Source organism: Physcomitrium patens, chromosome 6 (assembly GCF_059467195.1).
Source record: "Physcomitrium patens ecotype Gransden chromosome 6, ASM5946719v1, whole genome shotgun sequence".
NCBI lineage: Eukaryota > Viridiplantae > Streptophyta > Bryopsida > Funariales > Funariaceae > Physcomitrium > Physcomitrium patens.
The window spans coordinates 5,719,219-5,791,307 of record NC_143415.1 but is presented as its reverse complement, the minus strand read 5'-3'; the positions used below and the strand labels follow the sequence as shown (position 1 = coordinate 5,791,307).

At 37.2% G+C, this 72,089-nt stretch overlaps 3 protein-coding genes, 2 long non-coding RNA genes and 1 other non-coding gene across 12 annotated transcripts; 5 read left to right on the top strand and 1 right to left on the bottom strand.

Moving 5' to 3' along the window:
• The first annotated feature begins 1,974 nt into the window (after positions 1-1,974).
• On the top strand, positions 1,975-5,391 carry LOC112283112 (putative polygalacturonase). 2 transcript variants are annotated; one of them, XM_090251053.1, is made up of 8 exons: positions 2,094-2,241; positions 2,594-2,949; positions 3,098-3,361; positions 3,489-3,609; positions 3,750-3,924; positions 4,112-4,182; positions 4,395-4,600; positions 4,694-5,391. In XM_090251053.1, the coding sequence occupies exons 2-8, from the start codon at positions 2,758-2,760 to the stop codon at positions 5,096-5,098; spliced, it is 1,434 nt and encodes a 477-aa protein (XP_090107179.1). In that variant the 5' UTR covers positions 2,094-2,241; positions 2,594-2,757; the 3' UTR covers positions 5,099-5,391. The 2 variants fall into 2 exon arrangements, with proteins under 2 accessions (XP_024377215.1, XP_090107179.1); XM_024521447.3 differs by having other exon boundaries at positions 1,975-2,949.
• Positions 5,392-6,211: 820 nt separating this feature from the next.
• On the bottom strand, positions 6,212-6,299 carry LOC112284146 (small nucleolar RNA snoR126). Its single transcript, XR_002970320.1, has one exon. It is a non-coding gene; the product is annotated as a small nucleolar RNA snoR126 (small nucleolar RNA).
• A 22,085-nt stretch (positions 6,300-28,384) lies between these two features.
• LOC112283399 (uncharacterized) lies at positions 28,385-30,766 on the top strand. The gene is made up of 3 exons (XM_024522018.3): positions 28,385-29,376; positions 29,653-29,809; positions 29,936-30,766. The coding sequence occupies exons 1-3, from the start codon at positions 28,700-28,702 to the stop codon at positions 30,428-30,430; spliced, it is 1,329 nt and encodes a 442-aa protein (XP_024377786.1). The 5' UTR covers positions 28,385-28,699; the 3' UTR covers positions 30,431-30,766.
• A 9,329-nt stretch (positions 30,767-40,095) lies between these two features.
• On the top strand, positions 40,096-40,408 carry LOC149989118 (uncharacterized). The gene is made up of 2 exons (XR_016503492.1): positions 40,096-40,159; positions 40,273-40,408. It is a non-coding gene; the product is annotated as an uncharacterized LOC149989118 (long non-coding RNA).
• A 2,608-nt stretch (positions 40,409-43,016) lies between these two features.
• On the top strand, positions 43,017-52,858 carry LOC112283868 (histidine kinase CRE1). 6 transcript variants are annotated; one of them, XM_090251052.1, is made up of 18 exons: positions 43,167-43,705; positions 44,120-44,758; positions 44,905-45,014; positions 45,153-45,741; positions 46,100-46,192; positions 46,333-46,569; positions 47,021-47,190; positions 47,379-47,594; positions 48,041-48,227; positions 48,387-48,438; positions 48,551-48,780; positions 48,981-49,079; positions 49,306-49,668; positions 49,971-50,285; positions 50,718-50,806; positions 51,154-51,735; positions 52,129-52,434; positions 52,738-52,858. In XM_090251052.1, exons 4-17 carry the CDS (start codon positions 45,310-45,312, stop codon positions 52,367-52,369), a joined length of 3,306 nt encoding a protein of 1,101 aa, XP_090107178.1. In that variant the 5' UTR covers positions 43,167-43,705; positions 44,120-44,758; positions 44,905-45,014; positions 45,153-45,309; the 3' UTR covers positions 52,370-52,434; positions 52,738-52,858. The 6 variants fall into 6 exon arrangements, with proteins under 6 accessions (XP_090107177.1, XP_090107178.1, XP_090107175.1 ...); XM_090251049.1 differs by lacking the exon at positions 43,167-43,705 and having other exon boundaries at positions 44,302-44,442; positions 44,656-44,758; XM_090251051.1 differs by having other exon boundaries at positions 43,017-43,331; positions 44,905-45,741.
• Positions 52,859-52,861: 3 nt separating this feature from the next.
• LOC149989117 (uncharacterized) lies at positions 52,862-53,366 on the top strand. Its single transcript, XR_016503243.1, has 2 exons — positions 52,862-53,000; positions 53,201-53,366. It is a non-coding gene; the product is annotated as an uncharacterized LOC149989117 (long non-coding RNA).
• Positions 53,367-72,089: the final 18,723 nt, after the last annotated feature.

The following is a 72,089-nucleotide window of genomic DNA, read 5'->3' as shown; positions in this document are numbered from 1 at the left end:
TATATATATATATAATATTTGTTTTAAAGTTTTAAATTAAATATCCATTGAGTTAAAAAATGCATTTATTTGGAAATGAGAAGAGGATTTTCTTAAAAATATACAGACTAAAAAAAAGAGAATTTTGTGCTCATATAGAACCACCGAGAAAACGACCTTCATACTAGATCGTCAAAAATGGACTTACACTCTCACATTCATGAAAAAGCAACAGTTTCCCACTAAGATTGCTATGCTCTCATTTTGGCTCTCAACATGCAAAGGGCATACTCCTTTTGGACTGAGCAATTCTCACAATCCCAAGGCATTAGCATCCTTCTCATGAATATAATGCTAACAAAGGTCACTAGGTGGACCGTTCTTCTGGTTGTCGATGCTGTCTTCGGAGATTACGATGCAGAATCGTCAACAAGATCGAAGGGTGTTCAATCAGTTTGCTGAAGCTCACTCTGGCTAGATGTGTCGATTCCACTAACCGCTAGCTTCTGGAATTGATCATGGGCCTGACTGGGTTTCGTCCCTGCAGCAGCCATGGTGATAAGCTTGAGATGTGTTTGTGGAAGCTTTTTCATGTAGGCCTCTGGAGTTTATTCTTGGAGGTGTAACAGCAGTGGGAATCTATGCGAGGAAACTGGCGCGTGGTTGTGCCCAATAACTACCAGAAGCTACTTTGTGGCTCGATAATGAGGGCTTGCAGGTTCAAAGACCCTCAAGTGAGCGGAGGGAAGTACAAGTAGCTGAAATGGTGGATCCTGGCCGGAATTCTCATCCCATTCTATTCTAGTTCGTCGCAAAATCGCTGTAGTCCAGTACGAGCAAGTAGAAGACCATTACAGTTGCTACCGTTTCACATTAATCGATGCGATTTTATAGTTCAGGTCCATCAGTCAAGCAATTGATCTCCTTTTTTCTGTCCGACGTTAATGTCCTTCGAAGCTCTGCAGGATTACGTGAGCAAAGTCAACACGCTGGTGCTGCTAGCAACTGTGAACCAATAGGGCACCTGCAATCGCAGACACCTACTGCGCATGAGTCCCTAAATGGATTCAGTTTCAATTGTCTGCGAGTGCCAGTGGCATTTATAGGTGATGGTGGCTGAAAGTACAACGATTTAATTCTGTCTGTTGTTTTGGATGCAGGAGTTTCTGCAGCAGAATCGTCTGAATTTCCTCAGTCTGCTGTACTTCACCGAAACTGACCCGCAATGGAGGGGAAATCTTTCCTTCAGCCTTCGATCATTGCCGTGTCTCGCTTATTGCCCGACAGAGAAAGTTGTTAATGTTCCTGACCGGCACCATCTCTCTGTGTCCCGTGCATTCACGATTGGATCTAACACTTTCACATGCTAGTCGCAGCGTAACCGATTTCCGTGTTGACCATAACTGTGCCGAGATAAATGAGAGGGAAAAGACCTCATTGTCGGTGAGATAATTCGCGACTCAACACAGGTTGTTTCTGGGATTCAATCAAACTTGAAGATATAATAAATAGATTTGCTACGGTTTTTTTAGACCACTATTCGAACTGCAGCTCAACTTCAGCAGCCCAGCTTATCGAAGCTATACATAGTGAGCTGTTTGCTAACATCCAGTTCATGGTGTGTGAAATCATGTGGTGAATGGTTCCAATACACAGGGAAGTTTCAGTGATGAAATTTGTTTTGTACGCATGTGAAAAACTAGTTCTAGTTCGCCGGGGTCCTTTCCACACCGCCCACGAAGCAGCAGCAGCAGCAGCCCTGGCAGCATCGCCTGAACAATCCATCCTTGCAAGTGCTCCTCCGACCTCCCCTCTCAGACTCTTCAATGCCGCCTTTTCCTTCTGCCCGGATTCCTTGTCGCGCAATCCGTCGCTTTACAATTACGCAACAGTTCACAAAGAAACCGTGGTAACTACTGAATGCCACTGGCGCTTGACTGTCACGACGATCGTCTTTTTGCTGGTCGTGGATCAGAATTGAGGCATTGGGGAAGAATTGCGTGGGAACAGGGGAATCTCATGCAGTGGAGTTGGCGGAAGCTTACAATTATTGGACCTGCTGGGAGAGTGGGTTTTTAACATGACGGGTTTCGAGATTTTACGGAATGGTTTTCGTTGTTTGAGGGAGCTGTGAAAGCGCGAATGACTGTTCGCTGTGAGGAAGCGAATGTTTCGAAGTAGAGCGATAGAGAGAGCGAGAGAGAGTGAGAGAGAGAGCGAGAGAGAGTGAGAGAGAGAGCTTCTTGGACGTACGTTAACCAGGTAGGGTTTGGTTGGCGTATGTTGGGGATGAAGTGGGGAGGAAGGCTGAAGTGGGAGAGAAGTGTTGGTGACAGATTGGTAATGGCATGAGTAAGATAGAGAGGTTGAGGCGTTATACTTGTGGGTGATTTGAAGTCTTGATCGATCCCATAGCAGGCATTTGTGCGTTTTGTTTCTTGCCGCAGTCTAGCTCAGTTTGTGGGTTGAGATTGAAAGTCCTCGGTTCTAGAAAGAATTGTGATTGTGCGACCAGAAAGAACCTCGCATTGGATTTTGTGACGATTGCTGAGAGCTATTTGCTGATCTTTCGAAACCTGATGGGCACGTAATTTGATATTTTTCGGATGGTCAGCTGATCGATTTGGCAGGTCTCAATTTACGATACAATCATCAAACTGGCTGAGGAATCAGTAGCTTTTGAACCTACAAAAAGCAGGGCATTCAATATCGAAAAGGGGAAGACATCGGCATAGAGACCAGAATCCTCTTTTAAACTCATCACCTGGGTGAACTTCAATGACAGGGTCGCCGGGCTACCAGAGCTTGCAATTTCTGCTGCTCCTGTTGAGTTGTATAGGCTCTGGGAAATTCTGGCACACATGTATGGGAGGCCATTCAGTGACCGACGACGACCACTTCGCAACAAATGAAGTCTTGAACCCCATGAGCCCCATGGATTTGCACAAGAGCATCTTCGGGAAAGGCAAAGTAAGGGAATTCTGCAGAATCGTGGTCATGATTCATTGAGCAAGCTCTTGAACACAACGGTCGGAATGCTTAGCAATTTGCTATTTTTGGTTTTCTTCTTTCAACAAGTATTGCTGAGTCGAAAGTTACTGATGTAATGGATTGGCAGTCTAAAGATAGGTGTGCACACACTGTGAATGCCTGGGAGGGTCGTCCGCACAGCGTTTCTATCACCGATTTTGGTGCGGTGGGTGATGGGAAGACACTGAATACACATGCATTCGAGAACGCTATCTTCTACCTTCGCAGTTATGCTGCTAATGGCGGCGCACAGTTGTACATCCCAGTGGGACTCTGGCTAACTGGAAGTATCACGTTGATTAGTCACCTCACTTTATTCCTGGAAAATGGGGCTACAATCCTCGGTTCAGAGGTATAACTCGTTTGTACCTGAGCTTTTGTGAGAGTAGATATTCTTTATGAACTTGGCTTCGATTGCATTGCAAACGCTTGAATGTGTGGACATCAGACGAATTAGCATGCTTTTCATCAATGTGCAGGACTTTTTCGACTACCCAGTTATTCCAGGATTGCCATCCTATGGTCGAGGCCGTGAGCTGCCAGGCCCACGATTCAGCAGTCTTATCAATGGCAATGGCCTTGAAGATGTTATTATCACAGGTAGATGCATTTTTCTGATCCATGAAAGAGCCAACTTCTATAGGGGAACAATAAAATGAACTGAGGGGAAGTGACCAAAGACTTCGAATACTATTCATGTGGCCTCCAGGGTTTTATTAAGACCTGGTATGTGATGACAGGTGATAATGCAACAATAGATGGGCAAGGAGCAGTGTGGTGGAGTGCATTCCGAAAAAAAACATTGAATTATACTCGGGGTCACATGTTAGAGCTCATTGAGTCGAAAAACATCTTGATTTCAAATCTTACTTTTAAGAACTCACCATTCTGGACCATCCATCCGGTCTATTGCAAGTAATTTTCTAAACTCACACGTGCTTGTCGTTTCCTTCTGTTTTAGACAATTCCTTAAATAGAATTCCAGTAGAAACTGCATCCACAACTTGGAAGAATGCGTAGTTCTGGTTTTGAGTGTCTACCGTCATTTTTAAGCTTCACAAGGTTAGAAAGTTTGTAATGGATATTGTGGGCGATCTCTTAGGAATGTGGTGGTGAAAAGCTTAACCATCTTGAATCCGTTCGATGCTCCGAACACAGACGGTATCGACCCAGGTATACTTTTGACATTTTTCTAAAATGAGATGTTAGCTGCACGAATTAAGAACAGGTCGTTCTCCTCACATCTCGAGGTTTTCTTTCAATTTCAACTTGGATGACTCGCAATCAATTCATCTCGGTGTCCCATGATTTATTTTGTGTTGAATCAACGCACGGAGGACCTTACCCTCAGAATGTCATAATTAGTCGTTCTGCACGTTGTGCAGACTCAAGCCAACATGTCTGCATTGAGGACTGCTACATCAGCGTAGGCGACGATGCGATTTCAATCAAGAGTGGATGGGATCAGTTCGGAACGTCTTTTGCGATGCCGAGCAAACACATCAAAGTCCAACGCATACTAGCGTTCTCACGCTCGAGTGCTGGAATTTCTTTCGGCAGCGAAATGTCTGGCGGCATTTCCGACGTCAAGGTCAGCGTTTGCTATTCATGCAACCAGAACCACTTGACTCTTTCTTCACATCATGCAATTCCATCTCGCTGACCTAGTCTTTTTTTTTTGCAGGTGGACGGCATGGTCGTCACTGGGGCCAGATGGGGTGTGCGTATCAAAACAGCGGTTGGACGTGGTGGATATGTGAGGGGTATTTCAGTGAAGAACATTGTTCTGCACTCAATTAGGACTGCAATTGCTGTCATGGGCAACTATGGAGAACACCCTGATGAGAACTGGAATCGGACTGCTTATCCTCTCATTGAGGATATTCGAATGAAGAACATTGTGGGTGAGAATATCAATCAAGCTGGTCTGTTTCTGGGACTGCAAGAATCTCCTTTTCGTGACATTCATTTAGCCAACATAGCCCTCCAAGTCAATACAACCAAGCAGATATGGAACTGCTCAGATGTGGCAGGTTCGTATATCTTTGTGTTCCCTCAACCATGTGTTGAATTCACGAGGAAAACTTAGAATTATATTCTCCGTTCATGTACCCATCTCACCCAGCTTTGTGGTCGGCAGTTAGTGGGCTCTATTATCTAGTGAAAATTCCTGTGCTACAAATTGGGTCTTCATGTAAGTTGATCCAAACACATTAACAGAGAGTTTTAGAGAATAGCCTCTCTCCCCATGTATTATCATGGATGATTATGGATATAACCAAATGAGCGTAATCACCATTGAGGGATTCCGAAATCTTAAATGTATCGGTTTTTCTTAGACTTGTGAAGGTATCTCGAGAGAAAAAGTCACGATCTCAGACATATCTCTTCGCACTGCATTACGCTTGTTAACGAGGTTGGTAAATATGATTTCTGACTGTATGGACTATTCCCCCTCACAAAATCTCAGAGTGAGCAGTGGACGCATCTTTGCAGGTAGCAGTAAAAATGTACAATTGTGCACATTCGAGAGCAATTTGTTAGCCACATGGTAGGGTATTCATCAAATATGCTTGGGGCAAACTGCCATCTATTAGACAACTCATTGCTGTGATTTCTACAATTGTGTGATGACGATATTAATCCCAAAAAGAAAATAACATTAAGAGTTATTAAATGTCTACCTTGACAAGAGGGTTGCAAGCGTCATTTGTAAAGCTAATTATACGTATGTTCCGAAGTAATCTTAACGGAAGTTGGTACTAGAAGTCATTATAGCGAATGTTAATTAGAACGTACATAATATCATTCGTCCTGATTGGAATATGGCATGTTCTTAAAGCATACATTAACAGACTCTTTTAATAGTTTGTAACCTACAGTGCCAAACACAATATTATTTACAGCAGAGCCCAAAATGCTCTATTAACGTTTTAAGTTTTAGCAACATTGTTAAAACATTCAGGCATCTCAGTTCCAGGATTGGCAGTCTGGATGGTTCCATGTCTTCATCAAGAGGATATACGCCCCCCAGTCAAAGCGCAAGGATAACTGAATTCCTCATCGTTGCCTTTCAAGCTTGTCTATGCAGCGTCCAAACATATCGGAGCAGAAAGAGGACATCAAAGAGACGAATGACCCCGCAAAGTAAGCATCTGGAAATGTAAGCAAATGGGATCCGAGAGTCTGTTGCATGTAGAAATGGGCTCAGACACGCACAAACCATGTATATCAGCACAAATCTTCTGCACAGAAGTTTAAGCATCGAGAAATTCTGGTCATCACTGCCCCGGGATTACACCATCAAGAAAGAGCAAGCTTAACACTGTAAGCACATAACAGAAATTGAACCGCTTCTAACAGTACATCGCATACTTCGGTTGTACTATCATATCCGCAAGATTTGAAGCACATAGATGAATGTGAAAGACACAAATCAGGGAGTAGAGGTCGACCAAGTTTCCGGTTCAACGCTTAGGTGATCAAAACTGCTTCTCTAACTAAAGTTTCGACCGTTGCATGCATGAAACCCTAAACCTTAGCACCGATCCCACAAATCTAACAAATATGCACGACCCGATCAACGTGTTGAAACTACTTCATTCAATCTACGACACACCAAGCGAGACAGCACAAACCCCGCCATACTGTGCATATACCTACAATGCGCACAACTAGATGATACCGCACAATGATATGACTTAAATCGTTCAAATGAAGCGTCTCTGTAATTATGTACCCGTATTCTCCCATATGTGAGATTAACACGTCAACCACCTATCGTTCAAGTCAGACTAAAAAAAAACACACCAATGATTACAAATGAACAAGCTCCGACTAATGTTCAAGATCTGCGAACAAGAATATCAGGACACTGGCGACAACAAAAAACCAGTGGAAAAAAAAGCGCGAGAACCGAGAGCAGGATACACACTACACCAGAACCTTACACGGAGACAGCTCCGGAACGCAATAGATGACGACTAACTAGCATGCAATACACCGGGGAAAGAAGGCTCGACCGGTGACGAGTCCCTGCTACGGCAACAGTGGAGAGCATGCAGTGCTTTGTAGAATTCTACGGCCGCGAAATGCTGGTTAGTTCTGGAGGCTTCCATACCCTAGACCTAGAATTCTTGTGATCCGTTGCAGGGGAAGCATTTGAATTGCGTTCATCCATTTACCATTTCAGTGAGAAACTCCAATAAATGTCGTTGTTGATTTTCATCTCTCATCCTTTCATTCATTATCAATGAATGCCGTCGTCATTATTTCATTCATTTTGCATCCAACGTACAGAGTGCAGAAGCGCAGCACCTCTCACAATCTCAACGTTCATCCGAAGATCAAATATATGGCAATTATATGTGGGTGATTTCTTTTATTGCTAAGGAAACAAATCAAATAAAAAGAACATTAAAAAAAACAAGCTTATCACTTTTAAGTTTGTATTTCTAATTAAATAATTTAGAAAAAATAGCTCTCGCAATTAAACACATGAAATACAGCCATTCTAAGCAAAGTTCTTTTGTAAGAGAGACTGAGAGCTAAGCATCCTCAACAACTATACTACAACAAATTTCTCCTATTGTAGTTAATTGTGTAGTTGTGGCCCTAAACAAACAAGTCTTATTTAAATATATCATTTTTTTTTCTTTCGTATTCAGGATAATGTACAAATGTTTTATAATTTTTTTATAGAATCAATTATACAATACTTTACTTCCATTATCATATTTTTTAAAATTAATCTTATAAATCACATTATGTATAACTTGATATATTGCAAGTATAAATAATACTATGCTATTATTTGAAATATCATGAAAAAATATTTAATTACTTGTAAATGTAAAAATTAAAGCACATTGTTGTACACAAAGGTCACACAGAAGTATTTGAAATGATAAAAAAAATTGTAAGCATATTATTTTTTAAATAATTTAGCCATTGTATACATGTATGAATATTTCTTTGTAAATATAATATTCAATTTACATTTGAATTATTACAAAATAGTAACTCTATCTCCAGTTGAAATTAAAAAATTTCATCCTTGACTGGCCAGAACATGTTTCTTCCAAATTAGAAATAAAAATAAATTCTATTCAACAATCATCACTGTAATCGTCGTTTGACTCGGACTCAAAACACCAAGATATTTGATCAGTATAGGTGGGTTCGATCTCGGGGAAAGACTCGTTATATGAATTGGATATGTTATGTCACAATTGATTATGTATTAATTATCTAAAACTTCCAAAGTTCTCTTCCTCATCTCAATTCAATCCCTTCACAATCTCTACAATCGTTCACTGCCCTGCAGCTACTCAATATCACTGACATTTCTGACATCTACAGGATGCTTAATCTCTTTCCACAGTACTTCAATTCTCAATTCCTTTACTTTTACTCAATCTTCCAGTGCTACTATCACAATGCAATAATCTCTATTATCACAATCACACTTTCTTTCTCCAAATTAATTAATTCGAATTCATAATTTTCAATATCTCAATCACAGTTTCAGCAATCCTTTTCTTAAATCCAATACTAAAGAAAAACACAAAAGCAAAGAAAACAAAAGGGTAGCTCCAAGCTTTACCCTGGCTCACGACTATCACAGTTTGGCCCCCATTCCTTTTTCCTCAACCTCTTTATCCTACCAAAATATGAATCGTCATTCAGCAGATTTCACAGGTTGTGAAACTTTGGCTTCTTAATCGCATATGTTCCTAACTTCCTACTATTAACAACTAATCGAACTAACCATTCATCTAAATCCCAACATTACTACTATTTAACCGATAACGAACCAGAAAAGTCATTTATACATTCTACATAGCCCCACTCCTTACTGTGCAGCGTCCTCACAAACCACCTCGTACTACATTTTACAATATCACCACATCATTGGCTTCCTCCAATGTCTGAACCTCTGGTCCGCCTTGGTCCGTTTCATCATTTCCATAAGTGAGATTGGTTTCGACTTCTTGAGCTTCTTCTCCAACTCCCTCTCCCACCTGCTCTCCGTTCAATAAAGCTGTCAAGTCCTCGTTAAGTGCTCCCAATTCCCGAACCTGAGACTCCAAAAGCACAATTTGGGTATCTTGCTCTTTCAGCTGCTCCTCCAGGGCATGCACCTGTGTCTCTAATTTCCATAAAGATGTACTTGTTGGATTGACCTCTCCTTGCTGCGTGGTAACTGTAATCATTTCTGCCTCCAATTCGGCAATCTTTCTCTTCAATTGCTCGTTCTCCATCTTCGAGCTCTCCGATTGTCTCCGAAAATCGTCCTCCAATTTGGATCTCCCGGCTTCCAATTTCGCCACCCTATTCTTCTCCTCCTGGTATTGGTTCCGCAACTCCATACAATCTTACTTGGTAAGCTCCATCAGACTATTTGCCAACTTGTTCTCCTTGGCCCATTCCGCTTGGGTCTCCTTGAATTGGTGCTCTAATCTTGAATATTTGAGAGCGTCCGTTATTGAAGCACATTGTAAATCCCCAATCTTCTTCTTCTGATCCTCAATGATCTTGTCCTTCTCGTCCAGTACCTGTCTAAGGCTGAACTCATTGTCCATTTTTTCAATGGCCATCTGTAATTGAGTAATTTGTGCCGAGATTAACTCCTTGAGTTTTCTTGCCTGCTGGCCAACTCTCGATAAACCCACCCGTTGATAATACTCTACCAGTACTGGTGGAGTGACGGCCATATTGGTACTGGGACGACCCAATTCTCTAGATGACGAGCTGACATTAGTCCATTCGCAATTTCTAGCTTGGCTGCACTCTGCTATCACCGCTTCCTCGACTTGTTTTGATGGCAATGGTGTTGACTCTACTCTTGTCTCTGTTGCTACAGCGTCTAGTCTCTCCACCATTGAAGGTTGCTTCAGTTGATATATAATTGCTTCACACACGTAGTTGGAGCATAACATCGTGATAACCTTCCCTGTTCTTCTTTTCACGTCCAATTTCATATGGATTCTAGTCGCAACATACGCTGCCCAGTTGAAGACCATCCCCTCCAGCATCGCAATTGCTGAAAACAATAACCTCCTTGCCATATACGTCGAATGTCGGTTCAGCCCTAATCACTTCTGCACAAACCGCATCCATTCTCCGAGCTCCGACGTAAGCGCATCCGCTGTCTTCGACCCTTGATTTTTCTCAAACGCTTCGTTTTCCGACTTGAAGTACTTGCTTGGAACAAAATCAGACTTCAAGTCTCCCGATACCGGTAGCTCACCCAAGAAAAGATATAGAACCTTGTTCAACGTCACCTCATCTATACCAATAATTCTCCCATGAACCACACTGGACCCGTCTTCCGGATCACAATTCGTCACATATTCCGTTAACAATGTTATATCTATTGGTGGTAGCCTCTGTGAAAACATCAGAAATCCATACATCTGCGCCGTGCGAAACTCTCTCTGTCTCCTTTGCGACCAAAAAATGTCCATAGCGACCGGCTCCATGCTAGTCACTATCACGCACTCCATTGGTGGCAATGCTCCCTTCGTCTTGACATTACGCTGTCGCTCCTCTCTCATAGCTGTCCTCTTCTTACGCTCAATCACCATCTTTGCTACTCACGATAATCATCTAAAACCTGTGCTTAGCAACGTGAATCAAGAAATTACAATGTAAACAATGTTAGCCAAAAGCCCCACTCCTAACTTCTACCCTGGTTCTCCTCCTGATATGACTTAACCTAACAGGCCTATAACAACCTATCCTATTAGTGTCTTCCTGACGGCTCACCTTCACTCAACCCGTCCACAATCTCATCATCACACGCTCTTCCCTTCCCATCACAACTCTTGTGCTGTCACTTCAATACTAAATTGGCTTTCTCTCTCCACCCCCACCGATATAAAACTCGTCCCAAGTTTATGTAGCATACAGACGTAGCCGATTCCCATTTATACGCGCGGTAAATTTAGCACCCATAAAGTCTTCCAATTGGACTAAGCCATTGGAAAAATCCTCAGTGACTCTGTACGGCCCATGCCACCGAATATGAAATTTTCCTGGAAAATTTTTAAAACAACTGTCATAAAGCAGTACCAAATCATTGGGCATAAAAAATTTTGGTTTTAATTTACTATCATAATAACTTTTCCGTCGCCTTTGAGTGGCCTCCTGTCTCAATAGGGCATTGGTTTGAGTTTCATCCAACTGCTACAATTATGCGAAACGAACTTGTAACGCTTCCGTATCCCCCAATCGTTCCTCCATTGCAATGCGCAAACTTTGAACTTCGAATTCGATAGGTAATATTGCTTCCTGACCATAAACTAATTGAAAGGGTGTGGCATTAGTCGTAACTGTTAGGGACATATTCCTTAGAACTTTATAGAGAGAAGTTTCTAGAACCTTCTAGAAAACAAGCCTCTGGAACCTTCTAGAAGAGAAGCCTCTGGAACCTTTTAGAGAGAAGTTTCTAGAAGCTTCTAGAAAGGAAGTCTCTGGAACCTTCTAGAAGAGAAGTTTCTAGAACCTTCTAGAAAGAAATCTCCTAGAACTTCTAAAAGCTTCCTAGTTAATAGAAGTAGCTCGAGAAGTTTTTAGAACCTTCTAGAAAGGAAGCCTCTGGAACCTTCTAGAAGCTTCTTTGTTAATAGAAATAGCTCGAGAAGCTTCTTAAGTAGGAGTATATATAGGGATCGAGGTTGAAGAGTTCTTCAGTCTCGACAACACATCTCTTGGAGTTCTAGCTCACCTTTCTGGTGTTGTTCTTGTACTCATCTGTTTAATCTAGTTCTGCCACTTCTTCTTGAACTTCTTGTTAGATTTCAAGTCTCTATTTTGTGTCCGTGACAGTTTATCGAGATTGCACTAACTTGAGATATCAGAGCTAGTTCTTTCTTAGTAGAGTGTGGATTACCCCTCTACTTGAAGGTATACTAGCATTTTTTAGAGGTTGCGGATTACCTTCCTCTAAACTGATACTTCTTCTATTACAATATTGGAGTCTTATTCTTCTTGGAGAGAGTGGATTATCCCTCTTCTTGAAATTCTTAAGGCGTTTTATAGGTTGTGGATTACCCTCGTATAAACCAATATTGCCTCTTATAGGGTCATTTTTGTCTTTCTTTTAGAATGGCCGGAGGTCAAGACATTAGTATGACAGAAAATTCGGAGTCTAAATTAGATGCTATTATGAATGCCCTCGCTACGTTATCACAAAGAACTGCAAAGATTGAAGGAGTGGTGGCAAGGCTTCATAATCATGGAGTATCTGACATAGCACAATCTAAACTACACCAGCCTCAAATTTCAGCACTTGGAGAAACAATTTTACCTCAGGTTCGACAAGAACCACTAGTTCTACAACATAAGGAGCCTCGAGTTAGCCTTCAAGATAAGTTTGATGGAATACGTTCCAAGTTTCGAGGATTCGTCAATCAAATCAGGTTGATAACAGTTTTACAGCCCGAACGATATCCAACGGAGGAATCACGTGTTGGGCTTGTTGGAACCTTACTTACGGGACAAGCTCTATCATGGTTTGCTTCTTTGTTTGAGAAACGATCATCCATATTAAACAACTTCGAAACCTTTTTGGAAGCATTTGCGGAAGCATTTGGTAAACACGATAAGGTTTGATGGGCTACAACAAAGATCCGGTCGCTACGACAAGGGATGCGTTCTACATCAATCTATACTTCGGATTTCAGGCAATTAGTATGCGACATCAATTGGGATGAAGAAGCGTTGATGAGTCAATTCTATTGGGGTTTAAGAGATGATGTGAAGGATTTGCTGTTAACTCTTCCTGATCCACGAACGCTCAATGAAGCCATTAGCCAAGCTGTGAAGTGCGATAATCGCCTATTCCAACGTCGCTAAGACCAACGCTCAAGACAACATACAATTTGCCATGCTCCAACTATGTCGGCAAGCGGAGTGAATTCACATTCAGAGGTGGAAGACATGCAAATTGATGCGGTACGTATCAAATCTCTTACTATAGAAGAAAAAAAGTGACGTCTAGAGGAAAATTTATGCTTGTATTGCGGTGGAGAAGGCCACAAAGTCGGAAACTGCCCCAAAAAGTAAAATCGAGGCATAGTCAAGACTAGAGGAGTATTTGTTCAGGAAAACGAGGATGCCCAGCCACAGTAGGAACCGTGCGGCTGGACAATGAAATATCCCAACAACAATCAGGTTCCTTTCTTTCTGCCCAACCTGCACTTTGTTTTACAATCCCTCTGTTTATCGACCCTCAAAAACTGAGAACCTTAGCACTACTAGACTCAGGAGAATCTGCTTGTTTTTTAGACGAAGAATTTGCAAAGCGTCATAAGATCCCTTTAGTACAAAAATCAAAACCTGTTCATGTTGAGGTCATAGATGGACGACCTTTATTGTCTGGTAGCATCACCCAAGAATCAAAACCTATAGAAGTAACGTTTAAAGACCATAGTAGTCATATTATTTTTAATATTATTAGAACCCCATCAAATCCTATTATTCTTGGTCTTTCTTGGTTGGAAAAACATAATCCATTGATAGATTGGAGGTTGCGGAAGATGACTTTTCTCACAAAACCACCCAAGAAAAAACTTAGTAAAAAACCTCGAAAAAAAAATCCTTATTCATTGAAGCAAGAGCGTTTATAAGATCATCTAAGGAAGGCACTCCATTTGTCATTTATGCGGCTCCAACTACCGAGGAGAAGATCTCAACAGCAAGTATACTGGAGCAATATAAAGATTTTGAAGACGTGTTTCAAAAGAAAAACGCCGACATACTACCAGAACACCAACCATATGATTGTGCCATAGACTTGCAAGAAGGAGCACAACCATTTTTTGGCCCAATCTACAATCTATCGCAAATGGAGTTGGCAGAGTTACGAAAGTACATCGACGAGAATCTAGCCAAGAACTTCATTCGTCATTCAAAATCATCAGCTGGAGCACCCATCTTATTTGTGAAGAAGAAAGATGGATCATTACGGATGTGTGTGGACTATCGAGGCCTCAATAAGGTAACAAAGAAAAATTGTTACCCATTACCCTTGATTTCTAGTCTCTTAGAACAACTTGGACGTGCGAAGATCTTTACAAAAATTGATCTAAGGAGAGCTTATAATCTCATACGAATCAAGGAAGGAGATGAGTGGAAGACAGCATTCCGTACAAGGTATGGTCATTTCGAATATAATGTCATGCCTTTTGGTCTTACCAATGCTCCAGCGGTTTTTCAACATATGATGAATGACATCTTTCGAGAACACCTTGACGATTTTGTTGTCATCTACTTGGACGATATTCTAATATTCTCTAAAAACGAGGAAGAGCATGAGGAGCATGTTCGTTTGGTCTTGGAGAAACTACGCAAGCGAGGACTATATGCCAAATTAGAAAAGTGTTTATTTCACCAGACGGAGATGGAATTTTTGGGGTTCATTGCGACTACAGAAGGTTTGAAGATGGACCCCAAGAAAGTAGAAGCAATCATGTCTTGGGAGGTTCCGAAGACGGTTAGAGACGTACAATGCTTTCTTGGTTTTGCTAACTTCTATCGGATCTTCATCAAGAATTATTCTCAAGTTGCTGCTCCTCTCACTCGATTAACATGCAAGGATAAGTTGGAATGGGGACCTTTGGCAGAGAAGGCGTTTCAAGATTTGAAGACAGCATTTACTACAGCTCGAATTTTGGTACATCCAGACTTTACAAAGGCCTTCTATTTAGAAACTGATGCTTCAGATTTTGCTTTGGGAGCTGTGCTTTCAAAAATGAGTGAAGATAAGAAGCTATATCCAGTTACATTCTATTCTCGGAAGTTCTCTGCTGCTGAAATCAATTATAAGATCCACGATAAGGAACTTCTTGCTATAGTGGATTCTTTCGAAGAATGGTGTCACTTTCTTGAAGGAGCTGCACATCCAGTAACCATATATATAGATCACAAGAATTTGGAGTATTTCATGACGGCTCGAGTTTTAAATCGGCGTCAAGCTCAGTGGAATATGTCGCTATCTAGATTCGATTTTGTTATCACTTATAGACCTGGAAGGCAGCAAGGACTATCCGATGCTTTATCAAGGAGATCGTATCCTGCACCAAAGGCTGGAGAAGCAACGTTTGATCAACAATGTACAACGTTATTGAAGCCAGAGAGATTTCAACTTTGTGCTACTATTGTATCATTTGATGCTGACTTCCTAAACCAGGTACGTGCTATGACCATTAAAGATTCAGTAGCCATTGATATCAAGCAACGTAGCAATGACGACAAGTTCAAGGTGGAGGGAAATCTTTTATACTTTGAAGAGCGATTGTACATTCCAAAAGGACTAGCACGACTCCGAGTTCTTCAATCTCGCCATGATTTTCCAGCTGCGGGACATTTTGGATTCAACAAGACCTTGGAGCTTATTTCCCGAGATTTTTGGTGGCCCCAAATGTGGAAGGATGTGAAAGATTTTGTCCTCTCTTGTGACATCTGTTCAAGATCTAAGAATCCTCGGCATCGCCCTTATGGACTTCTACAACCATTGCGAATTCCACGTCGACCATGGTCTTCAATTTCTATGGACTTATCCCCAGACTTGCCATCATCAAACTCATTTGACAGCATCTTTGTCGTGGTAGATCGGCTTACGAAGATGGCGCACTTTGTTCCTTGTAAGAAGACATCGTCTAGTGAAGTCACAGCAAGACTCTTTCTCAATAATGTGTATCGATATCATGGACTACCAGATAATATCATATCAGATCGAGGTACCCAGTTCGTGTCAAAGTTTTGGAGATCTCTCTTTGGGATATTGAAGGTGGATATCAAGCTTTCTTCAGCTTTTTATCCTCAAATTGATGGCCAAACGGAATGGGTGAACCAAGTCTTGGAGCAGTACTTACGATGCAGCATCAACTATCAGCAAGACGATTGGACTGTAAACTACCGCTAGCCGAGTTTGCATATAACAACACCTTCCATGCGTCGACTCAACAAACACCATTCTTTTCCAACTATGGGTATCATCCGAAGCTTGATTTATTGAGTCCGTCAACAAATAACAATCCAGCAGCTGAAGGATTTGCGAAGCAACTATCAGAGCTTCAAACTAAGTTGAAGCTTCAATTACAATCCGCTCAAGAATCCTATAAGACGTCTGTAGATAGATTTCGGAATCCAGCACCTACTTTCAAAGTTGGAGACAAAGCCTGGCTTCTTCGACGAAATATCAAGACCAAGCGACCATGTGATAAGTTGGACTATCGAAGATTGGGACCATTTATCATCCAGAAGCAAATTAATCCAGTGGCATACTGGCAGGAGTTACCGGCTTCTATGAAGGTACATCAAGTCTTTCATGTTTTTGTGTTGGAACCTTATCGAGAATCATCTTTTTCTGGAAGAGTGCAATGTCCACCACCTAGTATTGAAATCAAGAACCACGAAGAATACGAGGTTGAAAAGGTATTGGATTCACGGCGAAGGTGGAGAAAATTAGAATATCTTGTTCATTGGTGCGGCTATGACATTAATGAGCGAACGTGGGAGCCAGTTGAAAATCTTACGAATGCGCCACAAAAGGTACAGGAGTTTCATCAACGACATCCCGATAAACCTAAATCAATTCGATGATAGCTTCTTTCTGAAGCTTGTTCTCCCAACAATATAAGAAAAGGGGAGAGCACCAGCAAAATTCATAGTTGATGTAGTTATTTTCTCCAAGATAGATCGTAGTTTGGTCTTTTGATATGGATAGCCAAGAGATAGATACTATGCCAGTCAGAGTATCGCAACCGAGTAGCTCACGAAGGCGACCCCAAGATGAAGAACTACATGTACCACGACGACGACGGAGGATACCGAGTAACCAATCACTGGTGATCGTATTTGAGATCGAGCCTGCTTACGATGGTCAACCAGAAGGCGTGTTTGCAGGACAATTTCACAATGAGGACACGAAAGTTCATGCTTGGTCAGAAGTCGAAGATGTGGGCCACTACCGTTGGCTTCAAGGGTCAATGAACCACTTGCCTCGTGAACAACAGTTGGAGTTCATAGCAGAAGTTATGCGACAGATCTTCATTTTCTTCCATTGATACTGATCAACAACATTGCTTCTCAGAGACCTCGAAGCTAAAGGAGGAGATGATATTAGGGACATATTCCTTAGAACTTTATAGAGAGAAGTTTCTAGAACCTTCTAGAAAACAAGCCTCTGGAACCTTTTAGAAGAGAAGCCTTTGGAACCTTTTAGAGATAAGTTTCTAGAAGCTTCTAGAAAGGAAGTCTCTAGAACCTTCTAGAAGAGAAGTTTCTAGAACCTTCTAGAAAGGAATCCCCTAGAACTTCTAGAAGCTTCCTAGTTAATAGAAGTAGCTCGAGAAGTTTCTAGAATCTTCTAGAAAAGAAGCCTCTGGAACCTTCTAGAAGCTTCCTTGTTAATAGAAGTAGCTCGAGAAGCTTCCTAAGTAGGAGTATATATAGGGATCGAGGCTGAAGAATTCTTCAGTCTCGACAACACATCTCTTGGAGTTCTAGCTCACCTTTCTGGTGTTGTTCTTGTACTCATCTGTTTAATCTAGTTCTGCCACTTCCTCTTGAACTTCTTGTTAGATTTCAAGTCTCTATTTTGTGTCCGTGACAATAAGTTTATATGCAGTACGGTATGCCCACAAAGCGGCAAACAATTTAGTGTCCTAATCCGTGCCTGTACCAGATATTGTCTTGGTGATAATTGCACATAATATGTCATTGGTCTTTTGCTGTTAGGCCATTTGCTCTGGGATGATACGGTGTCGTCTTGCGGTGTTTAATCTCATATTTAGCAGTCAATGCTTCAATTGTACTATTAATGAAATGGGTTCCTCAATCACTGACCAATTCTTTTGGACAGCCAAACTGTGTAATAATATTTTCATATAAGAATGTGGCTACATCACTAGCACTATCAGATTTTGTTGCCTTCGCTTCGGCCCATTTGGTGACATAGTCCGTGGCAACCAATATATACCGTTTTTGTCCATGGCGAGAGGCAGGTGCAATTAGGCCCAGGAAATCAATACCCCATTTTTCAAAAGGTGCCTGTGCCAGAATTGGAACTAATGGCATCGCGGATGTATCTGTAGGACGACCAATTCGCTAGCACGGGTCATAACGACGTGCAAACTGGTGAGCATCCGCAAACATTGTCGGCCACCAATATCCCGCCTGTAAAATTTTGCGTGCTGTGTTGTCGCCTGCAAAATGTCCACCACAACTATTCAAATGACATCCTTCCAATATACTGCGTGCTTCATTCTGATAAACGCAACGACGTAAAATACCGTCTTTCCCTTGTTTATATAAAGTTTCTCGAATCATAGTATAAGGTGCGCTTTTCAAAACCAATCTTCTCTTAAGCTTCTCCGTAAAATGGAAAAAAAAAGTTTGAAAAGTCAAATACTGTATCAATTCGCTATATTCCGGTGTAATTAGGTCGACAAGAAATAACTCAGCATCAGGTAATGCATCAGGAATGGGTTCATTTCCCAATATATTAGACAGTCGCAATAGATGGTCCGCATTGGCATGCGACTTCCCCTGCCGTACATTAATAGTAAAATCAAATTCTTGTAAAAGCAATACCCATCTTGTGATGCAGCCACTCAACTGGGGCTTGTTAATCATATATTTTAAAGTGTCATGATCCACGTGGAAGACAAATTTATATCCAAGAAGATAATGCCGAAACTTTTGGACAGAATAAATCATTACCAAAGCCTCTCGCTCAGTTGTAGTGTAATTCCGTTCGGCAGCCACCAACTGACGGCTTGTATAATAAATAGGATGATCGTGGTCCTTGTCATCCTTCTGGCTCAATACCAAACCAATCGCAACATTAGAAGCATCAACATAAACCTCAAAAGATTTTGTCCAACAAGGAGCAACCAATATTGGTGCAGAAACCAATTTTTGTTTTAATGTTTCAAACGCAACTGTACATTCCTTGGTCCAAATTGGTTCGAGGTTGTCCGGTAGTTGCTTTTTTAACAAATTTGTCAATGGAATACAGATAACAGCAAATAGATAAATAAAACGTCGATAATAGCTAACATGCCCAATAAAGGTGCGAACACCTGTCACTGTATCGGGTATTTGGAGTTCTAGTATAATTTTTATTTTATCCGGATCGGTGGCGATACCTGTTCCCGATACGATATGACCCAATAATTTCCCTGAGGGTACCCCAAATTTATATTTTTCTGAATTCAAAGAAATTCCAAATTTAGTACATTTGCCTAAGCACCAGCCCAATTTGTCTAAGTGTTCTTCTCTGGTGCTGAATGTGCAGAAATCATCTAAAAAGATTTCCATTGAAACCCGTAGCTCATCTTGGAATGCTTGCATCATCACCCTCTGAAATGTAGCTGGCGCATTACAAAGTCCGAAAGGCATGACCTTATAAGCAAAAGTTCCCCAATCCGTAGTAAACGTAGTCTTTAATTGATCATCTTTTGCAATTTGTACCTGATTATATCCGAAAAAACCATCAAGAAACGAATAACATTCGTGGCCTGCTACTGCGTCTAAGATACTATCCGTAAATGGTAAAAGAAAGTAATCCTTCTTTGTAGCAGCATTCAACTTTCGAAAATCTTGGCAAATTCGGACTTTCTCGTTCTTCTTGGGAATCATAATTATCGGCAAAACCCATTCACTATGTGGTACAGGATATATAAATCCCACCTCCAAAAGCTTATCCAATTCCTCCTTTACCATCAACGAATATTTAGGATTCAGTCGATGTTGCCTTTGTCGTACTGGTGTAGCCGTGTCTTCCAATTTTATTCAATGCTCACAAACTTCAGCTGGAATACCCTTCAAATCTTTATAAGACCAAGCAAAAGCTAATTTATGTTTTATAAAATAATCTGTCCAAAGCTCTTTAGTTTTACCCATTATACCATCATAAATTTGAATCAATTTGGGATTATCCTTTGTGCCTAGATTTATTGATTGACACTTTGGTCCATTAAGAGCTTCAGCGGTAATCTTCTGCTCTGTTTCGGGATCTTTCATAAACTCCGACAAATTGGAGCTTTCCAATTCGGGATCTATAGCACCAACTTGATTAACATCTCTTCGCTGCATCCAAAGTGCAATCATATGATCTGAATCATCAATAACGTCTGGAGGAACAAAATATTCTCCTGGTCCTCCACAATGGTAAATATTCCTATTTTGTACTGCAACTTCCCGTGCCTTGACAGCCCTTGATTTGGAAACAACCAGTTCTTCTTCCGTATACTCCTGTTCGCAGTCCGATGTATATTCTGGACTGGTAATTTGAATTTCTCCGTGATACTGGACAGGATACATTTGGAGCACTATTTTATCCTTACCCTTTCCAATTGTTAGCGTTCCACGACCCCAATCGTTCCGAGCTTCAGCTTGATATAGCCACGATCGATCCAACAAAATTGGATATGATAATACTGTACTTTGCAATCGGAATACAATATAATCAATTGTGTATGTAATCCCCGCAACAACTATATCAATTCCTCGTAAAGTATCCATAGGTCGGACTCGACTTGAATCTGCCATTCGCAAAACAACCGTAGTTGGCATTAATTGGTCCAATCCCAATTCTTCCATTGTATCCACATTCATGAGGTTAATGCTAGCCCCGCCATCTACTTGTACACCCTGAACTAATACTCCATCAATTGATACATCAATAGTCGGTGCACCTGGATCCGGATTCAAACTTACTTCACGAATTTCTTTTTGACGAGTTCTTCGTCGAATCAAAGAAGAGTTTAAGGTATTATGGCATTCTGGTGCTACTGCCAATAATTGCTTTATTGTGATTGTTGGTTGAATTAAACCTAAATCCTTCAGAATATCATAGGGTTCTATACTGGTCATGATTCCCAATGTCTTTTTTTTCTTACGGATTTCAGATCCCGGTCCCCGTATATTGGTACTTCCAATATCAGGAATTGGTACTTCCTCGATTTCTGGTTGCAACTGCTCCTTGAAAATTGGATCCTTTAACTAGTGCGACTGTCCACCGTATTGGTGTAATATTGGTACTTGTGAAATTAATGGACGCACCAATATATTGGTCGAATTGGGTTGTGACGGTGACGCTTTATCCAATAATGGAGCAGATTTTGGTATTGGTCTGTTGACTGGGGCTGGTATCAATTTCTCCAATATTTGAATTGGTTCTTTGCCTTTTTGCTGATTTCTTGTCAATACTGCGTGAATCGCTTCCACCCGATGTACCGGTGATTCCTGTGGTTTGTTTGTTTCTTCTATAATTTACACTGTTGATGTCATGTGCTGGTCTCTACTATTTGGATTAAAAGGCACATTACATTGGTAGTGGTAATGACCAGATTGCTTACAATTTGCACAAAGAGGTGCGTATTCTTCGACAAATCTTGGGTTGTTGCAATCACTTGCATAATGATCCAATTGGCGGCATCGAAAACAACGAACTGGTTTTTTTCTTGTCCCGTCAGGTACATTGGGAGTCTCCGTTGGGACATACCTTCCAGGTTGGTTCCATATTGGTGCAGTAAAGGATCCAGGTTGACTAGTTGTCGCCATTGCTGAATTGATTTGTTGTATTGGCATCGATGGTTGATTTCCCATTTGATTTTGGCCACCATTCTACATATTGGTCCCGTAGGGCTGATTATAATTAGGATTTTGGAAATTTCCGAAACCACGATTCACTCTATTATTTCTATTTCCATTCCATCCACCCATATTTCCTGTTTGCACTTGATTTACATCCCATACAGTTGGTTGTATCATTGTTTGTTGTCTTGGTAAGTATCAACAATTGGCAGTGTTATGCTTTCCTCCACAATACATACACTGTCCCATCTTTTGATGAGGCGAGGGGCATTCCGTATCAAAGTGTCCCTACCCTTTACAGTTGTTACACCATACATTAGGTCTCATATTAGAAGGTCTATGCCTTTTATCTTTATCTTTAGTCATATGCACAGCTAATTCTTCCATTTTCTTTGTTAGATTTAACAATAGAGCTTCGTTAGAATCGTTAATTGTTGCATTCATCGGTACTTCAGGTTGTCGATATGCCATCGGCGAAGGATAAGTTGCCACAGGTGGTATCGCCTGCAAAGGAGTGGCATTAACTACTCCTTGAGAATTGGGATTTCCCATACTAGGCGCAATCATTCGTGGATAGCTCCCTATCATCGTATTGGTCATTGGAACTTGATTTTCTACACTATGAATCATTGTGGTTCCCACCATCAACAGTTGATCATAATGGCACTCCTCCTATACCTTTGCACGTGGTAAAGAGGCAGCTACTGTAACTGGTTGAGACTCCTTAACAAACATCTTCAATTCTGGGGGATGCAACTCATTCACTATTATTGACAATATAAACATGTCTGGCATTTGATTGTTTGGCCATTTACGTAATATATCTGCAACTCGGCCATAATACGACTGCACTGATTCTCCCACAAACATTTTACTGTTCAGCAAATTTTCTCGAAGACGATCTTCGAATCCTATTGGTCAAAAATGAGTTAAGAAAGTATTTTTCAATGCTTTCCAATTAGGAAATTGTCCCACTGGTTGTCGAATATACCATTCAAACGTTGTATCCTTTAAGGTCGCTGGCACCCATCGCAGCCAGACATCTTCAGTTCTACCATTATTGGCTACACATGCTGTCAAAAATTGGGATAGGTGTTGATCGGGATCAGAACCCGCTATCCATTAAACGTGGGTAATGGAGCCACGCTGGTGGTGCGATCTCCAATTGCTCCCATCTGTACCGCTATTGGCACTGCGGGTGCTTCTTCTGCCATTGGTGCTTGCGCTGGTCTTCTTGCTATATTAATATGAATTCTTCTTTTTGTTCCAATTTGATATTTTCTCACTCTTCTTTCTTGTAAACTATCATTATTATTCAATTCTTCTGTACTTAAACTTCTTATAATTACTGAACTTGACTCTGACGCTTCGTTACTCGCGGTATCTCCTACAAGCGCTCGCGGTAATTTCTCTAATGGTATATAATGGTGCAATATTGCACTTCTTTCAAAACTTGGATATGCTCGAATACTCGCACATGCATGCATCCACGGCTTTATCCAACTCCATCGACGTTTCTTACGTTGAATCCCTTCTTGTTGTTGTCGTAATAAATTTCTGAAATAAAATCGCTCCTGTCTTTCCTTTACTTGTTGATTCCTTCTGTGATTATCATAGTCGTAATCACCGCTCATACTCCTTCGATCTCGTCTTTTGTACCATCAATTCTTTAACATTTCATATTGTTGTCAATCCCCGACAGCGGCGCCAAAAATGTAATCGTCGTTTGACTCGGACTCAAAACACCAAGATATTTGATCAGTATAGGTGGGTTCGATCTCGGGGAAAGACTCGTTGTATGAATTGGATATGTTATGTCACAATTGATTATGTATTAATTATCTAAAACTTCCAAAGTTCTCTTCCTCATCTCAATTCAATCCCTTCACAATCTCTACAATCGTTCACTGCCCTGCAGCTACTCAATATCACTGACATTTCTGACATCTACAGGATGCTTAATCTCTTTCCACAGTACTTCAATTCTCAATTCCTTTACTTTTACTCAATCTTCCAGTGCTACTATCACAATGCAATAATCTCTATTATCACAATCACACTTTCTTTCTCCAAATTAGTTAATTCGAATTCATAATTTTCAATATCTCAATCACAGTTTCAGCAATCCTTTTCTTAAATCCAATACTAAAGAAAAACACAAAAGCAAAGAAAACAAAAGGGTAGCTCCAAGCTTTACCCTGGCTCACGACTATCACAGTCTGGCCCCCATTCCTTCTTCCTCAACCTCTTTATCCTACCAAAATATGAATCGTCATTCAGCAGATTTCACAGGTTGTGAAACTTTGGCTTCTTAATCGCATATGTTCCTAACTTCCTACTATTAACAACTAATCGAACTAACCATTCATCTAAATCCCAACATTACTACTATTTAACCGATAACGAACCAGAAAAGTCATTTATACATTCTACAATCACAAAATACAATCAAAAGGAAAGACACTCCATCTTCTAAAATTAATTTACATTCATACAAAATACAGTGATGGAACATATTAAAAAATAATACACTTTAAAAAAATTCCAAATTTATTTTTAAAAAACTAAAGAATATAGTAGAATAATTTTGATCTTTTAAAATATTAGAAATAATTTTGGATTTTTAGATGAAATTTAATTGAATCAATAAATAAAATTAAAAAACTAAATTAAATTAAAATAAATTAGCAATTTGAGTATAAGAATAAATAAATACATCTAAATTTTATTAGACCTTATTAGACCATAGAGAGATTGGAATGCAATAGGATTTGAAGTAGTCTTGACATGAAAAGATGTAAGACAGGAATATGTGATTACATTTGCTTCTAGAAGCAATTACAATGTAGAGTCCAAGTACTCATCTTATGAAAGAAAAGCTTTGGTAGTAGTTTGAGCTATTATTCACTTTTGACCTTATTTGTAGGGGCAACAATTTACATTGGAAATTGACCATCAACTCTTGAAGTCGCTTATGGAATTAAATAAGCTTGTTAGATAGACTTTGTTAGTTCAAGAATATGACTTCGAGATTGTGCATCAAGCATAGATTACCAATTTGGATGCAAAAGGACTTTCCTATAATCAAAGTCCTTTAAAAGAAGACTTGACTAAAGCTTGATCGCATAGATATTGTACTAGAGAGGCAATTCTTAAATGATATGCAACCACATACATCACTTTGATGTGAGGCTCTATAACTATGGTACTTAATTCAAGCTAAAATAAAAAAAAAATTGATAGTACCAAAAGGATTAGCAATGTATGAGAGGATCTTATGATCTTGCACAAGCTTTAATAAGGAACATTTCCTTCATTTATCTCTTCTATAGGTAAAAATATGATTAGTCACCAAATAACAAGGGATTGTTGAAAGAATAATTTCTTGTTTTGTATTTGGCTTGATGGAATTAGACACATAGTTCAAAGGCCAAATAAAAAAGCTTCTTTAGTGTAGTAAGAACATGAAGAATTTAGATATTTCGAAGTGTGTAAGATACATTTTATGTTGTGCAACCAATATTGGTTGATTGACATATATCAACAAGTCGACACATGTATTTTTTTAATATGAAGTGTGTGACCCAATTAGGTCAAGGTTAATACTTTATCACCTCAATTTTATAAAGAATGGTTTATCAAAAGTACAGATTATTTTATAAAAACTACTAAAATTAGAATTTGATATTGCTATAAATTGAAATAGATTATTCCTTTAATAATTAGGCATCTTTTATATCTTATAATTCTTATCAATTGTTGTATGGATGGGAGGCAATTCTATCAAGCTTAGTACATGAGAAGCTAGCTCTAATTATGGATTTAGATGACCTTGATATTTGGGCTCAATGTCTATATGATCAAGTAGAGTTTTTTAAAGAAAGCTATGTCTATGGCTATGAAGAACTTATCTATTATTCAATATCATAATACTTTATAATATGCTTACATTTACAATGGAACTTATGAGCTTGAATTGTATAGACTCTCTAAAAAAATTACATATATTTATAATATGAGGTATTAAAAATACTTTATATTAAGGCATAGTGCACAATTCTTTGTATCAAGAATGTGTTGCCTAATGATATTTTGTTGCTTGAAGACAAAGATGGACAAGAATGTCAAGAACATTCAAAAAATTGTACTCTTTGTCATCATTCTATTGATGATTTTGTATATCCTAAATTAGCAATTATACTAAATAGTCTTTTTTTTTAATATGTGTTTAGAAGAAAGAGGCTACTACCTTGCTATTGTATGATCAATGCCAATGTAGGTGGCATATGGCATGCTTAACACCACTTCTTTCAACTCTTCTATTAGAAAATCGGATTTTTCCTTGTTGTTAGAAGTCTTTGAACTAGGCTTTTTCTACTGATAAGAATTGAGGATTTCTTCTACTATATTTGCTATATATTTTAGTAGTCTAGCAGCTACAATATTGACTTAGATAAGTACAATTCTATAATAACATCATTATGACATTCATCTCTAACTATATATATTATGGTTGTGTCACGGACATATTGTCAGAGACATATATACTTACTCTAGAAATTATCTATATAATTAGGTAGAAATAGATAAAATTAGATAAAAATAGATTAATTTTATAATATATTCTTAAAAAGCTTCATAGAAGCTTGATAGACATGATTTTGACTTTATACATGTTTATAGTTGATTTTTAGATTAAAAACTTGATCAATAAATTAGCCACATATCATATGTGTGGATAACTTATAAAACAAGCTAATTATGTGGCACACATATAGAAAATTTGCCTTACAAGTTAAGATATGTTTCTTGCAAAGTCAATACATATTGGAAGTCCTATAGAATGTTGCCTTGTAGCTCCTAAGTAGATAGTATATATAGAGGCAAGCGTGAAGTCTACTTCACTCTTATCAACTCCTTTTTTACTCTTATTTAGATTCAAGAGTCTTTAGTTTTCTTGCCTTTTGGCAATAGCCATTCTAATTTCTTTTTAACATACATGTTTTCTTACTTTTATTTTGTCATATTTTTTTTAGAAAAGTCTCACTTGGTTATTTGCTTTCATTGGATTCTTGTCCTTGACAAATTGTAGTTGAGTGGAAGGGTTCTTAATTAGCTAGAAGAAATACTTAGAAGTATATTGGTTGTATATTTGTATTTGATTTAGATTATATATTTTATGATTGATTTATGGCACTCAATGTGTTGTTTGTAACAATCTTTGTTTACATGACATCCTTCACTAACCAAAATATGTTTCTTGCAAATTAGAAATAAAAATAAAATCTACTGAACAATTATCACAAAATATAATTAAAAAGAAAGACATTCCATCTTCTAAAATTAATTTACATTCATACAAAATACAATGATGGAATATATTAAAAAATAATGTATTTTAAAAAAATTCAATTTTAGTTTTAAAAAACTAAAAAATATGATATAATAATTTTGGTTTTTTAAATAATTAGAAATAATTTAGGATTTTTAGATGAAAGTTACTTGAATTAATAAATAAAATTAAAATATCAAATGAAATCAAAATAAAATAGAAATTTGAATATAAAAATAAATAAATAGAAAATATGCACTAAATTATGTTATGTAATTTTATTAAATAGATGAATTTGATTAATCAAATTGGTATACAATATGTTATACTACATTATTTATACTACATATTATACTAATTGGTTCTTCAAAATATAAAAACCATACTATTTATATTTATAGACTATTGCCAACATTTTTTTTAGTAATATATTTTTAAATTTTTATTAAAATAGATTATAAGTGATAAAACATGATATTTAAATTATATAATTTTTAATAATCATGGATTTTAATATTAAATCAACATATTTAGATTTTTATTTTAGTTTATAAGTAATATAATATAAATGTGTGTTAAATAATATTATATTATATAATGTTTGTGTGCAAATATATATATATAACTATATATAGTTATATATAGTTATATATTTTTATTTTTATTTATGTTTTTATTGCCTTTAAAATAAGAATTGTTTAATTGATACTATAATATTATCATAGTTTTAAATTTAGAATTAATCAATTTTTACTTTGTTGTTAGATTATTATAAATATAAAATTATAAGATAATCATTTATATATGTATATGTATCACTTATGTATTACATTCTTTCAAGATTTAAAAAAATAAATAAATAAAATAAAGTAAAAAAACTAGTCACTACATGTCAAATTATCTATGCAATAATAAGTTTGTGATGCACCGTTAAGACCAAAAAGAAAGAAATAATTAGATTTTAGATTTGTTAATTTATAATTTAATAGTAACTAAACATATTGTCTAAATTGATTGTAATCTTCTTTAATATACCAATTTAAATTTCTGAAAGTTAAATTTATACATATATAATTCATTTTTACATTTGAAAATTGTAATAAGCTTATAATCATATATCAAAGCCATTCTTAAGTTTTTCTACAAAAAAAATCAAGCTCATAATAAGAAATAAAAATCAAAAAATTAAATATTTATAATTTTCATTAGTTAAAAGGAAATCCCATTTAATCCAATTTGATTAGCATAGTGTTTTTGCCTTTTAGTCAGGTCCAGGTTGAATGTAAAATGTATCAATCTTAGCATAAATTACTAATATATATATATATATATATGAAGAAAAAGAAATCACATCAGGTGAGCAGAAAAAGCTTACAGAACGTCACAATCTTGTGCTAGATTTGACTGGCACGGAGCTGCTTCCTTGTCTGCAGTATTATTTCGCTCTCTCTCTCTCTCTCACCATCATCGCAAAAGCTCTTACACTTAATTGCTGTTGCTGTTGCTCTTGTTTGTGGACTTGGTTTCTCTGCTAGGAAAGTTGAGAAACAGACACAAGGTTGTGACCTCCATTCAGGGCATGTATCTACTACAGCTGAACCCATTTGCTGAGATCATTAGGCAACGACGACAAATAGACAGACAGGCAGACGGACAGAACCCCAAGGGTGTGATGAATCAGTCTTGAAAAATCTGAGAAGCGAGAGCGAGTGTGAGAGAGAGAGAGCTGCGCAAGTTGGCGTTTTGATGGGGTGTGGAGGTCTTGTAGCAATGACGATGGTGGTTCGCGTTGTGGGTTTGTTGGTGACAATGGTGATAATGCAAAGTGGTGGTGCGACAGGGGGGGTGAGAGAGAGCTTGATCAAGCCTGTGGTGGAGATGAGGTGTGAGTCCATCAATGGAACTCGGAAACGTGAATTTGTGACACGGGCGATGAGCTTCAAGCCGGGGACGGTGCACAACTTGTTTTTCTTCGTGGATGCGCCGGAAGGCAGGTTTGCCACGCGCGATTTCCTGGCGGAGATGGTCTTGGAGGACGCCACGACACCCGTGCCTCTGTATGATACTTATCTTCATCACTGGTTGATGTATGAGTACGCCGTGCCGAAGAACGACAGCGATGCTCACAAGCACGATCTGATGGAGGAGCTTCAGAGCGATCCCCTGGGACAATTGAAGGTGTCGGCGAGGCACAAGGACAGGAAGAGACTGACGGAGTACCCCGGAGCCCCCGATACTTGGTTTCTAATTCAGCAGTTCGGAGTAGGCGCGGAGACAAGGCACACCAACACTAAAATGCCTGCTCCATATGGATTCGAGGGCGGTGATCGGTTCGGCGAGGATTATGAGTCCGTGTGGGTGTTGAATGTGCATGCTATTGACACGCGTGGGGCGATTTCCAGGATGTCCTGCACAGAATGCAGGTGATTAGAGACAGTTCGTTTCTATCTTGAGAGAGCGTGTTTACGATTTTCATGTACGTATGGAGGGTCGTGTTACAAGTTTTCTGCGTACAGTGGTATGCAATTGGACATCAGGGCAAGAGAGACAATGTTTCAGGAACTAAATTACGGACGTTGAGCTTTAGACGGTGGTTGTGTCCGGTATTTTCAGCAGCTAAACCGTAGGCGGCCGGTATTACATTAGTGGGAAAAACTTCAGCTCTTGTTTTCTCTACTATCGCTCTTCGTTTTGTGCAGGTGCGATGTGTTCGATTTCAATAAAACCGGTGCTGTGATCCTCCCAGAAGGATATCACGGAGGTCTTGCCTGCTGCCATGACGAGACTCATTGTCTCGTGAAGAATGAGTTCCAAGGAGAGACCGGGATGAAGCTCGCGAGGAACCTTCGATTCAGAGTTGAGTACCAGTGGGCTCTTGTCTTCTTAATCTTGATCACGAATGATACAAAGATATGCTAATGAAAAATCATTTCGTGGGGTCGTGTCGAGGTTTTGAAGGTTTGGTTATTTTTGTTTACGCAGTATACATGGTCTTGGACACCATGGGACGAATGCGTCCAGCCTCTCACCAACGTGCGCTTGGACGTTACTGAGATTGGGTTCGGGGAGCAACTAGAGTACGAAGTCGGCGCTTGTGAATCTAATGACCCCAATGACGAAGTCTGTATTGACACTAAAGTCTCCTACCAGAGATCACCCGTAAGTGGACCCTTGATCTCTGCAGTCGGTCACTTTCATGCCTCAGGTATTAGTGCATCCATTTGGAGCAAGGACGGCACTCTTCTCTGCGAATCTTTGCCCATTTACGGCCAAGGACATAGCGTTGGAAACGAATCTGGCTACGTAGTTGGAATAACCTCATGCTGGCCACCAGCTGACACAGGGGTGCCATACTACATCACCAAAAACGAGATGCTTAAGTTTGTTGTGAAATACTCCATGGTTGACGGACCCCACACTGGTCTTATGGGGCTCATCAACTTGAAGATTGCCACTGGCAGAACCGGCCTTGTTTGAGAGTCTGTTTGGTCTGTTCCCAACTCGGGCTTGAGAATTTCAATACAAGCATCTTCTTTCACTTTTTGGTATTCCGATGAGAGTAATATTGCCGCTCGTAATTTATGTCATTGAAGTTCGAAGTGCAGAGATTCGCCAAGCTTGTGTCGTCTCGTCTGTTCGGTGGCAGGAGTATTTGGCACTTGCACAAGGGGAAGATTCTGTCTGCTGCTTCAGCACAAGTGTCGGTATTCATGAAATTGCACAGGAGATTAAAGCTTGTAAGGTCCTATTACACGATGCGTACTGGTTTGGTTTCTGTGGATTTTGCAATAAAACCTGGTTGTTTTATTCCCAGTCTCGCTTCTTTATAAACCTCTCTGCGTAACAGTGGCGATCTGATCATCGTGAGAGATATCCGAGCACAGTGGCAGTTAACTGCCGAAATAGTTTCAGTGTTATTTCCTCCAGAATCTAGTCCACTCTGAATCCATGCAAACATAATTTTCCTCAGAAACCATCTGAATGACGAAAAATATACTGCTCATGTTTAACCTTCTCTGGATTAAACATTGAGGTTTGGTACCCAGCTAGTGTAAGAGAAATAATACACAGGAACCTAGAGTCATGTAAGCTAACTGCTTCGTATAATAACCAGCATTAAGGCACTTTAGCATGTGAATTAGTCGACCTGCATTACTGAATTATGTGCAGCACCACACTACGGACGCGCATCATCCAGAGTGCTTCTCTAGCACGTGGAGGGTTTCGCGTCTCCCCCATCGATTCTCTGTGGACGAACCCCAGCTAAACATAACTTTTGCAGTGAAGAACAGTTGTGAAGTGTGAAGTAGGTGCTCTGTTTTGAAGGGCAAAGTAGGAACTGTGCTGTGGTATCTCGTTCTCTTCTGCAGTCTTTGCAAAAAATAATTGAACCTGATTTAGTATCCATATGTGTGCAACTCTGAGCTGTGGATTTTGTGTGGTCAAGTAGCGTTGAGGAGGACGGTGCGTTGGTTTTCTCGATGATATCTTATGCCGCGCTCTACTTGATTACTTCGAGTTTAAGGAGTTCGAAGCTGGGCCATGTCTTTACTTGTGGTATGGCTTAGTGGAAGGTTTTGTGCGAATAGGTCTTTGTTTACCTCACAAAAGCTGATGAACTCTAACTATTCCATGTCGACGTAGTATTTTTCGAAAGCCTAGAGTTTGAGAAACAAAGTTTGCCGATCGATCCGACAGATGACAACGTTCGTTTTTGCTTCTAGAACACACTCAGGTGACATTATTATGCCTCCTGAACACAACTGGCGTGAACCTTCCTGCGTTATGCGAGATGCGAGTCTTGATATGCCTCAATTTAGCGACGATAGATGGTTGAAATGAGTGAAGAGAGTTAAACTTTGAAGGTGAGCGTTTGAATGACAGGGGCGCGCTGAAACTGCAGTAGAAATTCGTTTCCCCCGATTGACTGCTGTGGAAAACATTTGCATATTTCACATGATATTTCCGGCAATCCTGTGTTCGTCCTATTCTATTTTCCCCCCCAACTCCATATTTTGACAGTTGAAAAAGCTGGTTTAGGTTTGAAGGACACGGATACACTTGACCAACCACCCTTGAAGGAGACCCTGTTCTGAAACTCTGGCCAGGATGGGGGTCTGGTAGCAATTTTCCAGTTTGTAAGAAAGTGTACAACATGTATGGTGTGACTGATGAAAGGTAACGGCAGGGTTACTGCTAACATCGACTACCAAGGGAGGTCCAAACAATGAAGCAACTCTGCTTACGTCCTGAACCACACATGCAATCAAATGCACTCGACATAATATTCAGATTTACTTACCCTTCTAACATAGCATATGTTCCCGTTACCGGACGCTAAGAAAAACTCCGACGATGAGAAGGTTGGGCAGTGGTTTCAGGGCTCATTGAACCGGTTGAGATAGCACCGAAGCTTGACAAGTTGAAGGCATAGTCAAACCAAAGCAGCATAGGAGCTGATGCCAGCGGTGGAAATTGAAGGCTCTTGAACAATATCTATTTGAAATTACATGCAGAACCTACCAAATTTGATGTAGTTGTCGTTGCGCAACATGTCAGAGATTTAAGGCTGTCACAAGAATCGAAAGTAGTTTAGGCTGTTAGAATCGACGGCTACTCCCCGACAACAATTAAATATTGTGTTGTTATGTGCTAGATGATGCATCAGATTTACATAGAAATTAATAAGTGAAATCGGGAGGGTGAGTAAAGCGAAGCCGACCTACATTATTCAAAGCAGCCACGCCGTGGCTGCTTAGAATAGATAAATACAATCTCACTGGATTACAATTCGTTTCAGAAATTTTGAAAAGGGAGGTTCTGAATGAGAGGACTGGAGTTGCTTCCTGGCTACGACTTCACAGCGTCCCAATACTGCTCTAAGACAGCGAAGAGCTTTTCTGAACCTATTAACGTCAAGGCTCTTGTCTCATGTTCGATTCTTGAAGATCATCGTTTAGGGCTTTACAGCTTTCCTTTAATGGGTTCATTATTCAAAATTATAGCATCTGTATTATCTCTATTTCAATTTCATCAAAAGTCATGAGGTCGAACATAGATTCCTGAGAAGGATGTCACGATCAACAACTTGAGTCTAGTTACACCTGCTTGAAGTAGGATTAAGCTGCAGTACAAATTGCCGCCTTAACCAAGGTTTTGATAGAATACCTCACACCATATGCATGCATGTGTAATCTCTCGTCTTCTGCCGCATGATCGGAAATCGACCCATCTATAGTTTACTAGAGGAAGGAAATGAAGAAGCGATCACCAAGTTTTAAAAAACACTGTTGCGATAGCGGCAGCGGAGACCGTCGGTTGTCTAAAAGACAAGTGTCGTGACGTTCGTGTGAACTAAACATGAGAGGTGGTTTAGTGAAATAAAGTGGCGAGGAATACCCTTTCAGTTTGAGGAACTTACCGAGAGATTAATCTGTATTCTACTTCATTTTGTAAGGATGCTGACCCCGTAGATTGATGGAGCATGTTTTACAGCCGAATATCGCAGTTGACGATCCTAGTGTTTGTTGAGGTGATCGAGAAAAATAGGTGGTTAAGGAAGATTAAGGTGCAGACTCTGACTCATTCTAAGAGAGCGGTTGTCAGTGGTGCATGCAACCTGTTTCTAAACTAGGCTAAAAATGAGACGTCAGAGCAAACATCGAGTCGGAGGGGCTAGAAGACAATACTTGGAATTGAATTGAGACTGCTGAAACACTAGGATGAGTGCGTGATTTTGAGTTATTCGTTGTGGTCTTGGAGGCAGATGGCTGGGATGTATGAATGCAATATTGTACATAAACCGCAATTTGTGCTGCAAAGTTGCATCTGTGAGTTCAGGCATAGGACATTCAGTGTCACATTGTCTTGCGTGAATGTCTCTACTTTAATAAGTCTGGAAGTGCAGCGAACGACCAGAAAACGGAAAACACATCAGTGCGTTACACAGCAATCACATCTCTAGAGTCCAAAACCCCAGTCGGGGAATTCGTATTTATTAGCTCAACTCGAAATATACTACTAGATAACGAGGACAAAAAATTCAGGTCCAGAGGCCTCCAACCCTACCTCAGCGTAAGCTAAGTTTAAACCATCCTGCACAGATTAACTTTTGACTCCCTCCAACCCACCCTTGTAACCTAACTTACAGTGGTCAAGATTGGTACAGTTTGAGCTATGGACTTCAAGTCCTAGTTAGAAAGATTGACCAAGACAGAAACCCACTTAGAAGCTGACGAAAAAGGCTGAGCTAGCATCTGATTCTCGAAAATTTTCAGAGCAATACATAGGGTGTGTTTGGACCAGATTATTTCCGTCTGCAGTCTTTGCAGTTAACACACTTGATTAGATTCGATTTGATTCGTCGCACATGAACCAAAACCTCGAATAACATTTATAGAAGGATATTGTTTTGAACTGACTCGGTTGAGACTGCCATTCATGGTCCGATAATGAAAGCGAGACCCTTGTTGAAGCCAAACTTTTCTTTTAATAGTGTTAGACCATCATACATTGTCAAACAATGAGAGTCTCAGGGCCTGCTAAAAATGCAACCAAACTACCTCTGCTTAAACGAAGTAGCTTCACCTGCCAACAACACAGGCTTTGAGAGGATAACTGCAAAACAAACGTACTGTGAAAAGTTTTGCCAGGAAAAACAGAACTATACAACTATCCTCACATATGACCAATGCTAAAGGCTAAGCTGTGCTAAGTCTTTGTTTGCTTTAAATCTCACCTTGTTACTAGGTTGTGACAACAAGAACTCAAATGCCAAGCTCCCAAAAACATATCCCACAAACAACTAGTAAATACGACCCAACTGAAGTCAAATAGTTCACGTTCAAAGTGCATTTCATCAAATAGGTTGAATATCTCCAGAGCTTTTGTCCCTAATCCCAAACGTGGTTTTTTGTTTTCCTAATCGACGATCGTCATTAAACTGAGCCAAACGACGTTCATGTGATTTTAAAGAGCTCGCTCACAGCGCACTACACTTCGCAACAACAAAGTAGGTCATCATCGATCGGTGCTTTACGTTTCAGTTCAGATTCATGTTTTAAAAGAGAAAAAAATGAATACCTCTTGAACAATCCCGAATATCTGAAACAAGATTAATCCCGATAGATCTGATTCGAAGCGGCTTGTCAGAAAGAAAAAGTTCGTTCAATAGAAGATGCATTTTCAGGGGCTAAAGCGCAACGTTGGTTTTCTTTTCCGGGCAGAATACATGCACATCAAGCTCAAACGTTCTCCAGAGCACTACTGTACATCAAATCAATGGAGCCCGAACCACTCGACAACCCCAAACCCATCCGTGCTAGGACTTTGATGAGTACCATGTCCACATCGAACTGGTACAGTTCAGCAGGCTGCTCCGCCGAGATGAGCAAAGACTAATTCGCAAAATTTCACACTAAGCAATCCCACAAATTATGAGATACATCAATTTCTGGAACTAAATTTATCAACATTCAAAAGGAGAATATGCAGACCAGCAAAATAAGTGCAAAGAAAATCCACGCACAGGTCTCTTCGGCAACACCAAACCGCGCAGCTACCCCAACAGAGGGCTGCAGACACAAAATGGCACCAAATCCGCCCAATTTCGTTCAAAAACTTGCTTGCCCTGAATCTACGAGATGAAAAGCCAATAAACGAGTCGACCAAGGAAGGTGATAAGCTTCAGCCAAGCACATCTGCTACGAGTAAGCTCAATTTTGCGAGGGACCCCACATCGATTACTTCGGTGATGACATCGTAACGCCGTGCCCTGCTCGTTAAAATGCAAGGACAGAACGGTGCAGGAGCTTGCGGGCTTCACGTCTAGACCTACGAAGCTCTTATCTGGGCACTGCAAGTTGACAGACTCGTGAAGCGCAAGCTGCAGTTTCAGAGCAGCAAAAAGAACCTGACAAGTATAAAATTCAACCTAAAACGTATTTGAGCGCGGTGTAAACTTTAATCTCCCATGTTTTCGGTGGTATCAAAGCAGCATGCAAGCTCACAGACGTGCCATTGCCAACAAAGCTTCGGCACGGGCCTCTCCAACAACGATATCTGTAGCTCCACAGCAAAATGCGAAACCCTTTCTGCAGAAATAAACAAGCATCGAGAATTTAATTATGGGGAACGCTGCTCTTATGCTTTCGCTGTCATGTCATTTATGACAGTTTGACCTGTAGTTTAACTGGAGGACCCAATAAAGCCAGGCTTCAAAGCCATGCATGCTTTTACTCAAGCAGCTGATAGAATTATGGTAATGTTCTATTAGTGTCAAACAAATAAATATATATAAATATATATATATATATATATATTTATTTTTATTTTTTTTGTTATGAAAGATTAATTCGGAACATGTTATACATGCAAGTTTGTCATTTTCAATTCAAAGCGGTTATCTCATCAAGTGGTTACTATAGATTTGGGTGATATTCCAATTTAATCTTTCTTTTTCTAGGGATTATTCATGTACATTTGCATGAAATCTACATATGTGAACATATATATACATATATATATAACGTAATTGTGGTTTTTGGCTAGCTATGCTGAGTTCTGCGTTGGCTTGATTGTGTAAGTTTTGTAATTGTGTGTTCTAAACCTGGAAAATTGCATTGCGTTTGAATGTTGATTCCTCATGAAGATGAACAAAGTCTTGCTTACCCTCATTTGTGGGCCTGCATTTTAATTTGAGTGCAAGGTATACAAGATGATAATTTATTTGATAGTGTTACATCAGTGTAATTTTGTATTTGAAGCCTATGGTAGTGTGGTTTTGTAGGTCAAGTCGAAGTAGAATTGTTACTTGTGAATTAAAAATAACAATGATAATAATAATAATTTAATGAGTTATGTCAGAATGATAATTTATTGAAGGGAAACTTGCATGTAATTCAAAAATAAAAATTTTACTTATTATTGGGTTAATTTGTTTTTGAATTAATAATATATTCATTGATTCTAACAAAATATGGGGCTTGAAAGAAAATAGAATAATAATGTACCAAGTACGTCAAATAATTAAATAACATAAAGTTATTTTAAGAAAGAAAGGATATTCTATCAGTTAGTGATGTTTATCTAAACATAAGTAGAACACAATCATGTTAATTTTAGGTATATATATAAAAGAAAATAATCTACTAGCAGGTAAAATAATTGTTGAGTCCTCATAACTTAGTAGAAGTAAAACTATATATTTATAATTTATAATTTTTAGTTAATACATGTAATATAAATGATAAAATCTTTATATTTTGCATAAACAATAAGAATTTGAATATTTTTCATTCAATATTAAAAAAAATTAATATCATTTATATATATTATGAGTATAGTTATTATTAATATAATAACAAAAAAAATTATTTTATTTTATTTTATTTTTATATTAAGGTTTTTAAATTTAAGATGCTTGGTAATTTGAATAATAAGTTAGAATTCATTATAAATTTGAAGAAATTGAAAATCTATAATTCTCATTCAAAAATTATTTATTGATTTAGAATAAGTTTTTTAAAAAAAACTACAATTAGGTTTTGCTAAATATTATTAAATTTTTTAAATTTTTTTCAATGATGAATTAGTTTTATTTCTTAAAAACTCACCTGATTAAAACACTTCGAGGAAATACATTAATTTTTCTATAAAAATTATAAGTTTACATAACAATTCATGTTAAATTATTATATGAAAATCTAATGGAAACAGACCAATCAAGTTTTGATTAAGAAGAAATAGTGAAAAAGACTGCAAAATAATAATATACAACAATGATTCAAAACTAGTCAAAATTTCTAAAAAGAAAATTTCCTGATTAAACTCAGAAGATGCAAATTATTTGATACTAGTAAATCAATTATATATATTTATATATATTTTTAAATATAATTTTATGATAAAATATAAAAATGTGCTTTATTATGATAAACACACGTATTTCCTATATGACATGAACACTGTTGTTCCTTGTTATTTGCCATAGGCCTGCCTGAAGAAGTGATATAGATCAAAATTTGAAATTTTATGTCAAGAATTTCCAAAATCGACTAATACTTTAGAATGAATTTCATATCAAAAAAATTGTATAAAAAATTATTTATATCTTTTAAATATTGCAATTTATTTGATCAAGGATGAACTTTCATTCTTAAAAAAAAATAACCAAATGAACTAAATTAGGGAACGAATTGAAATTTGTACCAAATCAACAAATTTCAATAATATACAGATTTTTTTCGATATGAAGTGTATATATCATGTTTTGATTCTAAAAAAATACTTAATTGATGGAAATACGACTAAATAAAATTGAAAAAAAAAAAATAGTGAAACAATATTGAAAAATATTATATGACAATGATCTAATACTAGTCATAATTATTGAAATTTTAACATTATTAAACTCTTAAAATACATATTATCTAATGTTAGTAAATAAATTATTAACTTCAAGAAGAAGAATCCAGGATACTATTTTATAATAAAATACAAGACTTTATCAATTTTATGATGGAACACGTTTTTTTCTCTAAATGACATAGACAATAATCTTATAATAATAAAGAAATATTTGAAATTAAAAAATATATATACATACATAGGATGATTATATTCATATTAATTGATTAATCTATATTTAGATGTATATAATAAAAAATAAAAAAATAATCAAAGATATATATATATATATATATATATATGTGTGTGTGTGTGTGTGTGTGTGATTTACTATGTTATTTTATGTATCTTTTGAATTTTCTAATATTCTAAAAATAAAATTTTAATTTTATTGTATACTAATTACTTTTATTTAGATTTTTTTTACATTGAATTACCTTAATCTTATTAGAAACAAATGTAATATAATTTAATAAATATCTTTTATTTTTTTTGAATTTGTGTTATTATAACCTTTGCAAAGTTATGGAAAACAATGGAATGGACATAATTCTATGTTGCTAAGTTATTCCTTGCTAACTTATAACTTTCCATAAGTTCTACTCTAAGTTGCTAACTGACCCCAGATCTTAATTGTGTGTGTGTGTGTGTATATATATATATATATATATATATATTATGAAATAAATCCAAATTTTCAAATTCCTAAATAAAAATCACAAATTTGTTGAATCTATAAATATTGCACACATTTGATAATTTTGGATGACTACATCTTTATTGTTTGAACTGAATAGCTACACTTTTTGCATTCATTTAAATGATGGAAGAAAAAATCTGTTTTGACATTAAATTTGTATTATTGTAAACTTAATTTTATAAAATGCACAAAGTCTACAGTGACAACACTGTAAAATTAAGTTTATAATATATTAATTTTACAGTGCGTTATTATATAGAATGCATTTTATAATGTTATCATAAACTTAATTTTATAAAAACAACTATGAATTTTGTGACCAGGAAGGAATTATATCTATTATTTTTCTTGCATAGAAGCTGTTTATGTTTCTTAGGTCATGAAGTATACTCTTTTCTTCACAACTCTTTTAAATGTCATATTATATATATATATATATATATATATGCACACATCATGTTTAATCAAATAATAAAAATAAATTTATAAATATTTTGGTGTTATATGAGATTTACTAATTTAACACCCAAACAATGATAATTCAAATCTAGTTTAGATTAACTCATAAAAAGAATGGCATCTACAATCCCATCAACACATACAAATCTATCATTATATACATATATATATATATATATATATATAGTTGTGTAAATATCATGTTAAAAAAAAAATCAAAAGCTATAAAAATATTTTTTTAGTTTTTCAATTATTTTAAATACAGAAGAACCTTGGAGCTACATTTATTCTTGACGTTGCAATGTTTTTTTTGGTTTTTTTTTATTTTTTTTATATCTAGATGGTATCTTCAATGCATGTATATATATATACATATGATCAAATTTTATTTTCTTCTTTAAATGATTTTTTTTGTGTAATTGATGTTTTTTCTTTTTAATTTTTATGAATTTGTTCTGTACCATTGATATCCATATTGAGATTATAAATTGTGATACAGATGACGTTTGTTTGAATTGAATTTTTTTTGATACACATGAATTTTTTACCTTCATTTTTTTTTATTTAGAAGTCATTCATATAAGAATACAACACAAAAACCAACTTGATCAATGTTTGAATTTCTTTGACATTCGCCTGAGGTTAATTTAGGAAACCCTCTTACTCTGTTGAAGTTTACCAGTAATCCAGTAATTGATTTATCATTTATAAATGTACGTCATTTGATTTTGATTAATTTAAATACAAATTTTAGGTTCTATGACTTATTGAAAATGAAAAATAAAAATTTTGTGGGTAATTATTGAAATAATACCCAAAAGAAATCTTACAGCTTGATTTTATTGAAATAAATAAATAAAATCTATGCAAAAGGTAATGGTTCCCCCTTATATGGAATATCGTCTGCATCAATTCATTGAGATAACTAAATCTTCATTCCTATTTTAATTAAAAAATTTAGAATATTACAATCTCAATTTTCTCAAATAGTGCTCATGCATGCAATAAAATTCACAGCATGAATATATCAGGATATTATTGATCTCTATTCAGGTTTTCAAGAAGTCAAATTGTGAATACACAGAAAAAAAGGCTTTAATTATTTTAATTGATATTACATATATTTTCAATTAATGAAAGTAAGATTTGTAAATATTTATTTATTATTATATAGAATGATAATCTATTAATAAATCTGTATCTCACCATCAATCATGGTCTTTTGAGTACATCAACAAAACCTTTGATGAAAAGATGATTATTTACATGATAGATTTGATTTTTGCTGTTATTTGAAGAAAAAAATAAAAATCAGTCACAGCATGTGTTATGTTGTTTCAAAATGTAATGAACTTCAAGCATTATTCATTTCAGTTCATTTAAGATTCCATGTTATTCCACAGCCACTCTTCTTCTTTTACAACACAACAAAGCTACTTGGGTAGACAAAAACCAAATTTGTTGAACCATATAAATCATGTAAAAATATTGCAAACAACCAAACATCCCATATTCTCCTCGTCTTCCTAAACCATACCATGAACACAAGAAATCTCAGCAGTAAAAAAGCTGATATCAATTTCATCAAGTGGCTTCAATTTACCTCAATGAAGCATCCACATAACCATCAAACAGGATATGAGAAACAAGGCTTGTACATCAACATCTTGAAAATTTGGGTAAAATTTATTTGTTCTTAAAATGGAACAAAAGCCACATAAACTGCATGAATGAGACTGGGTACATATATATATATATATATATATATCTATATATACAGAATCATATTGGATCTTTAATTAGCATTTTAAGTGGACAACAAATTGGGGCCAATTGGCTCAGTGATGCACAACAAGCATGAGAGAGCAGGGTGTGGATGAGTTGAGATTAAAAATGTTTCAGTGAATCCCTATGAACAGTTGTTCTGTAAATGGTTTGATGCCAAATATTCACCCTGTGATAATATATAAAAAAGAGCTCATAAAAGGTCACTGTCCTCAACTACCTGCTTCTCCATAGAGATGGCTTTGTGGGCCTGGCAGACAGACGAGTCAGGTAAGCAGGCCCTAGAGAGTGGGGCTCAGGAATTTCAAAGTGTACTACTGTAGAGGCTCCAATAGAGACAAGAACCTGCTGCCTCATGTAAGATGGTGGCAGAGATGATTGCCTCTATATTTAATGGAACCATAGATGACGCTTTGTATGGATGAATGAATGACAGCAAAAAGGCTGACAAATAGTAAATTTGAGAATTAACCAAAAAATCAAAATCAATAAAATAAATATGTGTGTAAAGTACCAATGAAAAAGAATATGACTAGACAGTGTGATAGTTATGGTACTGCAAGGTTTACATCATCCTTTTTGCATTTGTGGGGTAAGGCCTGGTCTGATCAACCTAATCTCATGGCACTACTGCTGATGTGAGGTTCTTTGATGGCAGTATAGTACCACCAAGTCTAATGCTTTTGTACTCTACATGTTTATGAATTGCAAAGGTAGGGTAGTTGAGTAAGCTGATTAGCACTAAGAGTAGGGGAAAAAAGGAGAAGAAAATGGGTGTTAAATTTCAGATTGTGAGAGAATGAGAGGAATGGGCCATATAGGTATGCATGTATGACTTGCTGTTCACTTGATTAGATAGTTCAATCTCTTCAATACCCATCTCATCAACCTTGGTCTCCTGCTCCAAAGAAAGTACCTGTGATTATGAAATAAAAAGGTCCTTCATCCACGATGATGGTATCTTGAAGACCTCATTAATTATGGCCACACAACAATGATCTCTTACATATGTATATATATAGATATCCTTTCTTGGAGTTTAGTTTTCTTGTGATAGCAACTGCTTCTATTGCAAGAATCCAACAACTAAGTTTTTATGTGAACCTAACTGTGTTCATTCCCCTTTGAAAGTCAAGTAATCATATTCAATTCAGACGGGAAAAAACAATGCAAAGATGCAACCCAGATTTTATGTTATTTTATTTTATTTTATTTTCAGTTGTTAGGGTGTTCACTAGCATTAGCACTAAATTAAAATGCACAATTCAGCAGATAATATTTTTGTAAGAAACCAGAGTGACTCAAATCATCAATTGATATTTTCACACACCAGAAAACTATTCCTCAGAATATGAAAAAGAAGAAAGCGAAAAGAAAAACACTGGTATGGCATGGGGTTTTATTAATTAATGTAAGGATAATTTGGCAGGATTATTATTACTAAACTAGCGTCGTTGAAATGTACCACGCGTGACTATGCCACAGCAGTAAGTAACTCGTGGGCGAAGGGAATAGGATTAGCTGAAGCCCAAATTACCGGCATCCTCGCTTGAGAAGCAAGAAGGCTCGTCCATCCGCCCCATCAATCCATCCAAATAAGGACGGGGTCTGTCATTCATTCATTTATTCGTCCAAGGCTTTCGCCGGCTACCTCACTGGCCCCCGGCCGGGCCTAGAGGGGGGGGGGGTGTGAATGCGAAAGCCCCGAGTGGTGAATGCTTTGTTGCAGCGGGGCCTGGGGAAGAGTGCTGCCACCCCAAGCAGGACGACGCAGCAGCAGCCGTAGCTGCTCTGTGGGAGGGAATTGGCAGGAATAGTGGTAGCAATAGCCCCGCAAGCACAAAACGAAGAAGGAGCTGTGCAACTCGCTGCTGCAACCCCATGGAGGAAGAGCCTGTATTGTGGTTATCTGCAGCAAGGGCTGACAGCAGCATACCAACGGACGTCGGGACCTCCGGCTGGCTCCCCCTACTACGCCTGCTCCCAATCGTACAATATGATCAATAACTCCCCTCGCTTCCCACTTGCGTAATCGCTCCTTCGTTCTTTCCTCTCTCTCTCTCTCTCTCTCCCTTTTACTAACACACCTCCTCGATAGCCAGCCAGCCAGCGCTCAGCCAAACTACGTTGGTTGAGTTCATGTGCCGGCATCTGATTGAGTGTCGGCGTTTAATGTATATGATTGTAGGTCGTACTGTAATTGAGTCTCGCCTCGATTCAGGTGAAGTCAGTAGTTGTGAGGATCAGCGCCGGAGCGGTGTTAGTTGAGTGTCGAGAGACGGCAAAGGCTACGTGTAGTTTGGACGATCGTGTGATGCTGATTGAAGTCTTTTTTCCCTTCCCGTGGAGAGGCGTTTTGTTGACTGCGCAACTGAAACGTGATGCTGTTGTGATGGTTTAAGGTCAGTAGTTTAATGTTGTGTGATGGTACCGGGATTGTTGGCGTGAGGGTTAGAAAAGGTTTCGAGGTCACTGGTGGATGGTTTGTTCGTGGACATCGTCATGTAGTCACGTTACGTTTTATTCATCTCGATGTGTTGTGTAAAATAGTTGTTCTATCGCGAGGCATTTTCCAGCACTGGAAGCAGTTCATTGGTCGGGAAAAATGATTGTACTCCATGCTGGCTGTTCTACACTGCAGCGATAGCCTTTATATCAGTGGTCCTATGAAGACTTTCTGTGTCCACTAAACCGTCTGTGAGCTATCTGCAGCTATTTTCAGATTAGGTCCTGATCGTTTCGTCTTTGATATTATTCTGGTATTTTTGCAGGCGAAAGAGTCACTGAGTTGAATCGGTTGTGAGTTGAATGTGCAGCGTTCGGTGTGCAAGCAAGCCAGAAAATCTGGCAGTTAGTTTCCTGGACAATTTGTAGTAATGTATCGAGGAGCGCTTGTTGGACGAGCTTGTTTTGATCATGTATCAAAAGCTTGACCACCTCAGGTTGCTACCGATGGGCCTCAATGTCCTGGTTTGAATTCGCAGACGGACCGAAGATGGTCTCGCTTACAGTATCAGAACCGGAGTTATATGTCTTATTTCCTTCTCAACTTCTGCACCGTTCCATAGGCTAACGAATAGGTCCATCGAAAGCGAAGTTAGAATCCCTCTCTGGGGTTGTAACGCTTCCAGCTGAGCAGGTGCGTTGTGAGTGCACCTAAGGATAAATTGCCTATGAAAAGTCATTGTAGTAGCGGAGCCGAGAAATTGATACGCTTTTTCACACACATATGATTGGAAGAATTTACGGATCCTCTGTTAATTTTGGTTATCAAATACAAGGTCATGGTCATTATTGTAAGAGCTTGCTGCCGTTTCTCATGATTTTTCTGCCCTATGCACTGCTGAGCTAGTTGTTGAAGAGGAGCATTATCATTTCGAGCTTAATTTTTCGGGAAGTGCAGTGAGCGCTTGGTGATTGTCGGAATAGAACGAGAAATTTCTATTTTATTAATGGTAGCTTTCTGCACCAAAATTTCTTGATGAGTCCACAGGATGTACGGACAAGGGTAGTGCTAGCTGAAATTTTCTGAGATGTACGAATAGCCTACCCACGTCGTATCAGGGACCTGCAAAGTTTTCTGACATTGAATATGCCACAGGCTAGGAGACGATGAAAGCGTTTTCCACCACTCAGAGTGAAGGGAGCTTGCCATAATGATTCTCATTGCAAGAGCTTGCTGACAGACAAAATAGGCTGCTTTTTCCTGATGTGAGGGAATTTGTTTACTATCCGACTCATTCTTATTAATGGTACATTTACAAGTACTGTCGTGATCATCCATAGAGCTATTCGTGCATACACATCCATTCCTTACATTTCAGCTGTGTTTCATGTTCCTCTATGCAGCGATAGTTTTGTAATTCCGTACTTCGTACTCGGATAAATAGCACCAGAACCTTCATCTCTGGATAGTCTTCAGCATTACGAGCTATAATAGATTCCAACTTGAAACTATGGGAAGTTCTGGTCGAGCACAGACTCGAAAGTATATTGAACGTTTGGAATGAGACAAAGAAAACAGTTGATCAATCCCGATAGCAATCAAATGTCGAACCAGAGTGGAGCCAGGAGCGGAGTCAGAAGTGAAGCTAGGAGGGGCTCAGAATCGAGCCCCTGCATATCAAATGGGAGCTCTAGGTCAAAGGTCCCGCTGAAGTGTGGAAGTGGAGTATACATGCATAGAACCACAGGGCCTGGGCGGCTTAGAGTAAAGTGGTGGAATGACTCAGGAAACACATATGTCAGGCCTACGTACAATGATTCCAAAGCAGGGCCTAGGTATGGCCACAATTGGCACACTAAGGTTTTCGTTTTCTGGGTGGTTTTTATGGGCGCTGTCTCTCTATCTGTTTACTTCGCAATGAGATTTGACATGCTTGAACGGAGAAGGGAAAATCTTGCAAACATGTGCGAAGGACGGGCTCGTATGCTTGAGGTACAGTGCATTCTTCGTTTGCTTCCTAGACCTTCTCAACCACTCTTTTCATGTTTCATGTCTGTATTAGGTTTTATAATTTCATGAATACAGACAATCCGAGTTTAAGTTACATTCAATTTACAGGATGGAAAAAGTTGTGCCCGAAACATTTAGTGGTAGTCTTTCACTAGTCATGATCTAATGAGGTACTCAGCCTTGCAGGAATCTGAGGTCCTCTGTTCCCTGAAGTGAACAGCTTGCTCGCAAGTTTATTGACAATTTTAGTTAAGAGATTGCAAGAAATAACCTCATTTACGATTTGAGGCAAGCGTGATAAACTTCCGATTTATACGTCTAGTGCAAAATTGTATTGCAGGACCAATTTAAGGCAAGTATGAACCATGTGAGAGCTCTTACTGCTCTTCTCACTACTTTTCATCTTGGCAAGCAACCTTCAGCAATTAATCAGGTGACTAACTACGCTTTTGACCTTGTTGCCATCGGAGGTTCGATGAAACTGCAGCTGTGGACAATCAAGAGTGCATGAGTGTTGATATTTCCATGATTTGCAAAGCATGCTTGTATTCATTCATGAAAGGTTGAATGCAGGAAACATTTGCCACGTATGCTGCAAGAACAGCATTTGAGAGACCTTTGATGAGTGGCGTTGCATATGCTGAAAGAGTGCTTCATGCTAATCGAGCAATGTTTGAGTTGACACATGGTTGGACTATCAAGGAAATGTTCTCAAAAGAACGACAACAAGATTTTGATGAATATGCTCCAACTACAATGTCTCAAGAGACCGTTTTTTACTTAACTTCACTCGACATGATGTCTGGTCAGGTTTGTGATCGTCTTTCCGGGTATTTTCAATTTAAGTTTTTCGAGATTTGTTTACTTTTTCGTCCCAATTTTACCTGCTAGAGTGCCCAAGTGCTAAAGAGACTTGTGGTGCAATGTGTATTTTGACCGAGTCCATAAATGAGACAAGTTTTGCCTCACAACACGCTCACGTGTACTTTGGGATAAGGGTTCTCACTTTCACAAGAATTTTTCCTGTCTAGCTGTTTCTTGTTGCGTATTGTCTAGCCATGCTCGAATATTGCAATCAATCTGGATAAATATCCCCAAACATTTGGGTGTTTGCTCACCGCTTTGGTGATTCAAATCTTCTCGCAGTGATTCTAAAATGAATCGCATAAACAGTCGGTCTCATTGTGGTACCGTATTCATGTGAATTTTGTGATCGAATGATTGAAGATCTCTTGGTCTATTTTTTGACTTGTTTTTGTAGGAGGACCGGGAGAATATTATCCGGGCACGAGAGTCTGGGAAGGGCGCTTTAACCAATCCCTTCAGGTTACTAGAATCGAAGCATCTCGGCGTTGTATTCACTTTCGCTGTCTACTCCACTGACCTACCCTTTGATGCAACGAAAGAAGATCGAATTAAAGCAACTGCCGGGTACTTCAAACATTCCTTATTTTCCGATACTCATTCTTGGTTAAGTGTGATTAGTTTGTTCTAGTGTAAAGCAGTTTACAAATTGGAAACAGAATTATTCTTGTGCAGTATATGGAATCCTCAAGAACCTCATGTACTATCACATGGAAGCTATGCCTTAACTTTCTAGGAATTCATGACTGTCGCAGTTATCTCGGAGGTGCATTTGACGTCGAAACTCTTGTGGAGAATTTATTGCGTCAAATGGCTGGTAGCCAGATTATTGCGGTAAATGTATACGACATCACCAACGACACAATGCCTCTTGTAATGTATGGCCATACTAATGTTGAAAGATCGGATAACACGTATGTCAGCCTTTTGGACTTCGGAGACCCATTACGCAATCATGAAATGCGGTGCAGGTGCGTGACTTAATCCCGGATGGTGACTTACAGTGGTTATTAATGTGGTGAAATGGAATGGTGAACGATCTGCCATTCATTTACACTGAGGGAACCCAGTTACATTCACGCGCAACTAGATGATTGTATAGATAGTTGCAGGCGTGTTTTTCCAAGGGGCTGCTAAGGGATGGATATTTTGATGTGTTCTCCTTCAAGATACTTCAGAGAAACGAAACACGTATTCTCCCGGTTTTTTCCGAGTTGATAGCGAATGTGCGTGTGCTAATTGCCGTCGTCATAGTCAAAACTTGCAACAACGTTCCTAATAGACTTTTCATGGAACAGATAGATTCCAACTGTGCATTTATTTTTGAAGTGACGATTAGTAAAGCAGAGAGGGACTGACGACAGACCGTAGTCAGTAGAGACGTGAAGTGGTGAACTAATGAGAACTTCTGTTGCAGGTTTAAAGAAGATGCGTTACCTCCTTGGACAGCCATTTCCACATCAATAGGCATATTTGTGATAGCGTTTTTGGTCGGACACATGTTACATGCATCTAGGAACCGGATTGACAAGGTAGAAGAAAATTGTCGGATATTCCAGGAGCTCAAGATGCGGGCAGATGATGCTGTCATAGCGAAATCTCAGGTTTTTCACTTCAAAAGCTTGAAAAATTTTCATGAGTTGTGCCCTGTCATAAGACTTTGGTGTTAGTATTTTAAATTAGTTCCTTAATATCCTCATAAAAACTGATATTTATGAGGATATTAGTTATTTAACGACTACCTTCCTAATGATCTTGTGCAGTTTCTGGCAACTGTCTCTCATGAAATACGGACGCCCATGAACGGTGTTCTAGGTTGGTGTCCTGCAATCTATCTTCATTGTTTGTGTTAATATTTCTGACGAACTTAGATCACTGTGAATAAAACATTAAACTTCATTAACGAAATTATATTGCTGTGATGCAGGAATGCTTCAAATGTTGATGGATACTCCTTTGAATTCGACGCAGCTAGACTATGCTAGAACTGCTCAAGCAAGTGGCAAAGCACTCATCACCCTAATTAATGAGGTTCTAGACCAGGCCAAGATTGAATCAGGCCGTCTGGAGCTTGAGCATGTCCCCTTCGATTTACGTGCTATCCTTGACGATGTACTCTCTCTCTTTCATGGAAAGTCGAGAGCTTCAGGCATTGAGGTGTGTTTCAAGATCCACCTATCTATATCTGTGGTTAAATTGGGCGCGGTGGTGTTTCCACATTAGAAACGTGTCTGTTTCAAGGCAGAAAACATAAAGTTTTACTTGGCTCGAATGGGTATGATGGAATAATAGATCCAGGAAAATTTATGTCTACACAGCTCTCATTCACTTTTTGGGTGTCAATTGATCATGGGCAGTTGGCAGTTTACGTCTCTGAGAAGGTCCCAAAAATTCTCATTGGCGACCCAGGTCGCTTTCGGCAGATAATTATTAATCTCGTTGGCAATTCTATCAAAGTAAGCATCTTTTACGCAATGTTTTTTTAATCTTTTCCCGAAGTTCATTCACAAACCTGACGTGAATATATTTTCAAATACTTGAAAATACTGTTGTGTATAGTTGAAATTTCCATCGAAGTACGTCTATTTTGGTAATCATGACTCATGAAATTACGATTCTAAAGGTGTAAATTTTCTTGAACCGTTGTGCGCATGGATTTTAACCTTCTGGTCACCATCTCAGTTTACTGAAGCAGGTCATATTTTTGTTTGCGTCCATCTGAATGAAGATGTAAATATGGTAATGGGTTGGGATGGAGGTGATGCCGATGACACTCTAGATGGGGAGGTTGAAAGCGCTAGACCTCTTATTGAAAAGGGGCATCAGTTCAATACTCTTAGTGGCAGAGAAACTGCTGACCTCCGAAATAGCTGGGAGATGTTTGAGCGACTGCTTACTCAAGAACAGTCATATCGGTCAGCTGGAGATCGTGAGACATGGAATTATGATTCGAATGATGTTGTAGAACTGGTGGTTAGTGTAGAGGACACTGGTGTTGGCATACCCTTGCATGTACAAGACCGTGTATTCACACCTTTCATGCAGGTAAGATTGACTCAATTACTCTCACTCTGGATGGACGTTTTATAAGAGATATCGTTTAAACAATATAAACTAGTCTTCCTTCAAGTTCTTCGAAATATCTAACTCCTCGCATCATCAATTAATTCCCACACCATGAATTATAATTACATTTTCTATTTTTTGTGAGAATAGGGTGCTGCACAATCTGGTACCTTCGGCGTATTTTGATCAACATGTAGCCCTAGATTATTAGAGTACTGTGGGAAATGTTTGCGACTCTGTTAAAAATTGTGTATTGAAGGTCTTCCCTCACTCATTTGCAGGCCGACAGCTCAACATCAAGAACCTACGGAGGCACAGGTATCGGACTAAGCATAAGCCGATGCCTAGTGGAGCTTATGTCTGGAGAGATGGACTTTGTCAGTAGTCCTGGGGTGGGATCTACTTTCACATTTACCGCAGAATTTCAACGAGTACCTGCAAATGTACCAGAGAGCATATTAAGAGAAGGCAGCAATTGCCTGTTACAAACGCCCCCATTACCTACTTGTTTTCAAGGCATGCGTGTACTCGTAGTGGATGGTAGACAAGTCCGTTGTGAAGTCACGCGTCATCATTTGAAAAGGCTTGGTCTACAGGTATTGATTTGTGTAAAGTATATCTATTTTTTTCTAACATTCTTTGATGTGAAGCCTAATTTGCAGGTTTTCCTGTTGTCTAAGATCGATGTCGAGCTTGGTCTTTGAGTATGGTTAGAAAATTTGTCTAAATTGTTCCGTCATCGAAGAGTACGGCTCCTTGAATTGTTGTGCCCAAAGAAAATTAGTAGAATTATTACTGAAATCTGAATGCTCTGATGGTTTATCCTGCATTTTCATTGACTTGTGCAAGTAGATTTTAGCAGACTCACACATGAATCTATTCGTATTGTGGATCTTTCTCGTGGATGTATCATGTCTACATCCAGATCTTGAATTGATGACCATGTACATGCGTTTTTGTACTTAAGTTGAATGTCTTGGAGCTGTCGAGGTCCCTGCTGCTAACTAGATTTCTTGGTTGGTGAGTAGGTTGAGGTCGCCCACTCCGTTCCTGAGGCTGCTGAGCTTCTCACCACAGTGGTTAACCGCGGTTCTCGCGGTACTCGTAATTCGCGTGGGTAAGTCTGTTAAAATAGTTCTTGCGTCCTGCCAGTGCTTTCATTTTACATATCGACATTACCGGACTGTATTAGCCTGTCGTGCTGGATGAAGCAATCCATTCTTAATGGTCAAAAACCTATAGCTTGATTTATTTACTCCTAGACACAACGTCGTCTTGTCGAAATTTCAGATCTACATTCTTTAATTGCTTATTTATCTACTTTCAAATGGTTAGGTTGAAAGCCTTAATTTTAAATTCGTAAGAAAATTAATGTTTTTCTATCTATTTTTATTCATTCAGAATTGTGTGTTGGATTTCAATGTTAGTGTACTCACCTGAGTTTGATTTTGTACATTATTCCAGCTCCATTTCTGCGGACATCGAAATGATCTTTGTAGATAAGGATGCATGGGGTCCAGGAACTGGGATGAATTTTCGGTCTCTTCTTTCTGAATGTTACATGGAGTCCCCCTCGAGTTACCACAATGCACGAGCAAGTTACCAGTATCGGTTAACAGCAGGCAGGCTCCCCATAGGATTTCAGGTTCATTCTATGCAGAAGATGGTTCTAGTTGCGACATCGATGAATGGGCTGGAGCTTGAGATGGTGAAGGCTAGTGGATTTGTGGATACTGTTATTAGAAAACCTCTTCGAGCAAGTTTGGTGGCTGCTTGCCTTAAGCAGATTCTTGGAGTGGGAGATGGGAGGGACCCAGGGCAGGAGTTACGGGGTGGAGTTAATTCTCTTCAGAACCTCTTATCTGGAAAAAGAATTCTAGTGGTTGATGATAATCCCGTGAATCGAAAGGTAGCAGCCGGGGCTCTCAACAAGTATGGTGCTCAAGTTGAGTGTGTTCACAGCGGAAGAGCAGCAATCCAGAAGTTAAAACCTCCTCACAACTTTGATGCGTGTTTCATGGATGTGCAAATGCCAGAAATGGATGGGTATGGTTTCTTCCTTACTACATATATTCATGCTTAATATTTAGTGAAGGCTCTTGAGAGCATCTTACTCCTGATGCACTGATTTTCATGAAGCTCAGTCAAACTCAAATAGCATCTCCTTTGTCCCCTACTCTAATGCAAAATGAGATTTTCGTTGTGTGTATTTAAACTAATGGGTGCAAACATTCAACAATAAATCATTTACTTTTTAAAAACGAGATTCTAGAATTTTTTTTAAGATTTTGTCCTGCTTTGGACATCTCTTAAGTGATTGAACCAATCAGAAGACCCTTTCAATTTTGGAACGTGGACTTAGCAGTTGTCGAATTTGCATTAATGATGAGTTGGCCCGTGCATTAATTGCCGAGTATCCAACTGGGTGTCCCATGGCAGTTTTCAAGCAACGGGTTTGATAAGGAAAGCAGAAACTTTAGCCGCAGACCAGTGGCTAGCAGCGGGTTTGCCAACCTTTGGAGTCCGATTTCATGTACCAATTTTGGCCATGACAGCGGACGTTATTCAAGCAACATCAGAAGAATGTATGCGTTGTGGTATGGATGGCTATGTGGCTAAGCCTTTTGATGAACATCAGCTTTATCAGGCGGTTGCAAAGCATTTCTTCCAGGCGAATTAATGTTCTATATTATACACATTCCAGTCTGAGACCTCATTAACTGCAGACCCTGGATTTTTATCGAGGTATGAAACTTGGTTCTTCACTGATACTTACATGCATTTGCAATCTGAGGTTGTTAATGTGGATTAGGATTTGTACTTGTGGGATTATACGCATGAATGTGAAGGTGGATCAATCGATCGTTTTACACAAGGTGCTCTGAGGCATGATATCCTACTCTGGGGAACTTTCTCATGCATTGTGTTGTATACGTGTTTTCAACAGTAATGTATCTGGCCTTAACATGTTATTAGTGCATGTCTCATTTTGTAGGACTACAAAGTCCAGCTGGTTCCATATTCTTAGGTCCAATTCATGTGATGCAGGATCGCATGAGAACGTGACAATGTGGGATTCTCACTGCATGTTTTAGCAGCTGATCAGCATTTTACAATAACAGCTTGTAATCAATTAAATTCTCTTGAAAAATTTCAAGTGTCTGGTGAATATCTTTTTGGTAGTGTTTTATAATTATCACCGGCTCACCCACCATCGTTTTATTTTATTATTATTATTATTATTATTATTTGCTGCCCTATTCACGCTCGACAAATTGTTAACAAACCATTTCAGATCTGCTGTGTATCATGTGAGTCCCCCCCCCCCCCCCCCCCAACTGCAAGCCCTTTTGTAGGTTAGAGTAAGAAGACATCCAATGTAATAATACTCCAGCACTGTATGGTGAACATGGTTGTGTATACTAAGTATCAGTGAGGGCACTAGGTTTGTACCTGAGAAGTTAGTGCTGCAGTAAGCACTCTTTGAAAGTGTCATTGTTTATGTGATCAGGACCAATGAACTACCAAAGAAATTAACACCATAATCTCCTAACCTCTGCCAACAGCCCTTGTCATTTCAATTTAGAGTTAATTGAAGTGCAAACAAGTGGCAGATACAGCGAAATTAAATATGGGAATTATCGATGAAGTTAATAAAAACTCTATTTGCATGCTCATTGCTATATTATTACTAGATTCTGGATGTGCTTTAAACGAAGATTTTCAGGTTGGCTTGGAGTACTAGGCTTTGATTTGCTTTTCATAACATTTAGTTGTAACTTGACGGTGCTTTGACAATTTAGAAAAACTTGTGAAGAGTTTCCGTACATAGTGGATACATCTTAACACAATTAGAGGATTCATTATTGATTTTAAGCATCAGAAGTGTTTTTGCAAATATATGTATATATATATATATATATGAACATACATTCTTTTCTTTTCTTTTCTCAATGTATTTTTTAAAAACAGACTAAAATATTTCCTTTGTTTTTTTGAAGTAAAGTCACCTCAATTAAAAAAAATTCAAGATTTTCTTAGAAAATTCTTAAATCTTTTGCTTGGACAAGAAATGACAAAAAAAAGCTTTAGAATTTTGTGGCACAACTACCTTAAGTGTCATTCTTATTATAATTTTCATAAATCTGTGCTGCTATTTAAAATAATTACATTTTAGTTCACTTCCAATTTTTTTATGATACTCCTAAAATGTTTACAAATTAATTTTAATATTAAATCAAATATTCTACTCAATCTATTTAATACTCCATCGATTTCTACTCTACTATTTTATGTGTAAAAATATATAATAAAATCGTTTTCAACTTAGCATAAATGATTTACTTTTGCACTTGTTTTAAGTACTAGAAAATAATTTTCTAAAAAAAACTTGAATTGTTTTTTAAATTTACATCATGCATTGGCAATTTAGGACCTATTAAATTATTACACAAAACTATTAAGTTTCTAAATGTAACTGAATAGAAGTTATTTAAATTTTTGTAATATCCTTCAAAAGATTTGAAAAGTCTTTGTTTTTTTTAATTTTTAATTTTTTTTTATTAGATTTTTTTTTATTAGATTTTTTTTTATTAGATTTTTTTTTATCCAATAAAAATCTACTTACTGCAACTTGTGAAGAATATGAATCTACTCAAACTTGCACAAAAAGCCAGATGCAGTCAATGCTTGTTATAGTCAACCTTGTTAAAATCAACTTTAAAATATAGTTAATCTATTTTGTTAGTCCTAATTTACACCATCTAGACTATATCAAGCATGACTGCATATGCAATATATTATATATTTTTTAGTAAGTCAATAGTACTTATCTCTAGAAATATCACCAAGCATTAAGACATGCTTCTAAAATTGTGGAACTAGATTCATTATATTCTACGATTTATTTAAAAAAATATATATTTCTCAAGAATTTCAAGTTTACTTTTGGTATTATAAAGGTTTTACAAATATAAGTAATTTATTTTAGATAAATTTGATAATTATTGATTTATAATTATTAAGTATATATATATATATATATATATTTATAGAAATAAAATTGTTTAAAAAAATATTATTTAATTTGCTATATTCTACTATATTCTATCATATTATTATTATTATTAATGGTTAGTTATCAATATAATTGGATTTTATTGATATATTTTTAATTTATTTTATTTTTTATAAATTTGTAAATTTCTTGAATGATTCAAGAATTTATATTAGGTAAAAATAAAATATTTATATTAAGTAATATTTGGAGTATATAAGTTTGTAATGAAATATATTTAAAGAATTGTTTATATTTGTTTAAAAAATTTTATATGTTTCTTTTTAGAAAATATTTGTCTAAGAAAAACCTTATAAAATTTCAAAATTACTTTAAAATATTTTCAGATTTTTGAATTTCGAGGTTTTCCAAATTAAATTTTACAATAAAGTTGTTTCCAAAATATTTTGTAGTTAGGAAGTTGCATCTTGTTTTAATAGAATATGATTGTGTTTGATGTACAAAAATATGTATAAACTATTCTATTTAGAAATTTTGTATAAAATAAAATAAAATAAAATAAAATAAAAAATAAAAAATATGATTTTTGATTTTTATCAAAAAAAAATATATTAATATACATAAAATAATTTATAAATACATTTAGAATGAACATTAAATGTTTGGAAACAAAATCAAAAGAAGTTGTAATTTATTGTTTAAAAATAATTATTTACTAATTATATATAAAAAAATTATATATAAGATACAATTATCTCAAAACAATATTTAGTAATTTGTTTCCTTAAGACAATGCAAAATATTAAAAACTAAACACATTAAAAATATTTTTAATAGGCTTAGTAAATAATTTAGATAAAAATGTATATAAAATATTTGAGATTCTTGTAATTATTTTATATTTTCTTTATTAGACTACTATAACTTTAAAAAACCATTTTTAAAGAGCTGTTTTTGAACAATTTTTTTATTGAAAGCCATTTTTAAACATACAACTTTATAATTGTTTTTTTTGCATTTTCATGTTCTATTTTCTCTTCAATAATTATTTCTAATTGTAAAGTAGCACTTGAATGTTTTTGATAAATACTTTAAAATAATCAACAAATCTTAATAAACATGAACTTTATTACACAAACTTATAAGTTGTCTTCTTTATTATTTTTTATTCTTTTTTAAATTCATTTTTAAAACCAAAATCTGAAATATTATATATAAAAATATAAATTTAATTTATATATATATATATATATATATATATATATATATACTTGCATATTTTTCAATAATTTATATTTTCACATAATATTATATCTTCTAGTTTTTGTATGATATAATAAATATGTTATTGTTTATAAGTTTTACATTGTTAGAATAAGCAGCAATAATTGAAAAGTATAGATTTTTTTTTTAAATATTAAATTTTATTGAGATCATTTATAGGATTAAAAAATTATGCAATAATACTTTAGATTTCTATACATAATTTGGATTATTATTTTTATTTTGATGAATTTTTTAGCATTATATTAGATATTTTTTAATATATTATTTTAAAATAGATTTTACATTGATATAATTTATTAAATATGATAGATGTTAAATATGAAAGTTATTATTTTAAAATATAATATAATAAAATTAATTAATTTATATAATTATTTTTAAAGAAATACTTGCTATTTTTATATTTTTGTGATACATTACTTTAGATATTTCTTATAGTAGTCAACAAAGTTGACATATTGTAAGTGCTTATTTTTTATTAATATACTTAATCTTTGGTGATGTTACTATTATTTAATTATCACAAATTTAAATCTATATAAATTTATAAAAAACCATATATTTATTTGAGACCAAATAAAAATATGACATATTTAACTACTTCTATAAAATAGCTTAATTTTGGAATAATATTTTTGGAGTTTGAATAAAATTTAAATAGAAGATCCTTTAGATTTTTGATGGCAACAAAAAAGAGTTTTTGATCTTCGAATAGAATATTACCTTTTGTTGAAGAATATCTCAAAGATCCTTCAACATAGGTGCCTTTTCAAGATGACTTCTTAACTCTTTGTATAAAAAATCTACTAATAGAAGGTGCTCTTTTAAAATGGCTTTCCATAAAGAGTTTATAAATTAAAAAAACATATTTACTAAAAGTCTCTTCTAATAGAAATTCCATTTAAAGCTCCTACTACTATTATCAAACAATAAAACATGATGTAATAGACTTGGCAAATGCATGGTGTATACAAGACTTTAAAAAATCAACGAAATGGATTTATTTATGTAAATAGTAGTGCAAAGATGTACTGCAATTAATTATATATATATATATACAATCTTATTTAATAAAAAACCACACTAAGTGTTCAAATTTAATAATAACATGCTTAGTATATCTAAATTTAAGTAATTTAAATCTAAATTTATCATCTATTTTATTATTTTAAAAAATGATTTCATGAAGTTATAATGTCAATGCTTAGTAAGAAAGGTAATAAAACTATATAAATACTAAGAATGACATTTTGTTGATTTAGTAATACAAACTTATAAAGCCATGAAAGTAAAAAAAAATTTGATATAATTTCTAAGCTACCAACACATGTAGCATGTAGTTAGCTTGTTGACAAAGTTTCTCATCTATTGACATGGACATACTGTGATTGTCATTTTACTTATTTTACAATTTCTTTCTAGAATAAATCTGCATAGGGGAATTCGAACATAGGGAAAGACTAAGCGCATGAGTTTCACTTATTAGGGTCACACAATTAACTGTATTCCGAACCACTAAAACACTAAGAAACACTGCAATGCTTCCTCCCAGTAACAATACTCCTTTATCAATTGATAACCACAATGTGCAACCCTGCACTCTCAAAAGACCGTTCAAAATTCAATAAATTCCATCCAACACCAGAAAAAACAGACTTCACTCCAACCAATCTGAATTCATAGAATTCTTGTAATCATAGACTTTCTTTATTGAAACACACACATACAACTCTCAATAAACAACAATCATAATCTTCCATCCATAATCAATCTTCCAATAACTTCTCATATAATTCAATCACTCAGTACTCCAATTACATAATCAATAACTCATAAATCAATCTCTGATTTATTCCACAAACTCACTTCTCAGTATTCAAAAACTTTCCATTACTCTTTAACAACAAAGAAAACAAAAAAAAAACAAAGAGGAAGCACCAAGCTTAATCCCAGCTCATGACTATCATAGTCTGGCACTTCTACAACTCCTATATAATTACTATTGATTTCCAAATTCTAATCGTAATCCTATAATAACCACTTTTAATAACTGAATCAACCATCTGTCCTCCTAAACTGACTATTCTATGGACTATTAGTTTATTTTATCAATATCTTACAAAAACGAACTAATATCTATTCTACATAGCCCCACTCCTATCTGTGCAGCATCCTCGCAAATATATAATTGATTCCTATCTAAAAACTACTTAATAAAACTCTACAAAATTACTAATTCCTATGGCCCACCCAATTAATCATTTGTTACATTATCGAATGTAATTTCCACCAATTTTGGTTCTAAATTCAAATTCTCCTCCTCCTCCAATCCGTCCATCGGCTCCTTCTTCAACTGGCTTGAGAGATCTTTATTATACTCACCCAATTCACGGACTTAAGCCTCAGTTTCAAGATCTGGGCATCACGGAGTTCCAACTGATGTTGTTGCTGATTCATCCATTTTGGAACATCTTCAATTGACACTTGTGACTCGCTTCTCACTCTTAACTCTTTCATCAATTTTGTCACCTCAGCTTGTAAAACTTCGATTTCAAACCTCAACTTCTCCGTTTCGCATCTAGATTGATTACTCAATGCTTCTTTCTCTTTCGTCAATAACTCTGCCTTGTCTCCTTTTGCATGCAACTGGCATTTGAGTTTCTCCCATTCCAAATCCGATGTCTTGCGATTCTGGATCAATTCATTCTGTTGTCCTTTCACAATCCATAAGATGTATTCTTTTTCTTTTGTCCAAGACTCATATTGGTGAATCCATTTTCATTCCAATACTAGCTTCGATTCTCTAATTTCATTTATCGTCCATTTTTACTCTTCAATCCTTTGATTTTGCTCTGATATCACCTTCTTACTGTCCTCTAAATCTCATTTGCTACTGCCTTCTACATCCAATGCTTGCACCATACGATACATTTGTGAATTGTACTTCAATAAAGCATTCTTAAGAGGTATTTCTTTAGGCAATCGACCTTGTGGAAACGCCAACTGATTAATATCCATCAAAATTGGGATTTCATTCTCGTCTTCCACCACTGAACAAATTGAAACCCATTCTGATTCAATATCTGGAATGACCCCTTGTGCCACTATACGACTTGATTCCCTAATTTCATGTATTACATCCACTGTATTGATATTCTATGCCAAAGAATTTTGTTCTCTCTGTGGAGGCACTGGCACTGGTAGAGGATTGTCCTCTACTGGTGGTGTTTGATGCAATGTGTGCGCGATCACATCATATACATAATTGGAATAAAGCAAATAAGTGAATTTCTCCAATTTCCACTTGGCTCCTATCTCTGCATGAATATGAGTGGCTACATACGCTGCCCAGTTGAACACCATCCCTTTCAGCACTCCTACTGCTGCATATAATAATCGTTTGGACATATATGTGGGGAGTCAGTACAATCCTAACCACCTCACAACAAAACAGAACCATTCTATGAGTTTTGGTGAAATTACCTCAATAGTCCCCCAACCTTGGCTCCTCTCAAAAGCCAACATATCTCCCTTGAAATATCTTCCTGGATTGAAGTTGCTTGAGTCATCACCTCCTACCACAATTTCTCCAATAGGAAGACACAATCCCTTTTCTAAGATTGTTCTATCAATCTCAATAATTTGTCCTTGTACCACACTCGATCCATCCTCCGGGTCATAGTTCGCAATATATTCCTCCACTAATGACACATTAATTGATGGTAAGTGATCTGACAGGTGCAAAAACTGGAACAACTACGCATTCCAAAAGTCTTTTATTCTTTTCTGTGTCCAGCAGATATCCAACTTCATCGCCTCTATATTGGTAATGATTATCACAAAAGGTGGTTTTGATGCACGTCTAGCTCTCACATTTTGGCCACTATCTTCTTTGTCTGTAGCTCGCTTTGTACTTTCAATTGCCATGATGCTCCCTCTCTCAAACTCTTAACTGAAACTATTAGGCTCGAAAACGTAAGAAACACAAGAACTAACAATGTCAGAAAACAACCAATAACGACAACATATAATGACCTCTAACTGGTGCCCCACTCCTATTCTCTTACTATCGATGATCATGACAACATGTTACTCATACTGTCTATTTTTCACCTTCGTCCTATCTGACATATTAATAATTACTAACTATCTTTTTAGCCGCTTCTACACCCTAATGCACTTATACCATACTTAGACTACTTTGTGTCCATTCGAAGTCATCCCTCCAAAAAAAAATGAAAATCCGTCTCGTATTTTATGTATTATATAACCGTAATCAGTTTCCGTTAATGCGGGTATTGAAGTGATGGCCCATGAAATCCTCCAATTGAATAGACCTATTGAAAAAATCTTCAATCACTCGATACGGCCCATGCCAACGAACTTGAAATTTTTTCAGAAAATGATTAAACTGGCTATCATACAGTAATACCAAATCATTGGGCATAAAAATCTTTGGACGCAGTTTACTGTCATAGTAACTCTTCTTCCGTTTTTGATTTGCTTCTATGTGGAAAAGAGTTGCAGCTCGTATTTCATCCAATTCTTCCAATTTTGCCAACCAAGAATATAATGACTCTTTGTCACTGAGTCGTTCATCCAAGGCAATCCGTAAACTTTGAACCTCCAACTTGATTGGTAAAATTACCTCTTGACCGTAAATTAGTTGAAACGGAGTAGAGTTGGTAGTTACTTTATATGCGGTACGATATGCCAACAAAGTCGCAAAGAGTTTGGTCTCCCAATCGGTACCCGCCCCCAAAATTATCTTAGTCAAGACCTTGCACAAAATTCTATTAGTCTTTTCCATTTGTCCATTAGCACGAGGATGATATGGAGTGATTTTTTGATGCTTAATCTCATATGTGTTTGTCATAGTAGCATTTAAAAAATGGATGCCGTGATCGCTAACCAATTCCTTTGGATATCCAAATCAAGTTATAATATTCTCGTATGAAAAAGTAGCCATCGTACTAGCATTATCATGGTGGGTAGCAATAACCTCTTCCCATTTTGTTACATAGTTCATGGTGATTAAAATATATCGCTTCTGGCCAGATTTTGACGCTAGTGCGATGGAACTCTTAAAATCAATACCCCATTTTTTGAATGGTACTTGTGCCAAGATTTGAACTAATGGCATGGCAAAAGTGCACGTGGGTCGACCAATTTGTTGACAGGGATCACAACAACGAACAAATTGGTGCGCATCAAAAAATATTATGGGCCACCAATATCTGGCCATTAAAGCCTTGCGAGCAGTACTATCTCCCGCAAAATGTCTACCACAACTATCCAAATGGTAACCTTCGAGGATCGACTGTACTTCACTTGGAAAGATACAATGGCGTAAAATACCATCTTTGCCTTGTTTATACAAAGCATCGCAAATCATTGTGTATGGGGCACTGTTCAGAATGAGTCGCTTCTTAAGCTTCTCAGTGAAAGTCGGCGGAAAGGTGTGGAAGGTCAGAAACTGAATGATTTCACTATACTTGGGAGAAATCACATCCACCACAAATAATTTGGCATCGAGAAGAGCATACGAGACAGGCTCGTTGCCAAAAATATTAGACAACTGGGATAAATGATCAACATTGGCATGGTTCTTCCTAAGTCATATGACAATCATAAAATTGAACTCTTCTAAGAGTAAGACCCATCGGACAATGCGCCCACTCAATTGAAGCTTATCAATTATATATTTGAGGGCATCATGATCCACATAAAAAATAAACGGATACCCAAGCAAATAGTGCCAAAATTTTTGAATCGAGTATATCATATCCAACGCTTCTCGTTCAATAGTAGTGTAATTACGTTTGGTAGCCACCAATTATCGATTGATATAATAGATAGGATGATCCAAATCCTTGTCATCTTTCTGACTTAATATGGATCCAATAGCTACATTGGATGCATCAACATAGACATGAAAGGGCTCCGTCTAACGAGGACCCACCAATATTGGTGCAGAGACCAATTTTGACTTCAACGCTTCAAAGGCCACGATATACTCTATGGTCAAGATAGGACTAGTTCCATCTAACGGAGGTTTCTTCAGTAAGTTTGTTAAAGATTGACAAATAACTACAAATGAACGAATGAATCTTCGATAATAACTGATATGGCCCACAAATCCACAAACATCGGAGGATGTCTCTAGTTTGGGCAAGTTCATTATGTGCTGCAGTTTGTCAGGATCCATAGCAATACCACGGTTCGAGACGATATGTGTCAATAATTTATTGGACTGAATACCAAATGGATACTTCTTCGAATTCAACGATATTCCAAACTTAATGCACCGAACCAAATATTTGTCCAGACAATTAAGATGATCATGTTTTGTACTGAATGTACAAAAGTCATCTAAAAAGATCTCCATAAACAGCTGGAGATAGTCTTAGAAGGCCTGAGTCATCACTCTCTGAAATAAGGCTGGGGTGTTACATAACCCAAAAGACATCACGCGATAAGCAAATGTGCCCCAATTTGTAATAAAGTTTGTCTTAAGTTGGTCTTGTGTTGCAATTTGAACTTGATTATATCAAGAAAATCCATCAAGGAACGAATAATATTTGTGATAGGCTATGACGTCCAATACACTATCTGTGAAGACAATGGAAAGTAATTCTTTTTGGTGGCCGCATTAAGTTTCTGGAAATCCTGACAAATGCGGATTTTTCCATTCTTTTTCGGCACCATGACCATTGGAGAAACCCACTCGCTATTTGGTATCAGTGTCATGTTATAACACGAATTTATGGTAAAAGATGATAATATAGATCTTATGATAGAAGAGCCAAGTTAAAAAAAAAGGTAGAAAAATATGGATAAAAGATAGGAAGGTAGTAAAACTTTAAGTAGTAATGTTGTCTTTTTAGAAAAATAGCTTCTACTTACTTTGTAGGGCCAAAAATAAGGCAAAATAAGGTAGATTGGAAAAATAAATGATATAGACATATTTAGGAAGAAGTCAAGAGTAAATTCTAGTAAAAATTACTTAAAAAAATTAGATGTTGATACCCAGAGAGGGCCGGTTATGAACCAGGATCGAAATCAGACCATGAAGCACAAAACCGAGTCTCGATGACGACTCCGGGACTCTTTGGTAGATCGAAGAGTGGGATTTGATAGAAGATTGGATAGGATTTTTATGGGTATTGATTTTGGATGATTTGAAGATGTTATGACTTTGTAAGAGCTTTACAAAGTCAAGGTTTGTTTTGGATGACTTGGATTTTATGAAATAAAATAGGATTTATATTTTGGGTGATTTCAAGAGTTTTATAATAGATCTATAAGTGAAATTTTTGTGGGTTTATGGGTATAGTTGCGTTCAATATGTATTGTGAATTTAAGCTCGATCTAACAGTTGAATTAAAGGATATTTAGGTTTAAGTGGATTAAGATCTCAAAAAGTAGAATTTTAGGTCTAGTGGGGATTTTTAAGATTTCTTGCAATCTACTAATTGGATTGGAGTGAAACTTATGTGAGAGAATATTAGACTTATTTTTCTATGTGCATGAGAATTTTGAAATCAATCGAATGGTGCAAAGGAGAGATATTGGCTCTAGAAGATTGGCATCAAGATTAGAAAAGGAGGCCGGCCAATACCAGAGCACATTTTTGAAGATATCATCAATTTGATAACTGTGATCCTTTTCAATATTTTTGTGCTTGTTTTTAATTTATTTTTTTAAAAGTATGCAAAATTTGAATTAAGATCGATGATTTATTCATTAGTTATTGAGGTTTAAATCTGTTATAGGAATTACTAGGATTTGGTTTAGGGTTTGGATTAGGGTTTGATTTAGTATTTAGGATTTGGTTTAGGATTTAGGATTTAGTTAGGATTTGGTTTAGGATTTAGGATTTGAATTAGGATTTGATTAGGATTTGATTTAGGATTTAGGATTTAGTTAGGATTTGGTTTAGGATTTAGGATTTGGTTAGGATTTGGATTAGGGTTTGGTTAGGATTTGGATTAGGGTTTGGTTAGGGTTTGATTTAGGATTTAAGATTTGGATTAGGATTTAGTTAGAATTTGATTTAGGATTTAGGATTTGATTTAAGATTTGATTGGGATTTGGTTTAAGGTTTGTTTAGGGTTTTATTTAGGATTTAGGATTTTATTAGGATTTAATTTTTTATTAGTTTTGGCCTAAAGTTTGAATGAAGTTCAATAGGATTTTAACTAAAATTAAATTAAGATTGAATTGAGATGTATTTGAGTGATATTTGTGATCCTTCTAATATTTCTTTAAGAATTCTTATTGTTTGTTTGAAATTTCTTTGAGGTTTTTTTGAATTTTATTAAGCTTGCTTACCATTATTATGGTCTAATTAGAGCATTTTTAGTATTCTATTAGAATTAAGATTTTGTTATTGTAATTTCCATTCTTCCTTCCACAGCCAGGTGTTTGGAGCATTTTCAAGCAAGACTTTAGGTATTATAACATCGAGTAAATAAAACCAACCGCAAAAAGCTTGTCTAATTCCTTCTTATCTATGAGAGAATGTTTAGGATTAAGGCGATATTTCCTTTGTCATATTGGTTTAGCGTTCTCCTCTTAAATGATACGATGCTCATAGACGTTAGCGGGAATATCCTTTAAATTAGCATAAGTTCAAGTAAAAGCAGACTTATGATGCAAGAAAATTTTTGTCCAACAGGTTAACTCCTAGTCCTTAATACCTTCATAGACATTAATTGTCTATGGCTCTGGTGTGGTCGCTAAGTTAATAGTTTGACATAAAGGTACAATAGCGATATTCTCTTTCAACTCTCATGCTGGTTGAAAATCAGTGAGTACATCCAACATGTGCAAAGTACTGAATCTTGTGTCTAGAGCACTCACATGGTACACATCATACTTGGTCATCCAATCAATACTAACATACTCAGAGTTTTGTGAATCCGTCCTAGTATATCAAGTACTCCCCCGGACCTCCACATTGATACACCACTCCAGGGTATTGCACTGCCTCCACAGGCACCTCCGTAATCAATGCGATTGCATCATCATCGGAGTTAAGCTCATCGTCTGACGTCAATTTAGATGTTGGTAATTGAGACTCCTCGTGATAGCATACTGGGTATATTTGTAATACCATTTTGTCTCCGTCCTTGTCAATTGTCAAAGTATCCCAACCCCAATTGTTCTTGGCCTTCATTTGATAAAGCCAAGATCGTCTCAATAAAATTGGATATGATAAAGTCAAATATTATAGCCGAAAGATGATATAGTCAATTGTATATGTAATACCAACAATTATAGTTTGAACACTCCGTAAAATATCCATTGGTTTAACCCGGCTATGATCTGCCATCCGTAATACCAATGTCGTGAGTACTAAATGTTTCAAATTTAAAGCATCCATTGTATTAGCATTCATTAAATTGATGCTGGAACCACCATCTACCTAAACACCAGAGATCATAACACACTCAATCGAAACATCGATGGTTGGTGCACTTGGATCAGGATTCAAATTGACTTCATAAACTACTTTATTGCATTGCCTATGCCGTGTTAACGATAAATTCAATATAAAATGGCACTTGGGTGCGACCGCTAGAAGTTACTTCATAAAAATAGAAGGTCAAATAGCATCCACATCCTTCAATATGTCATAGGATTCCATATTTAGGGTAATGCCCAATGCCCTCTTTCTTTTCTTTGATTGGAGTTTAACTCCTTGATGTAAGATATTCTCCCGTCCTAGACTCGAAATTGGAATAGGAGACGGAGCTTCTTTAGAATTCACGCCTCCTAGAGGATCTTTTAATGGAAAGGATGTTTTTCGAAACTATGTAAAGAACGAAACAACTTAAAATGAATCTGAAGCCTTCGTAATCGGTACCTTATTAGGTAGTCCAACCGAATCAGGTTTCATACTCGGTAAGAGTCTCGTAACAGGACCTGGTTTGGATGTCTCCATAATTGGATCAAATTAGCCCTTTGCTTTAAGATCACCCAAATGTTGAATTAGTCTTTTTTCTTTTTACTGACTCTTGGTAAGAATGGCTTGGACACATTCCACCCGATTTATCGAAGAATCTTCAGGACCTTGATTTATCTCTTCCATTTTTCCTTGATTTTGGATCTATTGATCTCGATTATTGAAATTGAATGGAGCATTACATTGCTGATAAGTATGCCCCGATTGCTTGTAATTTCTACAAACTGATGCATAATCGTCACTGGCTCTAGGATTGAAATATTCACTATTATAATGGCCAATCTGTTTACAACAGAAACAATGAAGTGGTTTTCTTGCACCTGCATCAAGCATATTGGGTATCTCCATCGATATATATCTACTAGGCTTATTCCATGTAGGGTTGGAAAATGATCCTGCTTGTCCTGTTGGAATGGAGGGAACTTGGTTCGATGACGCCTGTGGAGCATATTACTAATACCTCTGCTGCTCCTTCCTGTAGTTCTTGGGGTTCGATGTAGATCCTTGATTAAAATTGGAACTTTGAAAGTTATTGAATGCTCAATTTTGTCAATTAGATCAATTTCCATTCCATCCAAACGTATTTTCCGATTGAACTTGATTGACGTCCTAGTGAGTTGGTGGAATCATGGTCTGATTATTGAATTATTGTTTTCTTTGTAAATTCCAAAAATTAGTTGTTAAGTGCTTTCCTCCCCAAAATGTACATTGATCCATCATTTGTGAGGGTGAAGGGCATTCTATTATCAAATGACCGTAGTCCTTACAATTACTGTACCAAACATTGGTCCTAGTATTGGTAGGCTTTTGCTTCTTCTCCTTATCCTTGGCCATATTAATGGCCATTTCTTCCATTTTCTTTGTCAAGTTTAACAACAAGGCTTCCTTGGAATCTTTTGAGGTTAGTATTATTGATAACTCTACCAAAGTTAACGCTTGTTATTGATATGGAAAATAGAGAGCATACGCTGTTGTCACATTCGGTGGTATAGCTTGCAATGGGATGATATTAACTAGCCCTTGAATATTGGCATTGGAATTGGCCCCTGTTTCTAACGTCCGTAGATAAGCACCCACTGATCCATTCTAAGTCAGATTTTGATAACTGCCTTGAATTGGAATCAACGTAGCTCTCCTAATTAAAAACTGATCATAATGGCATTTCTTCCAAACCTTGGATCTATTAAAGGATGCAGATACCATAACGGGATGAGCTTCCTTCACAAACATTTTTAACTCTGGTAGGTGCAAACCATTGATTAATATGGATAAGATAAATACCTCTGACATTTGCTGATTTGGCCACTTACTAAGTATATCAACCACCCGGCCATTATATAATTCCACAGCGTCTTCTAAGATCATTTTGTTATTCATTAATCTCTCTTGAAGATGATCTTTAAAACCTATTGGCCGAAAATGGGTTAAAAATATATTCTTCAATGCTTCTCAATTTAAAAATTGATCCATTGATTGGCAGTTGTACCATTCAAACGCCGTGTCCTTTTAGGTTGCTAGCAACCATCGTAACCAAATATCTTTGGTTCTTCCATTATTGACTATACATGCTGTCAGAAATTGAGATAAACATTGATTGTGATCCACATCCAAAAAGCCCCTAAAAGTAAGTAATGGAGCCATGCTCATTGTGTGATTGCTCACGTCACTCATTTGTACTGCTATTGGAACCGCTGGGCCACCCGTCGCCATTGAAGAGGACAATGTGCTACTTAATTTCTTATTAAAATTACCACTACCTTCTTCAATTATCTTTTTTAGACTTTCCAACCTCCTTAATTTACTATTATTATCCCTGAATAAGTTTATTAGTTGAATTGGAGGTAAAAATGATGGAATTTGAAATACGCTGAATTGGCCATTATCAGTAAGCAATTTATGCCATTCTACGAAACCAATTTTAACAGAATTGACAATTTCTACTATTGGAAAGGTATCCAATGGAATATCCAATTCTTTTGTATTTCCTCCACTTGTAATTAATGAGCTCAAGAGATACGCTAGGCTGTTGACAAAATTTCTTATGAGTACTCTTGGTAATTTTTTTAATGGTATATATGTCTAAAATATTAGAGATCGGTCAACTTTTAGGTATGCTCGGATATGTCGACAGGCATACAACCATGTCTTAATCCAACTTTGTCCACGCTTCTTTTTTAACTTGAGTTCTTACTCATTTTGCAACAATTTTCTTGCTTGCGCTCTCTCTTATCTTTCTTTCGCTTGACATGTTTTCTTTACTGCAATGTTTTCATTTTTAATAACCATAATCTTTCATTATATACTACTGAATTTCCTTTCTATTTTCCAGCTACTCATCCGACAATTAATTCCTAACACTCAATGCTATTGTCAATCTCCGACAGCGGCACCAAAATGTGATTCTTGTTTTACTTATTCTACAATTTCCTTCCAGAATAAACCTGCATAGGAGAATTCAAACATAAAAAAAGACTAAGCGCATGAGTTTCACTTGTTAAGATCACACAATTAACTGTATTTTGAACTACTTAAATACTAACAAATACTACAATGCTTCCTACCAGTAACAATACTCCTTCATCAATTGATAACCACAATGTGCAACCCTACACTTTCAAAAGACCGCTCAAAACTCAATAAATTCCATCCAACACCAGAAATAACAGACTTCATTCCAACCAATCTGAATTCACAAAATTCTTGTAATCACAGACTTTCTCTGTCGAAATACACACATACAACTCTCAATAAATAACAATCATAATCTTCCATCCATAATCAATCTTCCAATAACTTCTCATATAATTCAATCACTCAGTACTTCAATTACATAATCAATAACTCATAAATCAATCTGTGATTTATTCCATAGACTCACTTCTCAGTATTCAGAAACTTTCCATTACTCTTCAACAACAAAGAAAACAAAAAAAAACAAAGAAGAAGCACCAAGCTTAATCCCGACTTATAACTATCACAGTCTGGTACTTCTACAACTCCTATATAATTGCTATTGATTTCTAGATTCTAACCATAATCCTATAATAACCACTTTTAATAACTGAATCAACCATCCGTTGTCGTATTACCTGCTTTCCTGCTCGAGAATGCGCCGGGCGTCTGGTTGTAGAAGGTAGTATGGAGATTCGTCGATAGTCAAGCAGTCTATCAGTTTTTGACTGCTGGAATATAAACGACTGCAACAATGTACCGTAAATCTATACGGATGCTCTTTGACTGCTTGTCGATATTTTTTTTTTTTTTTTTTTTTTGCCCCAGCCAATAGGTCTCTAGACGTTACAGAGAACCCCGAACAACCCAAACTGTTAATCTTCAATACCCCTTTGTACTTACGATCTTGTATCCACTAACTGTCCTGTTAGATTAACCCAATAAATTTCATTCACTTCGCATACTCAATCCTATAGACACCCCTTTAATCCTTCAATCACAGACGTACCTCGATTTCACAAAACAGTCAAGAGTATTCAAACCCACTTCATTTAAAAATCTCGATTCACCATTACAACACTGACTTCAGTAGCGATTGCCTCAGTCTTCCCAAAACTCTATGAAGAAGAAAAATCCAAATTCTATGTCTTTCCTTCCCCGACTTGAAGCATGAAGCTCCTCTCTCTAATTCCCTTGATCTTCAAAAACCTCTCATGAAACCGAACTGGTAACCTTGCAAAAGCTTGAAAAAAAAAACTCCCTCCCCCCCTCGATTCCCCGCTAACCTTATCCTCTGAATTTCTTCAATCTTCCGTCTTAGATCCGGAATTGGCTCCCACCTCAAGCTTGGATCCGAAATTGGCTCTCGTCGTCAAACTTTCTCCTCCGTTTTTATCTTTAAGAAATCCATTTACCAAAAACAACGTTCCCTGAAACGGCACAGACAACAGGACAGCCCGAAACAGAATCGAACCCCGTAATCGAGACCACATTGAGTCGCCCGACCAATTCAGGTCCTATATTAGAAAAGTTGCCCGTAGTAACCTGGATGTTCTCCTAATTGGGTCAAATTGGTCCTCGCGTCAGATTGGCTAAGACCCATGGTAAGACCTGGATTTCTCGTAATTAGACTGCATTGGGTTGACCGGCCAATTCAGGTCTCATATTGGATAAGAGGACCCGGATTGGATTATCGAAATTGGATCCAATTGGCTCCTCGAACCCGTCATGTGAATTAGTCCTTCTCTTCTTGCTGACTCTCGTTATTGGAATCGAATGGAGCATTTCAGTATGCCTCGGCTGACTGTAACGGAGTGACTCAACCTGACCACTCAGTATTTGTACTCGAGTTCGTTGATGCTCCCAATATTCGAGGTAACTGAATATTAATAAAATTCCCCTTTTTTTTTATTTTCACTGTATACTCGTGTTACAACACGACATTCACCCCCTCTGAACCTGTGCATCCTCCGGTATGCACCAATTTACCAAATTGCTGTTTGATTCAGAATATATCCCCTACGTCTTTGTCCAGTTCGTCTTCGTCACCTTCATTATCCATATCACTTTCATCTTCTTGCTGCGGAATCTCTTTACCTTCATTAAGGTCTTCCATATTCATCTCTACGTGTCTTCGTTTAAATATTTTTACTCGCTTCCCTGCAATTGGTATTTTCAATTTTGTACCATCTAACTCCCGTAATGAGTAAGTCGCATTATCATGAACAGTTGTTACAACATATGGTCCAAACCAACGTTTTGAAAATTTCCGCAAAGTACTATGTTGATTATCTAGACTATTGTCATAAACAAGTACCCAGTCACCTTCCTCGATTGCTTTTGGTCTCAATCGATGTTGCTTATCGAATCGCGCCTTGTTTTAAAACCTTGCTCTTTTTAACCTTTCCAATGCTATCTAGACATCTTCTGATCTTTGCTCCAATTGTCGAATCCTAATAGCCAGAAGTTCTTCTCTTGTCAATCCATCTTCCCATGGTAGCATACTCCAAGTAAGTACCTTTTCTTCAATCGGCATAATTGGTTTTTGACCTGTCATAAGTTCTACTGGCATATATCCTGTCACCGAACTATGTGTTGTTCGATCAGCCCATAATGCAAATGACAAAAGCCGTGGCCACTCTTTAACCTTCCTATTACAAGCTTTAACCAATGCTTTCACAATCGGCGGATGACCGCTGTCGTATTACGTGCTTTCCTGCTCGAGAACACGCCGGGCGTCTGGCTATAGAAGGTAGTATGGAGATTCACCGATAGTCAAGCAGTCTATCAGTTTTTGACTGCTGGAATATAAACGACTGCAACAATGTACCGTAAATCTATACGGGTGCTCTTCGACTGCTTGTCGAAGTCCTTTTTGCCCCAGCCGGTAGGTCTCCAGACGTTACAGAGAACCCCGTACAACCCAAACTGTTAACCTTCAATACTGCTTTGTACTTACGATCTTGTATCCACTAACTGTCTTGTTAGATTAACCCAATAAATTTCATTCACTCCGCATATTCAATCCTATAGACACCCTTTTAATCCTTCAATCACAGACGTAACTCGATTTCACAAAACAGTCAAGAGTATTCAAACCCGCTTCATTTAAAAATCCCGATTCACCATTATAACACTGACTTCAGCAGCGATTGCCTTAGTCTTCCCCAAAACTCTACGAAGAAGAAAAATCCAAATTCTATGTCTTTCCTTCCGCGACCCGAAGCATGAAGCTCCTCTCTCTAATTCCCTTGATCTTCAAAAAAAACCTCCAATGAAAACCGAACTGTTAACCTTGCAGAAGCTTGAAAACTCGCTCCGCCCCCTGATTTCCCCTCAAAAAAAAAAAACCACCCCCAAAACTATATCCCACCTAACCTTATCCTCTGAATTTCTTCAATCTTCCGTCTTAGATCCGGAATTGGCTCCCACCTCAAGCTTGGATCCGAAATTGGCTCTCGCCGTCAAGCTTTCTCCTCCGTTTTTGCCTTTAAGAAATCCATTTACCGAAAACAACGTTCCCTGAGACGGCATAGAGAACAGGACAGCCTGAAACAAAATCGAACCCCGTAATCGGGACCACATTGAGTCGCCCGACCAATTCAGGTCCTATATTGGGAAAGATGCCCGTAGTAACCTGGATGTTCCCGTAATTGGGTCAAATTGGTCCTCGTG

Bases quoted from the DNA above. Each gene is read 5' to 3' on its own strand.
- LOC112283868 (XM_090251051.1), top strand. From the start codon at position 45,310: ATGAGACAAAGAAAACAGTTGATCAATCCCGATAGCAATCAAATGTCG. The intron at 48,228-48,386 runs GTTTTTCACTTC...GATCTTGTGCAG, and splicing joins CTGTCATAGCGAAATCTCAG to TTTCTGGCAACTGTCTCTCA. The intron at 48,781-48,980 runs GTGTGTTTCAAG...GATCATGGGCAG, and splicing joins CGAGAGCTTCAGGCATTGAG to TTGGCAGTTTACGTCTCTGA.
- LOC112283399 (XM_024522018.3), top strand. From the start codon at position 28,700: ATGGGGTGTGGAGGTCTTGTAGCAATGACGATGGTGGTTCGCGTTGTG. The intron at 29,377-29,652 runs GTGATTAGAGAC...CGTTTTGTGCAG, and splicing joins ATGTCCTGCACAGAATGCAG to GTGCGATGTGTTCGATTTCA. The intron at 29,810-29,935 runs GTTGAGTACCAG...TTGTTTACGCAG, and splicing joins CGAGGAACCTTCGATTCAGA to TATACATGGTCTTGGACACC.
- LOC112283112 (XM_024521447.3), top strand. From the start codon at position 2,758: ATGACAGGGTCGCCGGGCTACCAGAGCTTGCAATTTCTGCTGCTCCTG. The intron at 2,950-3,097 runs GTAAGGGAATTC...ATGGATTGGCAG, and splicing joins GCATCTTCGGGAAAGGCAAA to TCTAAAGATAGGTGTGCACA. The intron at 3,925-4,111 runs GTAATTTTCTAA...GCGATCTCTTAG, and splicing joins ATCCATCCGGTCTATTGCAA to GAATGTGGTGGTGAAAAGCT.